The sequence below is a fragment of the Pinus tabuliformis genome, chromosome 2_2 (genome assembly GCF_031772625.1).
Source record: "Pinus tabuliformis cultivar Carrire ecotype Pingquan chromosome 2_2, CPIR1, whole genome shotgun sequence".
Classification (NCBI taxonomy): domain Eukaryota; kingdom Viridiplantae; phylum Streptophyta; class Pinopsida; order Pinales; family Pinaceae; genus Pinus; species Pinus tabuliformis.
Window position 1 is genome coordinate 899,198,454 of NC_142300.1, and position 72,089 is coordinate 899,270,542.

A 72,089-nucleotide genomic window follows, 5' to 3' on the forward strand; every position below is an offset into this window, starting at 1 on the left:
TACCCAGAAATTACTAGGAAATTTGGACAAGTTTTGGGTCACCAAAATGGTCAAAAACACCTCAAAAATGCCCTCTCTGCCACTTTTTGGTCACACAGGAAGCAGTGTTGGGAGATCTAATTTTTGAAGGGGAAAATGGGTACAAAATTCAGAAGTTCCAATTGTTATAGAAAGTAGACAGCAGTCCTTTCCAACAAGCCTAATTGGAGAAAATTTGGTGAAGGGGAAGGCCTCCAAATGCAGCTGGGAAAAAGTGCTATGCACAGAAAAAGTGGCGCTATGCACAAGATGGAAAAGTGCCAATTTTGCCTAAAAACTCTGTTTTTCGCCTAGTTTTCTTCTAGTTTGGCTTTTTCTCTCTTATGGTCAAATTCATGAGCTGAAATGATGTAAATTGATGTAATATTATGTAAAACTGATGAAAATTGACTTGATAAGGTAGATACATCAATTGTAGGTGGTTTGGAGTTGAATGAATCAGTTTCCTAGGTTTTAGAGGCAAGCTGTTCCACTGCCTATTTTTGTGTTCCTAGTTTAGATATGGTTGAAACCACCCCTCTTCTCATTGATTCGACCCATGATGGATAGAACAGGTGGTTTGGAGGTCTATTTCATGTGTTTTTTCAGTCATTTTCAAAGGTTGGACTCTTGTGGATGCATTGAGCACTATTGTACATCATTTCTACATTTTGGCAAGGAAATAAACCAGGGTTTTGCAGTGGGATTCTTGTGGTAATGTGATTTAGCATTGTTTTCTTCTAAGTTATTCAGTGATCTTATTTTTATGTGTGCCATCATCTCTTTTATTCTTCATAGCTAAATGAATCAAGTGTAAAAGGTAGAATTCATTGATGTTACAGTGCTCTGCCTTGGGGTTTAATTAGTTTTACTTGTTTTCTACTGTTTGAAGAGGACTCATGACTTTTGCATGCCCTCTCCAGCTCCTCACCAGTCTTTAGACTCACCATTACACCCATTTCAAAGTGCTAAAACACTTTCCTACCTCGCCCCACAGAAACCTCTGCAAATCTGTGTTCATTTCCCGGACCCAAAGCTGCCTTCCCCTTCTGATCCAGCAACCAACCATTTAAATCAACCAGATTCCTCTAAGAAAACATACCTAGCCTAAAATTAGTTTTTATATTAGTCATCTCAAACCTTCCTTGATAAATTTTCATTGAGATTGACAAGGAGAGAGCCCTCTCCCGGCCTAGTAGGGCTAGCTACCAAGTTAAGCGTGGTTTGATGTTACCCTAGACCTACCTTTCTCAGCCTGAGGTAGATTTAGGCCCTAACATTTTGGTGACCATACTGGGGAAGAAAATTTCATTTGTTTTTTAGTGTTATTTTCTTTATAAACTACAAAAGGAGCCTGAAGTTATGCCAGGTAACCTTTGAACTGCACATTGATTTACGAGTGCATAAGTAGATAAAAGATGCTTCAGTCAATCTCTGGTTTAGTTTTATAAATTGAACATCTGACTTGCAAATTTCCCCAGTACATGTATCAAGTTAGATTTGATTGTTGATGGTGGACAATGATCAGACACTGAAAGGCTGAAATCATTCACCTGGCGACTCCAGTGTCGAAAAATCTAAAGCTTCATAATTTTTATGGCAACTCTACTCTTCAAGAATCAGTAGCTTGAAGAATTTCTTGGTGAATTCATTGTTATCAAAATGGTTTCGTTGGATCGAAGGTATGCCCCCATGAGCAGAGATCACATTCCAGGTTTTCCAAATAAAATTCTGAAGGTAGATTGGCAAAGGAATTTTCCTACGTTTAAAGATGATGATAGGAAGGATGTTGCTTTACATCTGGTTAGATTTCACATACATATTCGCAAGTTGAAGGTTGATTTTCCTGAAGATTGTTTGATGAAGATATTCATGGCCACTCTGGAAGGTGATGCCCGATCTTGGTATGAAATTTTTCCGCCTGCTTGTATTTACTGTTTAAAGGATTTTCATACCATGTTCTTTGAGAGGTATAAAGAATATTATCCATCCTTAACCTTAGTTTAGGATTGTTACAAACATGTTTATAGTTTTATTGAAAATCTTGAGAAAGTTTATGAGGATGATGACTTCATGGATGATGAGATCATGGAAACCCTGTATGAAAATCCATTTCAGCAGCATAAAGAGAGCTTAGAGGATACTTATCAAGATGCTCAGGAAAATTTGCAGTAGGATCAAGATCTTAGTACAATGGAAAATGATGAAAGAGAAGGTTTTATTTCAGATCTATCCATAGAAGAAGACAATATGCAGGAAAGTCAAGTTTCAATTTCAGAATGTGATAAAGTCAAGTTGACTAATTCAGATTTAGATTCAGATCGTGATGATGAAGACAACCTTGTTCTGAATCCCATGAAGGAGAGCTCTGCTGTTGAGATCATCTAGAATGAAGAAGATAGAGTTATTGACCCAAGTGTTCTCATTTCATTAGAACAAAGCCTTCATGAGGACGTAATCCAGTCATTTTATGAAAAACAAAATGAGACCTTTGTTCAAGTAAGTGAAAAATCTTCTTTTGATAACTCAGTGATAAATGATAATTTGATTGCCATGTCATATGAAGATGAGCAACAATGTTTTCAAATTTCAGAAGACCAGGGAATTGAGCACTGTCGGTATCTTTATCCCTCCATCAGTGATCAAAATTCTCTTGTTGCATGCATTCTTAGGTGTCTCATCTGATCAGCTACATTCCATTAGGTCATGGATCATATTATGGTAGTGGCTCAGTCTCAAATTTCCCTCATGGTCTTTACCTGTTGGCCTACTTTCACAAATTCAAGTCATTTATAGTCCTTTCCTATCTTTACACTGGCTAAAGTCATTTTTAGGGTTTTAGGACTCATTAGGTCTAGGGTTTGTCATCATAGTCATGTAAAAGCTCAATACTGGTCAGTAGGCACATGAGGAGGTCTAATAAGGTCTCAACATCAAAAATTTCAATAATGACATACTCAGTGATTGATTTTTCCTTAAAACCCTGTTTTGAGGAAAAACAGAGTTTTTTCTTTTATGTATAAAATTTCATGTAATTTTATTTTCCTATATATAATAAGTCCGGAAATGTAGCCCTGGTCACCTTGCCAAACTCCTCCACTCCAACTCTTGCAAAAGAGACAAGAAATTCAAAGCATTAGTCCATCAAAGGCCAAAAAGAGAGCCAAACTGCAAAACCGAGTTTTTAAAGAACAAGTGAAAAGCAAACGTTAAAAAAGTGGGTTCTTTTAAATGAAAAATAAAAGTCAATGGGTATATATAAAGTGTTTTTGTATTGACGACTTCATTTTTCATGTTAAAGAGAGAGTGAACAAGCAAAATTGCGATTTGAGGCGCAAAAGGATACAATCACAACAAAATTTTGCAAAGCTTCCTGGAGCAGGGCACCTAGTCAGCATGGCGCACAGATCGCAGAATTTGCAAAGAGAAGTGACTGAGTGTGGTACACCTGTTGGGCGTGACACACCTGTGTCTTGGCGTGGAGCACCTTCCCTCCAATCTTAAATTTCACCAAATCGACCTTCCCAAGCTCCAAATCTTTGTAAGATTCATTCCTCAAGTAAGTGAAACATTCCACTTTGCCATTCCAAGAGATTTACTCCTCATTAATGGTGTTTTAATAGAGGCAAAAGTAAACCCTAGTTTGTTGCACAGTTACATTACAAAAATTGTCTAAGGTTTGCAATTTTGTCATTGTTGCTGTTTTGCTCCCCTGCATCATTGTTACATTCCCCTTCACTACATTTCCCTCATTTCATTTTCCCTTCCCTCTCTCATTCACACTCATCCTATCCCCCTATTCCCAAACACTAATTTGCATCCCCAAACCATATCACTCCCTAAAACCCATCCAACATCAAATCCCTCATTCACCAGTCCCACTCATCAATCCCATTCATCAAATAACAAACACGTATTCTTGATATAAAATCTCTTCATACTCATCATTGAACACCATACAGTGGCAAATATGGAAACAGATTCAGCATATGAGAGGGATGATGAAACTGTCAGTGATTCTTCCCAAGATATTCATGTCACCATTCAGCTGAGTGTACCATCATTCAGAGGGTTGTCATCATCATCTCAATTTCCAATGGGTCATTTTACATCTTGTTCATGCTTCAGTTGTGCCTAGGTAAGGTTCATTTCCCTCTCCTAGGGTTTTGAAGGTAATTTCTCTTGGATGGTCAAATCATCAACAAAACTTGTGTCCTGATGTTCATAAACCTTCCCATATATTTAATGTACCTTATTAAACACTTCCCATCACTGATACCCCTTAAATTCCTCATTTTCCCACAAACCCTAGTTTCTTGCTACAGTTTGGCAATTTTCTAGACTAGGCCTGTGTTTTTCCCTTTTGGACCCCTTCCCCCCACTCAATATTTGAAATTCAAATTTCACATATTTCCTAACATCCCTCTCTACTTCAAAAAATTTTCTCAAGAATTTAGAAGCCCCTTATCCCCTTCATTTCGACAAATCCCCTGTTCGACACATCGGGATAGGTTTTACTCAAATGATGTTTATGAACAATAAAAAATTAATTTTGAGTACGTGAGAGAGGTTTTTATCCAAAATAGGCCAAGGAAGAAAAACCTCCTTCACATTTTACTCAGGTGTCATGGTTTTAGAGAAATGTCAAAAATACAATTTCCTCGAGAGAATTGATGCACCTCTAAAGTGAGCTTGGGAAAATCAAGATTTATCCTATCCTGGTTGGCCAAATAACTTGCTTGATGAGTTAAATGGTAACTAGACACAAATAAATTTCCAATGAGCTATCATGAGCTCAATTTGGAGTTGAGGAAGAGCTTCAAAAGTTGACTGAAACAACACTCTACCTTTAGGCAGCCTCATTTTGCATATTTTGACCAGTCTTGGGAGATTTGACTTTTGACAGGGAAAATGAACTCCAAATTGAAAAATTAAAGTTTTGTTGGAAAGTAGACTCAATAATATTTCCAATGAGCTATCGTGCAGCCAATTGGGAAACCGGAAAGGCCTCCAAAACGTGATCTGAAAATAGCACTACGCATAGAATCAGTGGCGCTATGCATAGAAATTTTTAACACAGGCTTTTCTAGCAGGTGCATAGTGCCACATGGCGATCGCTTTTTCTAGGGACCTCCTTTGGAGGAAAAATTTTCATTTTTGGATTCCTCATGAAAAATCATGAATACCTAGAAATTACTATGAAATTTGGACAAGTTTTGGGTCACCAAAAGGGTCAAAAACACCTCAAAATACCCTCTCTGCCACTTTTTGGCCACACAGGAAGCAGTGTTGGGAGAACTAATTTGTGGAGGGGAAAATGGGTACCAAATTCTGAAATTCCACTTTTTCTAGAAAGTAGACAGAATTACCTTTCCAACAAGCCTACTTGGAGCAAATTGGGTGAAGGGGAAGGCCTCCAAATGTAGCTGGGAAAAATCGTTATGCACAGAAAAAGTGGCGCTACGCACAGGATGGAAAAGTGCCAATTTTGCCTAAAAACTCTGTTTTTCGCCTAGTTTTCTTCTAGTTTGACTTTTTCTCTCTTATGGTGAAATTCATGAGCTAACATGATGTAAATTGATGTAAAAATGATGTAAAAATGATGAAAATTGACTTGATAAGGTAGATACATCAGTTGTAGCTGGTTTGGAGTTGAATGAATCTGTTTCCTAGGTTTTAGAGGCAAGCTATTCCACTACCTATTTTTGTGTTCCTAGTTTAGATATGGTTGAAACCACCCCTCTTCTCATGTATTTGACCCCTGATGGATAGCACAGGTGGTTTGGAGGTCTATATCATGTGTTTTTCCAGTCATTTTCAAAGGTTGGACTATGTGGATGCATTGAGCATTATTGTACATCACTTATGTAGATTGGAAAGGAAATAAACCAGGGTTTTGCAGTGGGATTCTTGTGGTAATGTGATTTAGCATTGTTTTCTTCTAAGTTATTCAGTGATCTTATGTTTATGTGTGCCATCATCTCTTTTATTCTTCATAGCTAAATGAATCAAGTGTAAAAGGTAGAATTCATTGATGTTTCAATGCTCTGCCTTGGGGTTTATTTAGTTTTACATGTTTTCTACTGTTTGAATAGGACTCATGACTTTTGCATGCCCTCTCCAGCTCCTCACCAGTATTTAGACTCACCATTAAACCCATTTCAAAGTGCTAAAACACTTGCCTACCTCGCCCCACAGAAACCTCTACAAATTTGTGTTCATTTCCCAGACCCAAAGCTGCCTTCCCCATCTGATCCAGCAACCAACCATTTAAATCACCCAGATTCCTCTGAGCAAACATACCTAGACTAAAATTAGTTTTTATATCAGTCATCTCAAGCCTTCCTTGATATTTTGAGATTGACAAGGAGAGAGCCCTCTCCCGACCTGGTAGGGCTAGCTACTAGGTTAAGCGTGGTTTGATGTTACCCTAGACCTGCCTTTCTTAGCCTGAGGTAGATTTAGGCCCTAACAACACCCACCTAGAGGTAATACATCGGAGCATATACTATGACATTATAGTGTTATCTCACATGTCTAAGTGACTGGGCTTAGATTTACGCCACAACAGTAGCAGAGATGGTATTCATTGGCTAGAGATGGAGCCCACCTGATAGGATGGCTCGACGGGCTTACCTCGGTAGGTTCACCCTAGCGTTAATACTTTGATGCACAAAGGGAAGGTTTAGGAAGAGAAAGAACCAAGATACAACAAATTAGCATTGTTCACTGGTAAGAAGGAAGTGTGGTCCACTATACAGGATGGCCCCAAGGTAATACTCCAAGGGGTTCACCCTAGAAAATTGTAAAGCATTGGGATACATTGAGCGGGTGGAGCCCACCAGGGAATGGAAGCCCTACAATAATTCCTAAATATTTGTTTGGAAGGCACACGGCTAAGCATCAGGTGGAGAACACTAGGCCACGACCGTAGTAACAATAGTGAATGGGAAATAAATAGTGGAGGCCCACTCTACCAACTCAACCTAAAGATGGTGAATCCTGGAAGTTCATCCCAATAGGAACAATATAAGGAAACATAGTAAATATCTAACCTAAAGGTGTTTATGAAGAAATACAAAGGAAAAGGCCGGTGAGGCCAAAAGTGAAATATAATGAATTTGGAGGAAAACTAAGGTCTGGAAAACCTCTCTCTCCTCCAGGATGCAACTAGACCAAATGACGTTAGAAGCTGACATCATCATGGACATGTGGCAGACATATTTAGGGTTTTTGGGCAACCAAGTGGCCCTTTTATGGGTGACACTTGTCACCACTCAAAGGTCGATACAGTGTGACAGTGATGTCATGGTGACTTCATCCTGCTGGTTGGAGCCTAACAGTTTATTAAAGGTGCACTAAGTGAAAGCATCGAGATATAGGGGAGCTAGTATACGTTGGATGATGACATGGTGGACAGGTCATAGACCAATCAAAGAAGGGTCAGAAGGACCCCACAAAGACAACTCAACCTGTAGGACCATTAGCTCAAAAGTTTATATTTTGTGTGTTTTGGTGGTAGTGCCAAGCTGAAAGGATCGGGCCACGGAGGTTGAATAGTCAACAACGACATTCAATAGGGGAACATGAAGCAATATCCACAAGAAACATCAACCTAGTGGAAATATAACGACATTTTTACAAAGGCACACCAACAAATGTGCCGGGAATAAGGGTGATACGGACTACACGCCCACACATAGTCTCGTGCAATGGTTGGAGGACCACGAGCACAAAGTATAAAGTGCGACAGAGGCCTAACTAACCACAACTAAGCACTAGCCTTTTAGCTAGTACCTGGTCACTTTGCATAGAGGTGGGACCAATGACAAAAGAGTCAATAACAAAAGAAACTAGCCGTTTAGGACTCAATAAGATAAACATCGTTTTTTGGTATGACCAAACAAAAAAATACAAGCCCTCGATAGAGTTTAAAAAGGCTTAGCACACAAGGCTTAAGTTGATGGTTGCAGAGACCGGTCCTATGGTAGAGAACTGGGAAAAGGAGTCTGGAGAGGGAGCTAAAGGTAAAAATGGTAGAACAGTTAGCTTGGTAGTGGATTTGGTAGCTATTCGAAAGATAACAACATTTAATATAAGCAAGTGGTATGCAAAACTCTGTGAAAATTCCAAAATGCATAGATTTAGAAACTAAGCTCAGTTGAATTGTAGAAAGAGGCTTTTAAGGTGAGATGACTTGGAGAACAAGTCTAGAAGACCAAAATATGCATGAAAAAGGAAAAAAATAATATTTCATGCAAAAAATTGAGAGCCAAAAATAAAAGAAGAAAAATATATAAAAGTAGGCCTATTCAAGAAAAATTCATTGATTGTTTTTTAGATAGAGTTCATGGTGTAGCGAAGTGTTGATATGGTGTTTTACATTAATCAAATATTGTTGTAGGTGGTTTTCGGAGTGGTGGTTGATGCATAAATTGTTTTTCAAAGAAGAGAAGTCAATCATTGGTCCTCGTATGAAAATGGATGAAAAATGGATTAGTAAGCGCCAAAGCAAGTTGTATCTTGTTGATCAAGGGTTGGTTCTCCTTCCAGTAGGTGCTAGAGAATAGTTGGGGTTTGCACTCCATTTAGTTGCAGCTAAAAAATTAGGAAGTTGGAGCTTCCTACTAGTTGTAGCAAGAAATTTGTGTTTGCAAGTTGTAGCTTGCCATATTAATAAAATTGAAAAGCAATATTTGGACTTATTTGTTCCTTGAATGCTCTGTTGTTGACTGAAATAATTGTTTGATTGTTGAAAGTTCTCTTTACTATCTTATTGTTTTTAACACAAAGAGAAAAGAAATTTTAATTGGTAAAAATTGCTACAATACTAATTCACCCCCCCCTCTCAGTGTTGTTCTAGTTTCCAACACATTTCATCTTCAATACCTTTACTACATGTAGCTACTCAACATTGAAAGGAAACGTTGACCATCCATTCACTTGAGTGTAGAAATGTAGTGTATATATAGCTCAAATTTTTACAAATCTTGGCTCAAAGAGTCCTTATATCTCCCTTTTTTTTTGTGTGTGTCTATCTATCTATATCTATATATATATATATATATTTTATTTTTTGAAAGATGATGATAAAATAACTACAACACCATATTTTAAGAAAGACTTCTTCAAAATGCTGAAAAGTGGTGATACTACTAGGTTGAATTGATCTGAATGGGTGTTACAACATCAGTTATTACAACATTTTCAGCATTTTTAACATTGACATTTGTTATGGCATCTATTGTTACAACATCCACTATAATGGTCATTGTTTTAGTAGTTTCAATAGTAGCAGTTGTTATAGCATCAACTTTTACAATAGTTTCAACATTTTCAATAGTAATGGGTGTTTCAGCATTAGTTGTTAGAGAACTTTTAGCATATTTAACATTGGTAGTTGTTATGGAAATTTTAGTTATAACATATGCTATTACAACATCTTGTGACAACCCCACCCATTATTCTATCATAAAATGCATTGTAAATATTTTTTTACAAATATGTAAAATTAAGAAAAAGGGACAGAGTCAAAGGGACATGGATTCCAAAGTTGGGGAGGATGATTTCTTGTTTGGGAGGTTGAGGTTTTCTTATGGAGAAAATATGAAATTTTTGGGACAAACATTAATACTTGGTTGGTGCATGAATTAATGAATTGGTTCTTAAAATTGAATGAACTACAAGGAGGGTACACAAGTTCATGCACTTGGGAACCTTCACAAGGAAAAGGGACAAGAAACCAAGAGGGGAACTGCATAGTGTATGAAATCAAGGACAAAGCAGTAAATGCGAGAAAAGAAAATAAGGAAAGGCATGGTGTTTGAATTCATGTTGAAGGAGAGAGGAGACACAATTCAAGTAATAGAAAAACAAAGAAATATTGTTCGATCAGTAGGAAGCACAAAACTAGAGAGAAGAGAGTGGGTTTTTCTCTTAGTTTCCCTAGATATTGTGAGTTGAGATGGTAGTCTATAGAGACCTGTAATAGTTTGGGGTTCCCTAGAGGCTACAGGTTGAGATAGGATCCTTGGAGCCCTATAAAAACTTCAGTCCCTTGGGGTTGTGGATTGACACAGTCTCTCGAGCCCTCTAACAACTTGGGTCCCTGGTGGTTGTGGATTGGGATGTAATCTGTGGAGCCTCGTAACAACTTTGGCCCCGTGGAGGTTGTGGGTTGAGATAGAAGGATATAGATCCATAGACAGCGTTGGAAGAGGATAATACTACAACATCATCAAAAGAAGACATGATTAAAGACCTTGGTTACTAGATTAATATTACAGTGGGTCCTGGACTCCCTGGAAGGGATTGAATCAATGTGTATGCACTTGGGGTGAGGCAAGAACCTCTGGACTCCCTGTTCTGAGAAGATGGAAACGTCAATTGGTGGGATTGAAGAAGAGGCCCTCTAGATTCCCTATTTTTGTTGATAGCTAGTTTTATAATCCATTAAGCAAGCACCCTGCTCAAAATATGGAATCTGGCTTGAGGGTGATAGCTACAAGTGTGGTTGCAACTGTCTATGGTTGGGTAGAGAGTCCTTGTCCCAGACTCAGTTTCCATGCAAATTTAAAGATAGTTATTTGTTTGTGTTGCTGAAATATCAATGAACTTATGATGCATTTCTAGTTGAAATGGTTTGGATTCTATTTGGACAGTAACAACATTGTTAATGTGATGAGCATGTGGATGCCTCTCTATGCAAAGATAAATTTATAGTTATGATAAATAAATGAATACATAAGTACATATGTCACACCTATGAAATGAAAAATTTTGATAAATAATTTGAACTAGTGTATGCATCTACAATGGAACCAAGTGTTGTGTTAAATTTCCATTACAACAGTTCATAACATATACTCTACAACATAATGTGATTGTTTTATACAATAAACTAACTTGAGTCATGTTATTGAACATGAATCTTGTATTGGGGTAAATTCTCATTCATAATGATTAACAATGCATATGTAAGTAATGCAAAGATGTCATGAAATGCCACAGACATTAGAAGGATTCATAAGGGTTTGGAATAAAAACGTGGAACATTAGGCACAAAGACCCTTTTTATTAACATAAAACAAGTACCTAAGAAATCACCTGCTTGGCAGGGTCTGTACATATACATGGATGTTCGTTAACCAAGTTATAACCCCTTGAACCTATGCAAAAGGAATTGATTCAACACTGGAAGGGTTATCCTCCATTTAAGTGTAGGAATAGTCGAAAACCATGTAGGAAGGATTTGTCAACCTTGCATTATAAGTAGCCTGGATATCTTCTGCTTGCATGACGGTGTAGTTAGCTTGGCCCTAAAAGTATCTAGATATCACCATGGAGTTTATTATAGGCCTAATTTTAATCATGAAACCTTTGGCATATGGTAGTGGAGGTAGAGATATTTTAGGATTTCACACGCATCCAGTAGTAGGTAAGGGTTGCAGGAACATTTATGACTGCATACCTGGAATTCCTTGTTGGAGAATGGGCATGTAGAAGGGACAAGAACTCCTTGGAGTTGGATTGTCTTAAGCTCAAGAGGGTTAGCACTATACAGAACCTTAATAAGCCATCGATTTTGGCACCGATTAGTGGAATTGATCTAGAGGTCTGCAGGACCTCTAAGACAGAGCCATGGTAAAAATAACCATCTTAGGGAAATTATGGTCAGGTCGAGACTTGCTCTTATGATGGTTGTAAAGATCCCCATCTGATGCATTTCTTAAGGCAAGGTGAAGATCCCTCACTTGATCCATGGTAGAGATTGAAGGGAGCTTGATGTGACATAGGATGGAAAGCCTTAATTTTATAACAAAATTTTGGAAAAACCTTACACCACTCCAAACCCTAGCCGTGGAGACTCTTCATTGGTGCAACCTAATTTTTCCTTTAACACAATTGGATGAGGAAGTGATGATGTGTACTAGAGGTACAAACCTAGAAGATTACCCTAGAGGATTGTGTGGCACAGCTATGGGATTCACCGGGATGAGTTGACTGACACACCAACCCAAAAGTTCTTTGATTGGTCATGGGTGGACCTCGTTGATAGGTTAGCAATGAGTTGATGTGGTGAGCGGAGGTCGTTGCATTCAGTAGGGCCTTATATATATATATATATATATATATATATATATATATATATATATATATATATATATATATATATATATATATATATATATATAGATACAGAGAGAGAGAGAGAGAGAGAGAGAGAGAGAGAGAGAGAGAGATAAGCATGCAGAGTAATAACTCTAGTTGTGACGCCCTTATGATGAGTTGGGAAGTTGAGTAGAGTTCGAAGGAAAAATAAATAAATAAATATGTTTTACCCCATTCCTCTAATAGTATGAGGAGTTGAGTGATGTTACACATCCGTAATTACAACATATACTTCTCAATTCATTATTACTTACGTTTGTGCTTCTCAATTTGTTTTCTTGATCCCCCAAGTGTTGGTGTAGTGTTGGGTGGAAGAAATACATCTTTGGTTGCCCAATTTCAATCTTTTATAAGAAAAATGAAATGAAATTCTACCCCCTCAATTCTTACACCATCCATTGTTACAACATCCTCTATGAATGTTCGCTATGTCAGTAGTTTCAATACTAGCTGTTGTTATAACATCACCTTTCACATAAGTTTCAACATTTTCAATAGTGATGGGTGTTATAGCATCAACTTCTACAACATTTTTCAGCCTATTTAACATTGACATGTTGTTATGGCATCTGTTCTTACAACATATTCTACTACAACATTCGGTGTTACAACATCTACTTCTCAATATGTTCTTACCTATTTTATGCTTCTCAATTTGTTTTCTTAATCCCCCAATTGATGGTGTAATTTTGGGTGGAAGAAACACCTCGGTAGCTTCCCACTTTCAAGATTTTGAGGTCAAGATGAAATGGCTTGTTGTTACAACATCCGTTGTTGTGGCATCTGTTATGACATATTTTGTTATAACATATGTTATGGAATTTTTTTGTTACAACATCTACTATAACAACATATATCTACTTCTCAATCTATTGTTACCTATGTTTGTGCTTCTCAATTTGTTTTCTTGATCGCACAAGTGTTGGTGTAGTGTTGGGTGGCCGAAACACCTCTTTGGTTTCCCACTTTCAAGCTTTGACAAGTAAGATGAAATGGCTTTCTACCCCATAAATTTTTACAACATATGTTGTTACATGCATTGTTACATCATCTGTTGTTATAACATGTGCTCTAATGCTCACTATTTCAGTAGTTTCAATGGTAGAAGTTGTTATAGCATCATCTTTTACAACAATTTCGACATTTCAATAGTAATGGGTGTTATCTATTTTTCAACAAATTTAACATTGATATGTTGTTATGGAATTTGTTGTTACAACATCTTAGTTGTAACTTATTTGAAATTTTATTATCGTATGTGCACTTTGATATGATGTAATATGATTATTGTTTCATTTCATATGTTGTAATATTAGATATATAACAAAGAAATTAATTATTGCATGAAATAAATAATAACTTTTCATTCTAAATGTTTTTTTTTGTAGAACAAGGATCTTCCCAAAGATGTGAATGATCTTCATCACACAGATCCAGTTCACATTGGATTTGATGTTGAGATGGCAGATGATACTCATGATGACACAGAAACATATGACAACGAGGATGATGCAAATACAGAAGATGATGATGATGATGATCAAAATGGTGATGATGATCACGAGGCAGTTGTTGGTAGCAACTAGTGACATTCATTATCATATGGACTGCTTAATGGATCATTTTTTATATATTGTGGTGATGTTCATTTTCATGGTTACTATCATATGTATCAATTTCATGACCTCATGTATCATATTATTGAGTTGTATCTTTTTGACATGTATCATTTCAACTTATATCATTTGGAAATGACATATCGTATTGACTTGTATCATTTTGTCTTACATAATTCTTTATTTTTATTTATATCATTTGTGCATGATGTATCATTTTGACTTATGTCGACTATTGGACATGCATCATTTTAACACGTTTTTTTTTTTAAAGGAACATGTATATTTCTATTAATCGAATTGGAATATATCTAGTTCCATTACATTCAAAATCATCAAAATTTCTAGAGTCCTTCAAAATTTCTCTAACCAATATCTTTGGGTATACAGTAATGTTTTTCCCATATTTACTACATCATTCTTCTTTTAATTTCTCAAAAATACCCCGTTAATACTTACATACCTACAAAACATAATCTACCTAACTATTATTATAAAATTAACTACCTGATTCCCTCCACATTATTTTCTCTGAGTTCCTTCATAGTATCCATGTCTGCCTCCTCCTGCTGGAATGGTACCGCTGCCCCTTGTCGTCCCTCCTCTTGCTCCAACTCCTGTTGATCGGGAAAGACTGGAGGGAGAGTCCCTCCCTTACCAATCCTCATATCCTGTTCACCACTGTCATCGAGGTCAAATATTTATTTTAACACTAAGACAACCACATTCTCCACGTTGAACACAGAGTTCCCCACCTTGTAATTAATATTTTCTATCCTGGATATAATTACCTCCACCGCCGCTTGCACAATTTCAACATATTTTTTCAGACCTTCCAAATGACCCGTTACTAAGGTGAAATGAGAGTGAGCCTCAAAATTTATTTTCCCACCTATCTTGGTGATCTGATAATCACCCTATGAGTGATCTTAGTTAAGAATTATTAAATGGAGGTATTACAGACTCATGTTTTGGTGTGTGTGTCTAGGTTATTTAACCAACAGATCAATTAGATTGCAAATACATAGACACTTGAAATGGAAGACATCAAAGAAACACAGTAAGCAAATATAAGAACACATAAATTAATAAGGAGTTCACCCTATCCTCCAGGGCTACATCTCCAGTCTAGCTTTCATTGGTGGCCTTCCTTTCTTGTGTATTAAAGTAGAGAATTACAAATAAGGAGCTCAATATGAGTCTCCTGTCACAAGATAGCTTGGCAGGGTGGTTCTTGGATTTCCCAAGCCACTAGAGTACACAAACTCTTGGCCTTACCAACTTTTTGACCTCTCGGGTCTACAATGGAAGGAGCCCAATGTGGTGCTCGGTCCTGACAGATCCCCTTTAGGGATGGCTCGAATTTCTCAAGCCCTCTTGTGCTCGACGCTACCTTTGGTCAGCTCGACCCTCTGTCTTCTTACTGCTTTTTGCTCTCTCTGTCTGCTTTCTCTATTCTTTCGTGTGTGTGTCCCTTCTGCTGGTCTATGCATGGCTTTAAAGCCACTTGAGCTCATGGTTGTTTGATTCCTCTTCCAACTCTGTCGGACCGCCTGCTACATCTTTGCTTGGAGTTCCCTGTCTCACATCATCATCAGACTCACAGGGAGTAGCCACTTGTCCTCCTGCGAACTGTGCCAACTTACTTTGTCGGTTCGGTTCTTCAGTTTCATCGTGGGGTGAGTCATCTGCCACCTTGGTAGTCAAAGTGGACCTCAAATTCTTCTAAATCATGTCTTAATCCCTCATTACATCTAGTCTTACCATCGAGTGTGATATCAATCGTTAGATCTAAATCCCCCAGATCTAACGCCTTCCGCTCATTTTGCGTGGTTGACTTGATCAACTGTTAGTGCATGGTGAGTGGTGGTTTTCTCTCTCCTCCACTTACCATGCGTTGGGCACTAAGTGGAATCGCTCTATTTTCACCAAATCTTCTTACCACCAAAGGATGCCCTTGATGAATATCGTCGGTTTTTAGAGCACGGGTCCCGCCTTAGCCTTTAGCCTTTTTCCCCACGGTCTTCCAGGCTCCCATGCGACCGAGCACTCGGGGCCCCTCCTTTTCGAGGGTTTTTTCCCAGCGATGCGCGATTCGCTGATCACGCATCAAAAACTCACTCTGTTTCCTAATCTGGGCTTCCCAGGGGCTAATTTCGCCTCCTGCGCAGTCTCCATGGGCCTCGGTCAACGCGTTTTGAATAAGGTCCTCGTCGTTCCACGTTGGCTGCCAACTGCCACTATTTTAGAGGTGCTTTTGATCGCTGCTCTCAATTATTTGAAGGCTATCTTGATCTGGTCCAGCCATGGTTCTTTTGATTATTCTTTATGGATCCAATTCGGATCACGGCCTTCCCACTGAAAAGCTTTTGGACACCAAAATTTGGTTTTTCAAGCATCGACTAAGTGAGGGTACTGCTGTCTCACTTGCCCAATCTCAATCCACTTTGCACTGCTCAGCTTTGAACCCTTGAGTCCAATTCTGAGGTACTCAACATTTCCTCTGCACATTGTCCTCACCTTCCTGTCCAAGACTATGTCTTCCTGCAATTCATTTAGATATTCAGGTAGCAGGTCATCAATATAAGGCAATTGATTTTGCTCTTCAGGATCCTCAATCATTAAAGGTTCAAACAATCTCAAGAAATCTACATTTACGACTAAGTAGATGTGCTTGTAAGCTGGTAGATCAAGGCGAAAAGCATTTTCAACGATCCTCTTCAAGTATCTTGAAGGGTCCATACCTGATAGGCTTTAGCTTTTTACCTTCCCCTTGCATCCTGTCCTTGCTGATATACAACCAAACTTGGTCACCAACTTGGAAACTATGCTCCATCCGATGCTCGTCATGCCTTGCCTTGTATCTGGCTTGGCTCTTTTCCAGTTGTTCCTGTACTGCCTGGTGGATCCCCTGGATCTGTTCAATCAACCTAGTTGCCTTCTCCACATCACTGTGTCCATCAACGGTGGTATCTTTACCAAATACAAAATCCAAAGGAGACCTTGGTGTGAAACCAAAACAGGTTTCAAAATGAGATCTTTGTGTAGAAGAATGTTTTGCTCTGTTGTAAGCATGCTGCACATAACATAAGTGTTCATCCCAAAGCTTAGGATGTTTGCTGCAATATCCTCTAAGTAGTTGGATCACTGTCTTGTTAACTACTTCTGTCTGGCCATCGGTTTGTGGATGAAAAGCTGTGCTTTTCTTCAGTTGGGTGTCCATCAGCTCCCACAGACTTGACCAAAACTTCCCCACAAATCGGGTGTCTCGATTAGATACAATAGAAGTGGGTAACCCAAAATGAACCCACACATGTTCAAAGAATAGTTTTGCAATTTGTTCAGCTATAATCTGCTTATTACAAGGTATCAAAATGCACATTTTGCTGAACCTATCCACAACCACAGACTTAGGCAGTCCACCAACAAAATCTATGGAAACACTTTCCCAGGGGTGAGAAGGAACTGGTAATGGAGTGTACAAGGCTAGTTTTCTATTGATGGGCTTTCTTTTGGCACACATAATACACCCTCTCACATATCTAGAAACTGTCTCATTCATTTTTGGCGAATAAAAAAATCTTTGCAGCTGTGCAACTGTTTTACTTACCCCAAAGTGACCCGATATCAGAGAAGTGTGTGCCTTGACTCAAAGTTGCACATACATCTTTAAAGTATATATCTTGAGCATATTGTTCAATGTAGCTTTCATGTAGTATAGAATTATGCTTAAGTATAGTAGATGCATTTATAATGGGTCTAGATAACATGTCTGCAACTTTGTTATGTATGCCCTTTTTATATCTGATGACTAAATCAAACTATTGTAGAAAACCCATCCAACTATAATGACTTGATTGCTACAACTTAGTTTGGGAGTGTAGATATTGAAGTGGTTGATGATCAGTATGTATTACTGTCTCTTTGCCCATTAAGTAATGTTTCCACTTTTTCACACTCTGAACTAATGCATACAATTCTTTATCATATGTAGGATAGTTAACTACTGCAGGATTAAAAGTCTCAGAATGATAACATATGAGTTTACCGTGTTGTGTCAACACTGCTCCCATGAAATAGTCACTCGCATCTGTTTGGATCTCAAATGGTCTTTGTAGATCAGGCAGTGCTAGTACAGGTGTTGTACTAATCTTTTCTTTCAAGGTGTCGAAGGCTTTCTGATGTTTTCCTCCCCACTGAAACACCTTGTTCAATCCTGTCAAAGCATGTAAGGGAGCTGCAATTGAGCAAAAGTTAGAGATAAACTTCCTCCAATATTGTGCTACTCCTAAGAAGCTTCTCACTTTTGTAGCAAACTTGGATTTAGGCCAGTTTACAATGACTGCCACTTTAGAGGGATCTATTTTCAATTCACCACCCCCTACTATATGACCCAAATAATTTAGAGATGTTTTGCCAAATTCACATTTGGAGAGTTTAACATAAAGTTTTTCTCTTTTCAAAACATCTAAGGTCTGCTTAACATGCTTTAAGTGTTCCTCCCACGTTTTACTAAAAATCACAATGTCATCAATATACACAATAATAAAATCATCAAGAAAAGGCATGAGTACATCATTCATTAATCTCATGAATGTAGCAGGGGCATTGGTCAAGCCAAAAGGCATAACCAGCCACTCATATAATCACTACTTTTTTTTGAAAGCAATCTTCCATGCATCTTGCTCTGCAACTTTGACCTGATGGTATCCACTGTGCAAGTCCAGCTTGGTGAAATAAACAGCTTCCTTCAATTGATCTAAAATATCATCTATGCGAGGAAGGGGATAACGATTTTTGATTGTTATCTTATTCAGTGCTTGGTAGTCAATGCACATTCTCCACGAGCCATCTTTCTTTCTCACCAAAATGATTGGTGACCCACATGGTGATGTGCTAGGCCTGATAAACCCCTTCTCGAGCAACTCCTGTACCTGCTTCTTGATTTCAGTATTCTCTAAAGTAGACAACCTATACATTCCAATGTTAGGCAATGGAACATCTTGCTGCAAAATAATATCATGCACTATTTCCTTTTTGGGTGGCAGATCTTTAGGTTCTTGAAACATGACATCATAGTCTGAAACAATCTTTTCTATATCAGCTTGTTGCTTAGCATTACAACCCTCAAAGACATTGGTTTTATCAGGTTTCTTTTCCTTTACAACCATTAGTAAGAATTGTTTGCATGATTTTATCATTATTTTCATTTTCCCTGAGTTTATGAGAATATAATTATTCTTGAGATTATGAGCTCTTCCAAAGTATTTGATTCCATCTTTAACAAGTAGATACTTGTTCTCAGCTCTATAGAAAATAGCCTTTCTATCATACAAGTAAGGACTCCCTAAAACAATTCCACATATATCCAAAGGAATTATGTGTAACTCAACCTCATCTACAAATGCTGACCCAAAAGAAAACTTGAGTTTACACCATCTAGTCACTTGTAGTTGTGCTTTATCATTCAACCATCCTAATGGGTATGGTTTCTTGTGAGGTGTAGTTTCTAATCCCAATTTCTTTACAATTGCTTCAAAAATCAAATTTACTTGTGAGCCACTATCAAACAAAGTATCAATCTTTTGATGTTTGGAAACAACTCGAATATGGAGAAGCTCATGTATTTTTCTCTCATGTTCTTCATCATTAGTAGATTGAGCAGAATTACTAGTAGATACTTCAGAATTCTTACCTTTTATACCTGTGGCTCCAATGGTTGTTTCATGTCCCTAGTCTGACCCCAAATCTTTCTGAATAGCTGCAACAGTCTTCTTCTTCTTGATGCAGAATCCAACAGTGCTCATCATCATTCCCATCCTTTTTACAGTGAGTGCATGAAGCTTTGCTTTTCTGTGCAGTGTTAGCCTTCCTTTCTTTCCACTTCTGCTTTCTTTTCTCCTTTCTTTTGCTTGCAGTGGGTTGGGATGGTCCCCCAACTTCTGGATTTCCATTCTTTCCTCTAGCCTCTAGATGAGTAGCTTGTACAGATACCTCATCTATACTAGTGCGATTAAACATGAGGATGGTATGCCTCATGTAGCTCTGTAGACCACCAATGTACTTCAAAAGAGTCTCTGGTGAGTCTAATGAGATCCCTAGAATCAATGCTCTCTTTCTAAATTCTTGAGTGTACCCTTGCACACTTTGCCCTTTCAACTGTCGAAGAGTTTGCCAACTCATCATGGCTTGTTGCATGTAGGCCAATGGATAGAATTGCTTCTTGACGGTAGAAACAAATTCACTCCAGACAAAGATGGTCTTACCATGTCTTTTCATGTTAGCTTGGGTTCTACCTTCCCACTAAACCAAGGCAGTGCCTCCTAGGTGCAGGCTTGCAAGCTGAATTTTACTCTTGTCTGAGTTGATGTTTTGCACTCTGTGATACACATCAATTTGTCTAATCCAATTGTCCAACTTTTCAACATTTAGCTCTCCATCATATATAGGCAAGTCGAATTTAACATCTAGCTTGATCAAAGATGCTTTCTTATTATGCACAGGGCTATTAGGAGGTGTGAGAAAGTTTTCCTCTTTCCCTTTTCCTTTTGAGTGGTCATGGGAATGAGATTCATCTTCTTCTTTATCTTGTTTAGAACTTGATGAATCTTCATCCTTATGTTTTCTGAATTCCCTATACATTTCTTCTAACATAGACTTTATAGCTAGGAAACTTTCTATGATTTGAGGGTCTGGCCCCACAAAACCTTCCTCTAACATGGTCTTCCAAGGATAGACTCTCCCAATCTCAGGGTTAGTTTTGACCAACTCTCCTTCTCCTAATTTGAGCTTTGATCTAGTGAGCATTCAACAGCTAAACCAACACAAGCTTGTCTAACCTTATAGCCTAAGGCTCTGATACCACTTGATCTAATAATCACCCTATGAATGATTTCAATTAAGAATTATTAAATGGAGGTATTACAGACTCATGTGTTGGTGTGTGTGTGTCTAGGTTATTTAAGCAACAGATTGATCAGATTGCAAATACATAGACACTTGAAATGGAAGACAACAGAGAAACACAGTAAGAAAATATAAGAACACAAGAAATTAATAAGGAGTTCACCCTATCCTCCAGGGCTACATCTCTGGTCTAGCTTTCAGTGGTGGCCTTCTTTTATTGTGTCTTAAAGTAGAGAATTACAAAGAAGGAGCTCAATATGAGTCTCCTGTCACAGGATAGCTTGGCAAGGTGGTTCTTGGATTTCCCAAGCCACTAGAGTACACAGACTCTTAGCCTTACCAGCTTTTTGACCTCTCAGGTCTACAATGGAAGGAGCCCAATGTGGTGCTCGGTCCTAACAGATCCCCTTTAGGGATGGCTCGAATTTCTCAAGCCCTCTGGTGCTCAACGCTGCCTTTGGTCAGCTCATCCCTCTGTCTTCTTATTGCTTTTTTCTCTCTCTATCTGCTTTCTCTATTCTTCCATGTGTGTGTCCCTTTTGCTGGTCTGTGCATGGCTTTAAATCCACTTGAGCTCATGGTTGTTTGATTCCTTTTCCAACTCCATCGGATCACCTGCTACAACTTCACTTGGAGTTCCCTGTCTCGCATCATCATTAGAATCACAGGAAGCAGCCACTTGTCCTCTTGCGAACTGCGCCAACTTACTTCGTTGGTTCAGTTCTTTAGTTTCATTGTGGGGTGAGTCATCCGCCACCTTGGCAGTCAAAGCAGACCTCAAATTCTTCTAAATCGTGGCTTAATCCCTTGTTACATCTGGCCTTACTGTCGGGCGTGATATCAACCATTAGATCTGAATCCCCTAGATCTAATGCCTTTCGCTCATTTCGGGCAGTTGACTTGCTCGACTGTTAGCACGCGATGAGAAACAATTTTATCTCTCCTCCGCTTGCCACGCATCGGGTGCTGAGTGGAATTGCTCTATTTTCACCAAATCTGCTTATCGCCCAAGGATGCCCCCGATGAATACTGCCGGTTTTTAGAGCGCATGTCCCTCCTTAGCCTTTACCCTTTTTCCCCACTGTTTTCTCGGCTTCCATGCGACCGAGTGCTCCAGGCTCCTCCTTGACAAGGGTTTTTGCCCAGCGACACCCGATTAGTGCTAATTTTTTTTTTTTTTTGACAAGATCGGTTGCTATATATTGATTGAAAAAAGTAATAAGGCATGAAGCCATACATAGGTTGCTTCGAGAGCACTACAAATCCAAGGAGAGAGCATGAGGTTCCTATCCTTGAATTGGTTTCTGTAACTTCTGGCTAAAAAACAACTATTGCTACTATAAATCCGGACATACTGGTGGCACCAAAACTTGCATTTACAGCACATAGTTAATCAATGTCAATACGACTGATATTTCTCGCTGTGGAGTCCTCTGGGTGCTGATCTGCTTCCATTGGCTTTGCGCTTGAAGATGTTGATTTTTCTTTCTGCTTTGCTTCCATGATTTCCCTTAGGATTGCCAGCGATTCCTCAGCATGAATGCATCTATTGTTGAGTCCGTTGAACTGCTCCTGAAGTGAATGAACCCTGTGGAGAAACAGGTTCATTTCTGTGCGGTATTTGGTGTGAAGAATTCTGAACTGCTCATCAAATTTTGCTTCCAGGCTCCGAATCTATTCAGCGTGCTTGGCTTCCATATTTCGCACTTGATCTTCCAGTGTTCTTTGTTGAGCTCTGACCTCATCGAATTCGGCCTGAAGGTCGCAGCAATGAAAGCATTGCTCAGAACGAGCCATCACTATTTGGGCTTGGGTTCTATGAGGGACGATTCCACTGTGATGGTCAGCTGACTCCTCCTTGCTGCGGGAGAAGAAAAAGAGGGGCCGGATGATGATGCGCGGGGTTGAATGAAGAGAGCTGGAGGTTATTGAAAATAAACAGAAGGGCTTCGAGCTTACAGTTCTCGCTTTCTGGGTAAGAGAAGGGAAATAAAGGGAAGTCTGGTTGATAGCGCACAAGATTGAAGGGGAAAAACTTGAAGTTAGAGAGGATGAGCCAGAGAGGGGCGTACTTAAGGGGCAAGAAGGAAGGATGGGGGACGGCCAGCAAAGGTGCAGTGAATAGAGCAGAGACTGTTGTAAGAAAGGCGCTATAGCTCTCAGCTTCCCACTGAAGCTAGTCCTGTAAAAAACCACGATATAGATTAGAGGAATGATAAACAAAGCAAGAAGAGTCGATACCAGAGATGGAGATCGTCTTCGAGTCTGGACAAGAGCGCCTTCTTCGTTCCAGTGGGGCTGCTCTTGTTCATAGCAGTGTATGACCAATATTTGCCTGCCTATGCCCGTATTTATGGATCGGGACCAACAGTAGCCTGAATACATAACAGAGATCGGATCCTCTGCATTATTGAGATATTTTCCTATATCTCTATGACGATTCGCTGGAGCAGTGGAATCGTTCTTCCGTCCTTCGCTGAGATGATTATTTTTCCTCGGGATGTCAGCTGTTCTTTGGATCAATACCTGAGTGAGACTGTTTGTGCACTTCAAACTCTCAGTCGAATGTCCTGAGACTGTTGTAACCATGCCCGTCACACGCTTGCTGGATTTGCGCGCCTGGGCAATGTCAGGATCGGCCTGCTTCATGGCAGAGGCTGGAAAAATTCTCTGTGACTGTGCCTCAATGCACCTTCCGATTGTCCAACTGCATTATTTGCATGTTTATCCGCTTCCCCATTGTGTGTGCGGAGGATGTGACAGAATCAGATTTTTTCAAAGTATTCGGTGAGGAGATTGATGCGTTGGATATGTTGCTGAAGATTACTGTTTGGGGATCTCCTGTAATGGTTCATGAAGCCAATGATTATTGAGGAGTCTCCTAGGACAAGAGCTTTTCTAATTCCCATGCTTTTTAATTGCAACAATCCTTGATACAGAGCAAGAGCCTCTGCATTATTATTTGTTTTTTCCCCTAAACTCCATTCGTAGTTGCAGATTTCTTCTCCTAATTCATCAATGATAACACCTCCTGCGCCTGCTGGTCCTGGGTTGGACTTTGAGGCGCCATCAAAGAATAAGGTTGGGCAGTTGTTACTCAGGATCCACCTTTTGAATTCCTGGGTTGGTAGTCTAATTTCCCAATCTTTGGTCTTATGTTGATGCTGCATATCATTTCTCTGAGTACTCTGTTGTTGACCTGAGCGACCTAGAATATGCTTGATCATGAGCCTCTCTTCAACTGAATAGTCTGTTGCTTTAATTGTTCCTGAGTATTTGACTGCCATCGTCTCCTGCGCCAAGAGGTGAGCACTGCTACACGTCTTCCAAACATTGCCCTCTTTGTTTTGAAATATTTTCTTGTTTCTTGTGAGCCAGATTTTCCAAAGAAGGTTGTGGGGAATGATATCCCATGTTCTTTTGACTATCTTGCTCCGTTTATCTTTCCAAGGGCAATTCCTTCTCCAATCTTGGATTGTCTCTGCAATGTTTTGCTGAGGTTGCCATGTTATATTGCCCAAGTTGGCCATGATGGTCCAGCATTTCTTCGCGAAGATGCAATCAAGAAATAAATGGTGGATGGTTTCCTCCTCGGAGCAGCAATTAGGACAGATTGAAGGTCCATGTACCCCTCTCTTTCTAAGGTTTTCCGAAGTGAGGATTCTGCCCTTTAACAGCAGCCAGATGAAAAATTTGACCTTGGGGATGGCCTCAGACTTCCATATTATTCTCCATTGGTTCCAGACCGGAGTCTGATAAGTATTGTTGCAAATGAATTGATAGCCAGATTTAATGGTGTAACATGAGCCCGTGGGGTCCCATCTAAACCCATCTACTGCTCTTTTTTTTATAGGGGCTCTGTTTTGAAGATTTTTATGGAGGGCTTGGTAGCTAGAATCCAAGTGTGGGGGAAAAACTGGAAAATCCCAGCTAATCCAAGCACCGCTCTCAGCATCCCATTTTGAAATTTGGTCCATCCTCTGAATGCCTTTGCTGTGAAGATAGAGGATGAAGGGAATGGCTTCTTCAACAGTATTTAGGGGTTGGTAACCCATGATTTTATCAGTGTCATAATTTATACTGCTCCCTTCCCCCGGAATCTTTGAGGTATTTTGAATGAGAGTGGGGATTGCTTTCTTACAAAGATGCTAGATTTTGGTGGAATCTCTGTTGGGAATATCAGATTCAAGGAGTCTTTGTCTATTGTCCGAGAGGTATTTGCATTCAATGACCTGTTTCCACCAGGCTTTTGGTTCATTAATTAGTCTCCAAGCCATTTTAATCCCAAAGGCGAGATTTAGAATTTTAGGGGCTCTGATTCCCAATCCACCTCTGTCTGGAGATTGTATTACACTTTTCCAATTGACCAAATTGTATCTATTTTTTTCTTTTTTCCCTCCTTGCCATAAAAAATTGCGGAGAGCGACTTCCAGCTTATAGTGGAAAGAAGCAGGAGCTTGGTAAAGAGTGAATCGGTATAACGGTAAGGAGGAAATACCTGATTTGAGCAAGATTAATCTACCAGCTGGGTTAAGCCATTGAGTTCCCCATTGCTGAACCTTCCTTTTGACTTTGTCGATTATTTCATTCCAAGTGGTGGCTTTAAGAGAGCCCAAGGTGACCGGCATCCCAAGGTAGGTAAAGTGGTCCCAGGTTGCTTTGAAGGCTACTCCAAAGATGTTAGCAATACTGTGGGCTGTTTGATTGGGAATGTTCCATCCATAGATGCAACTTTTTTGAAAGTTGACTTCTCCTCCTGAGCACACCATAAATTGATCGAGGAGGCTTTTGAAGCGCCTTGCTATAGTAGTGGATGCCCCACCAATAAGCAGAGTGTCATCAGCAAATTGTGAATGATTGATATTTTTCACTCCGTTCCCAAACTTGATACCAGAGATGAGGCCAACTCTTCTGTTGTGATCGAGGTTGCTGCTGAAGGATTCAGCCATCAAGATGAATAGATAGGGGGAAAGAGGACATCCTTGCCTTAGCCCTCTTGAGGATTGAAAAGCTTCACAAGGGCGGCCGTTTATGAGAGGCGAGATCCAGGGGCCAGAGATGCAGGCAGCAATGGTGCTAATGAAGTCAAAATTAAAGCCCATTTTCCTCAAGACAGCGAACAAGAAGGAGTGTCTTACTCGATCGAAAGCGTTGGCTAAGTCAAGCTTGAGAACGAAGCTTTTCTCTTGCCTAGAAGTGCTGGAATGGATAGCTTCTTGAACCAAGGTGATGGAATCATGAATTTGCCTGTTCGACATGAAGCCTCCCTGATTTTCAGATATAAGGGAAGGGAGCAGAGGCTGGAGCCTGGCTGCTATAATTTTTGCAAAAATATTATAAGAAGTGTTACACAAAGAAATAGGTCTAAATCTGGAGAAGGAAGTGGGCCGGGTTTCCTTAGGAATGAGGGCGAGAAAAGTTGAATTTGTAAAGCCCCCCATTTTCTTTTTCCTTTGGATTCCTTTCATCATTTTAACAAGATCTTTTTTTATCAAGTGCCAATGGTCCCTGTAAAAATTTATAGAGAAACCGTCTGGACCTGGGGACTTGTCTGGTTGTAAAGTCCAGATGGCTTTTCTTATCTCTTCCTCTGTTATTTCACTGTTTAACCTCTCATTCTCCTCAGCAGAGATTTTTTCCGGAAGGTACTTAAGGAAAGCCGAGTAGTCCGTGGCTCCTTGATTTTCAGTGAGGAGGCAATTGTAATGGTGGAAGGCTGCTCTTTTAATAGATTCATGGTCATTATGCTGGCTGCCTTGACTATCAGTAATAGTGGTAACAATGTTTCTCGTTTTTTTTGTTGTGGCCTGCTTATGGAAATATGCCGTATTTTTATCACCTTCCTTTAACCATAATTCTCGTGACTTGAGCCTCCATTTGATCTCTTCCACTCTCTTTATTTGAATTAGCTGTCCCTAAACCTCCCATTCCTTACTTTTTAGCTGATTAGTGAATCCATGATCTTCTATTTGTTTGTGGATCTCTTCCAATTTCTGCTGCATTTTTTCCTTTATTTTTTCTGGCTCTTGGTAGCTGGCTTTTGCCCAATCCTTGAGTGCCTTCCTTGTGTTTCAAAGTTTTGTTTCCCAAATATGATTTTGGGAGCCTTCAACGTGTTTCTTCCATGTTTCTTCTATGATAGCCTCAGCCTCAGCGCTATCTCTCCACAAGGGATTGTACCTGAACGGAATTGGTCCCAAATGAGCGTGGGAGTCCAACGTTAATAGAATGGGGAAGTGATCTGAGGCTGTGGCGCTGAGAATTTTGGTGTGGCCTGCAGCAAAGGAGGAAAGAAGGGAAACGTTGATCAGTATTCTGTCCAACCTTTCCATAATGTTGTCTGGCCCCACTCTTCTATTGTTCCAAGTATATTTCCTATTTTTTGGTATGATATCCATCAGTTCATGCTCAGCCATTATCATTTCCAGCTGCCTTCTGAAGGGATCGGGGGTGAAGGTGCCCCCCCTTTTCTCATTCACATGAAGAATTAAATTGAGGTCTCCAGCGAGAATAACATTTGAATTCTGCTCCTTGTCTATTTCTTCCTTCAATTCCTTCCAGCATTGTTCCTTTTCCCGGAAATGGTTGGGGATATAGACATTGTAAATGATTAAGTCACAGCTCTCTTCCTTATTGACAAGGTTGGTCCTGATCCAGTTTTGATTGAGGACAGAGGATTTGAAATCCCACTGCTGCTTATTCCACATAGTTGTGATTCCTCCAGAGGCTCCTCTGGAATTGCTACTGGCCCCTGAGAAAGTTTTTTGGGCTTCTATGATTATTTGCATTTCGCTCTGACTTTGCTTGGTTTCCTGAATCAGAACAATTTCGGGTCTTTCTATTTGAAGAAGATCTCGTAGGGCAGCTGATTTAGAGGGGTGCCCCATACCCCTGTTGTTCCAGGATAAAAGCTTCATCATGAGGCATTCGAGCGAGGAGGTGCTCGCCTCTCAAGTTCTTTACCTGTTGTGTCTTTCTCTTGTGAACCTGTAATAAAAGAATCCATAGGAGTTTGGATCCCTAGAGCTATGTCCTTTTGCGTGCTTTCTTCCCGATGCTGCTTGGCTGACTTTCTGCCTGGTCCAGGTTTCTTGTGGATATCACCGGATGCGCCAAAGTCCTTGGAGGAACTTCTGGTAGTTCTGATGGGGGGAGGTCCAATGACGGGCTGAGATGGGGTCGAAGAATTCAAGGGGGGCTCAATCCGATTCAAGGATGGTTGATCAGGCTGAGGATCATCATAGGATACCTTCGATTTGTTTCTTGTTAAGATCCTTTCCACTGAGTGAGGAGGGGAAGCTTGGAGGGGGGAAGAGGGGGAGATTCTGGGGCCTTTGGGGGAAGGAGGGGGAGATGGGAGATCCTCTGAAGCAAGGGATCCAAAGGGGTTGGAGGATGAGGGGATGACAGAGGGGAAGGGAGGGGTTCTGGAGTGAGGCGCCTCAGGCTCAGGGGGAGGGTTTGACTTCTTCTTTTTCCTTACTATTTCCCATGCTTCCTCAGGGGTTTCAGAAATATTATTGACTTCTGGTTTAGATTTAGAGCACCTATTGGCAAAATGACCGTACTCATGACATACCTTACACTTGAAGGGGAGTTGCTCATAGTCCACCTGTTGAATATGCGTCCACTGGTCCACTCTGAGCTTGACTGCCTCTGGAAGACCTTTGCCCAAGTATACCTCCACACAGATCCTCGCACATGCATGCATATTTTCTTTTGGCTCTGATCTATCCACATATTTACCTATTGCGTTTCCAATTGCTCGAACAGATTCATCGGCCCAGCAGTGAAGCGGAAGATGCGGAAGGCGAACCCAAACAGGAACTGCGTTGGGTACATCCATTTCAGGGTCGAAGTCCGGGGTCCAACGGTTGAGATAAAGGCCTCTAGTGTCCATGAAGTATGGCCCATTCCTGAAAATTAGATTGCGATCCTCCACTGGTTCGAAGAGGAAGGTAAAGAAGCCTCTTCCACAAAACCTTATCGCAATTTTTCCCTGGACCATGGCGTTCCAGTTTCTTTCCACCCAACGTTGAACAGTTCGAGGGGAGGGCCATAGCCCCGTGAACTGTCCAACCAGGCCGCGTTCAACCAAGGCTACAGCAGATCTCCTTGGAAGAGATGGGGGAAGAGGGATTTCCGGAATTTCATCAAGCTTTTTGATAAATTTTGAGGCAGAAGGTCGGATCCTTTCAGAGATATTCTCAGGGATGAGAGAAGCAAAGGCTTTCTCGAGATCGATCTGATCAGGAGCGGGAGGGTCCATCGAGCCTGGGGCGCTCAACGAACGGCAAGGGAAGGGAGGGAGGGGCAGGAGGCCCGGGGGAGCAAGAGATGCAGCAGAGGGCTGCCCTCAGAGGCAGCACGAACAGCCAGAGACGGGGCAGGAGGCCTAGGAAGCAGGAAGGAAAGGCACAGCGGGGGAAGCCCGCAGCGGGGGCTGCAAGCCCGGCAGCAGGGCTTCCAAGCTTGGGCGAAGGCGATCAGGGCGTCCAGGGGCGGGAGAGCTCCATTCTCCAGCGCGCGCTCGAGCTTCCTATGAATTCCTTCACCCGATTAGTGCTAATTTCACATCAAAAACTCCCTCCATTTCCACATCCGGGCTTCCCAGGGGCCAATTTTGCCTCCTGCGCAGTCTCCATGGGCCTCGGTCAGTGCTCTTTGACCGAGGTCCTCGTCATCCACGCTCGCTGCCAACTGCCACTATTTTAGAGGTGTTTTTGATCGCTGCTCTCAATTCTTTGAAGTCTATCCCAACCTAGTACAACTATGGTTCTTTTGATTATTCTTTATGGATCCAATTCGGATCACTTGGAGATCATCTCCTTGATTTCCTACTTGAATGGACAATCAATCTCATCTAGGGAGCCACTAATGCCATTGCTTGGTGAGGAAGTCATGATCTCTTTAGCTCAGAAAGAATGTATGGAGAGACACTAGGAAATAATTCTGCAAAGCCATCTGATTATAGTGAGAATTAACTCCAAAATGATGGTGGGGGGAGTCCCTTCGAGTTTAATGATGTTCGCATTAACAATTGCAAATTCATTGCTTCTTGGTTTGTACCATAAACACACACGGTCGAACTGATATGTTCTTCCTTAACCATAACATATCAAATCCTTTGCTGAAGACATTCCACCTGGCCACATTCTTACCATTAATCCTTGTGTTTAACCATCTATTAGATGAATGGCTCGTCATTCTTTTGGATCAATCACCAATAAGCTAGAGCGATCACTTATGAGATTTTGTACCGTGAAATGACTACTAAATTTAAGCAACCTTTCAATCGAATTATCGTCCTTAATTACCCTTAAGCATCTCATGATCCTCGATTTATGAGAAATCATGATATGTGACATATAGTTGTTATGCCATCCTCCTCCATCAACTCGCCTTGAACCAAATTGATACCTTTACTGGGTCGATCATCTATCAAAGCGTTGTTCTCTCTCTTGATATGATAGAACTCCAAAATTCCAAATTTATCCATGATCAATTGGATTCTTTCTAGAGTTGATTTTGTATTTGGGTCCTTGCAATGATTCAATTTGATACATTTTTGAAATGTAATGAGATATTCTCCAAATACATACATGATGATGATCTCGTCAGTATTGGCTCATCATTTTTTTTTATGTTGAAAGTGGTTGATGATTTGGATGCATATGTATTATGTATGATGGTTTTGATTTACTGCTCATGATGAATGTTGTCAAAGTCACTTGAATTATATGTATTTGATTCACTTGTTTTAATTATATATGATTATCATGTTACAATAATTATCTTGTTATTTTATATATATTGGATGTCGTAGATTCTATTTTGATGGAGATTTAATAAGTATAATGATGTTGTTAATTTGAATGGATGTTTGCTTCCCTAAAAATTCTTTATAAATGTTATCCTATAAAATATTTTAAATGAATTTATATGATATATAATCATATAAATTATTTAAGAGACATGATATATCTAACTAATTAAATTGAAATAAAACATATTAATTTAACTGTAATAAAAAAAAAAAAAAAATTGTTTGGAAGCAAACAAAGAAGAAACAATAGAAGTATAATTGGAAGCAAAATTGGAAGCCACACTAGAAGCAAAACTGGAAGCCAAATTGGAAATTATGTTGGCGCTAAACCTGGTGTTATTTCTTATGATGGAAGCAAAAAAAGAAGCAACAATGGAAGCCAAATTGGAAGCCACACTAGAAGAAAAACTAGACGCACAATTAGAAGCCACAGTAGAAGAAAAAATGGAAGCGACACTAGAAGAAAAATTGGAAGGCACACCAGAAGAAAAATTGAAAGCCACACTGGAAGAAAAATTGGAAGCCAAACTAGAAGCAAAACTAGAAGAAAAATTGGAAGCCACACTAGAAGAAAATTTTGAAGTAAAATTGGAAGACACACTAGAAGAAAAATGTGAAGAAAAATTGGATATTAAACTAGAAGCCAAACCAAGATCCAAATTCAAAGTAAGTCCTGGTACTAAATGGCGCTATTTACGACATTATTCTTCGTACTAATTACAACGTTATTTTTGACACAACTTTCGGTGCAACTCCAGGAAAAGTGCGGGGTGCTCTTTCAAGCACTTTTTCGGGCATCATTTATGGCTCTATTTCTTCAGCGCTCTTTCCATCATTATTTATGATGTTGTTTCTGGTGTAATTTATGGTGCAAAATATGGCACTAGTACAAACATACTTGGTAGCACCCGTTTTTTCACTAGGAAAGGTGTCCAATTCGTGAACTAAAATACACTAAATTCTGGTGCAATTTTAGGAATTATTTCCCTATTCTATTGTAGTGTCCTTAGGGGGTCTATGTTCAACTAGATGATGACATCAACATGATTTTATCATGCCACATAACACCCTCTAATTGGTGCCACTTCTCACTAATATTTTCCTCAATTGGCCACCCAAAAATACTAATTGGACATGCTATGTGGCACCCTACCATGCTATCACATCATCCATTGTATTTCCACATCAACTATCATGTCATCCACCATAATACCACATCATACTATCATGTCGTCCATCGTAGATCCACATCATCTCATGTTGCCACTTGTCAACTTGCCATTGGTGTCACATGTGTCATCTTGTTGACATGTCAAAATTCCATTGGCTCTATCTACTAGGCGATCAACCCACATGTCTTGTCACTAAAGGGTCCACATCAATCCATTTGCCATGATATGATTGAGTCCACATGGCTGAGGTTAGAAGGCATGACCTTTGTTAAATGTCTTGTAATTTTTCACTCCATATGCCTTTCATTATTTCGAAAACCGTCATATCCACCCATAATTGTGTGACATTTAACCTCATTAAACAACACAAATGTTTGTATGCCAACAACCACATATATTGCATGAATTCATAGATTTTCCCTAAACGTGCATGAACTTTAAAAAATTTGTCATTCTGACCCTTTTCCACCATGTCACTTTCAAACTTGTTTATTTTTTCATTTTGGATGAGTTTGACCAATTTTAATATATCGTTGGAAAGGTCTTAAGTAGGAGTATCTAGCTAGACCATCTACATACTCATTTGATTATCATATATTTAAAAAAGAATCAATAAATTGCAAGCTATCATAACTCCTTTTTCATCATTGATATGTCAATAGATGCTCAATGATTTTCCAAGGAATCATACCTCTTTTGACATGACAATACTCTGCCCAATAATTTCCTTTCTTTGACATCAATGATATGAAATTGGCTTTCATGCTATGTCCAACAATATCCCTTTTTGACATTATACTTTTTTTTACATCAATGGAATGACATTGGTTTTCATCAATGAAAACACTATGTAAACACAAAGACTGTATCAAATCATTAAAAATTTGAATATTTTTACAAAAATATCACCAAACATTTTATACTTTGCATGTTAGGCACTAGTAAGATTCACAAAGGTTTCTAAAATTTAAGAAGATATCAAAATCAAATAATTCCTCCACACCTAATGACAATGGATGAATGATGTTATCTCCTTCCCATGAACATGATATCTCCTCTCCTTATCCTATAACTTCCTGTTGTCGTAGGCTACTAAGTGTCGATCCTACATGAATACTCCAACGAAATAGTGCAAAACTTGAAGAAATTTTTGCACCTAGAGAGATTTAATTTCTCTCCATGCTTGATAGATATAGGGGTTTAGATGGATCTATGATGTTTTATATAAATATTCTAGTTTAATTTTAAATATGAAAATATAACATAAACATCTCCCTACACTAAATTAGAAAGCACTTCTTAACACAAGCAGTTTTAACCAAAGAATAAAAACCAAACCCTTCTTAAAAAAAATAATTCCATAGTAGTTAAAATATACATATTATTTTAGTGAATAACCTTGTATCTCCCCCTCCTTGTCTCTCCCATCTCTCTCTATATCCCCCTCCCTCTCTCCCCCATTTCTCTCTCTCTTTCTCTCAGCCTCTCCCTCCTTGTATTTGTCTCTCTCATTTTCCCTCTCTCTCCCTACCATATATATCTATGTATCCTTCGATATCTCCTTTGTATATCTATCTCACCCCCCAAAAACACATGCTATATTTATCCATATCTATCTCTCTCACCCTCCCTCCCACACTTTGTCTCTCTCTTCTTCCCTCTCTCCCTCCTCTAACTATATCTCAATCTCCTTCTGTCTCTCCTTCGTTATCTCTCTATCTCACCCCCAAACATAAACACTCTATCTCCATCTCTATCTGTCTCTCTATCTCACTCCATCTTCCTCTCCCTATCCCTCCCCCCCCCCCCGCTCTCTTCCCTCTCACTCTTGTCTCTCCTTCAATCACTCAACATCTCTCCCTTGTCACTCCCTCTCTTTGTATATTTCTCTCTCTATGTATTTCTTATTCCCTCCCTCTCTCTCTCAATCCAAATACATCTCTCCCCCTCCCTCTATCCTATCTCTCAATTCCTATATCTATTCCTTTATCTCTCTCCATTCCTCTACCACCTCCCTCTATCTCCCCCCCCTTCTCTACCCCCTCCATCTCTATGTCTCCCTCTCTCTCTTCCCATTCTATCTCTCTCTATCTCACTCACTCACTCACTCTCTCTCTCTCTCTCTCTCTCTCTCTCTCTCTCTCTCTCTCTCTGCCCCTCTCTATCTCTCTTTGTTCCTTCTCTCTTAATCTTCCCTCCTCTCCTCTCTTCCTAAATCTCTTTCCATCTCTCCCTCTCCACTCCATATCTCTTGGTGCTTGGTAGATCCAGAGTTAATATGGATTGAGGTTGGTTTACTTAATTTTTATGATTTTTTTAAATATTGACAACACGAGATGTATTATTAGATAGGTGTTTTGATATTTAGTAGGCCATTTAATTTATATAACTATGCTAGTTTAATTTTAAAAGTAACGATTTAACATGAATATATCTATACACTCAATTATAAAACACCTCGCCATATGCTAAATTATAAAAAACCTCTTAACACAACTAATTTTAAACAAAGAATTAAAACCAAAACCTTCTTAAAAAATTTAATTCCAAAGAAAAATATACATCTTAACTCTAATATTAACACATACTCACATAAATAAGATATTTACAATTAGTTACTTCCCACCATAGTTTAAGAAAGTATTTTCATAAAAAATGGATAGAAATAATACGTAAATAAATATACTTATCAAGAGTCACTTCCCACCATTATTTATGTTTTCCTTGGCACCTTCCTAGGAATACAACTATAAATGTGTAGACTTACTCGATGTAATTGTTGAAGAAAGTGTAACTAGGTTCGGTCTTCATAAATGTAATTTTGATCTTTGTACTTGTAAAAGAAAAGAATTATTATTTTTGTAATTATTAATAATGGGTTTTTTGCCCATTTGATAGGTCAAGCACATGTTTAAGTGCTTGTAGGAAAGTCAAAGAGTCAATGTAATTGTTGAAGACCCATGTGGGCATGTTACACTATGTAAATCTATGTACTAGAGTCAAAGAAATATTTCAAAGGTGATCCTCCAAAGAAAATACAAGTGTCCTCTTCATGTCAGCTCAAAGAATAAATTTTTGGCACACTTAAAGTCAAGTCAGCCTCACTAGCTGAAGTTGTCCCAAATAGGAGGGACAAACTCCTATATATAGGGCAATTTGACCTCACAAAAGGACCATCAAGTGATCTTTGAAATTAACGAGAAAGAGAGTCAAGAAGGAGATGTGAAGAAGAGAAAGAAGGTGCTTCTAGGCCAGTGAAGAAGGAGAGAAAGGAATCTAAGTGTTTGAAGGATTGTTTTGGGTCCAAATTTTGTCACACGTGCAAAGGAAGAAGGGTGTTTTTTGTGTTCACATCAGATTCATAAGTGAAACAACATAATAAATTTTGATTGGGCTAATAATAGGCTCTTAATAGGTCTCAATCTCAAGCGAAGTAGGTCCCACCTAGATCAAATAGAGGGAGCAAGTAAAATGGTCCATTTCAAGCCCTAGATCAACATTATGTATGAAGAAATCAGAGTTGTAGTAAGGTTAGGAGGATCAGCCTCTAACTTGAAGATATACCCCGAGAAAAGCCTCATTCTCTAGTCTAAGTATCAAGGAGAAGGAAGAATACCAAGCGAAGTTGGGAAGGAAAGGAAGATACCAAAAAAGAGGTCTCTAAGGAGACCTAGGGTTTCTGTAGAAAGTGTCATTAGTTAAAACACAAAATAAAGCGAAACTATGTCTTGTGCTTGGAGGATCTACTTGTCAAGGGTCTAGGGTTTCGAATTTGTCAATTGAAGCTTTAATAAGAGAAATTTGTAGAAAGGTTTTCCTATCTAGGAGAGAGATGTTTTTCCCAAGCTGAGAGCCAACATCTTGTGTTCTCGTCTCTTTTTTTTTTGGTAACTATTTGATTAAGTAAGAGAACACACCCTAATAATAATAAGAGAAGATTGTGCTTATAATAAAAAGTAAAAAGTACCTCACAAATGGTTATCATCATCAGAAGAATCTCATCCTAACCTAGATGTGTTAGATTCTTCAACATGGTATCAAAGCTAAAGTGACACATCAAGGAAGGGAATCTCAAGAACATATAGAATATTGAAGCATCAAGATTAAGAAGAAAGGGAATACAAAAATTGAAGCATCAGATCTACAAGCAAGGGTTCAAGATCCATCAAAGGTAATAAGGATTACTATTTCCTCTCATCAAGAAGAAATACCATCCTGGGAACAAAGTTCTTACTAAAAGAAGAAATCCCTCCATCTAAAGGCATCTACAAGAAGGTACATCCAAGAAGATTCTCCATCCAAGATTGTTAAAATTGGCAACTACGGAAAAACTCCATGTGGGTCATCTTATTCACAGTTGATAATATTTTTTATTAGATTCCTCTTGTCGAGAGGTGTAGGATTGATCGAAAGATCATCCGATTCTGGTAAGTATTTATGGAGATATGAATTTATTTTGATTATGGAATAATTATCAAGTTGATGAGCAACTCATGTAGGCTAAGAAGCCCAACAGTTGCTTCTATTCATCATCAACATTTGTGTATAAATACAGGAGATCTTTTCCTCATTTGCACATTCTCATCTCATCACATCTCTCTCTCTTTCTCTAGTGCACGGCAAAATCTTGGACTAGTGCGTGACAAAATCTTGCACTGGTGTGCAGCAAAATCTTGCACTGGTGTGCAACAAAATCTTGCACTGGTGTGCAACAAAATCTTGCACTGGTGTATGGCGAAATCTTGCAGTGGTGCGCGGTGAAATCTTGCATTGGTGCGCAGCGAAATCTTGCACTGGTGCGCGGCAAAATATTGCATTGGTGCGTGGCGAAATATTGTACTGGTGCGCGGCAAAATATTGCACTGGTGCATGGCAAAATATTGGACTGGTGCACAACGAAATCTTGGACTGGTGCGTAGCAAAATCCTGGACTGGTGTGCGGCGAAATCTTGCACTGGTGCATGGTGAAATCTTGCACTGGTGTGCAATGAAATCTTGCACTAGTGCACGACGAAATTTTGCACTGGTGCGTGGCGAAATCTTGGACTAGTGTGCAGCGAAATCTTGCACTAGTGCATGGCAAAATATTTCACTAGTGCACGGTGAAATCTTGCATTGGTGTGCGGTGAAATCTTGGACTGGTGCGCGGTGTATCTTAGACTGGTTCAAGATGAAGTTTCGGATTGGTGCACAGTGAACAACTCACCGGTGGAGACTTGACAAGTTCGATCTAGGGTTTGCTACCCTAGTTTAGGGTTGATCTGGGGTTTGCTGCTGCTGATGTAAATTAGATTTATGTATTATTTCTCTCTACTAAATTATTGAAGATAAAGGAAGATTTGATCAAAGGGTTTCCCCATATTGGGTTTTGTCCCTGGCTAGCCGCCACATCTTGTGTCTCTTGTCTTGGCTTGTTTTCTGTCGATCGTTTAATGTTCTATTTGCACTTTACTTATTGTACATATGATTTCTAATCTGTGGATAATAATAAGAAAAAGAAGTAAACTTCTCTAAGCATATAACATACCATAACTTAACATGGTATCAAAGCTGAGGTGAAGACAAAGCCCATGCAAGAGCAAGACCAATCACTGAAGAGAAGATTGGCAAGCTATCCAAAATGAATTCATGGGGTCCTCAACACACTTCCCTACCAAAGACAAGCTCCATGAGAAGAAGATGTCTCTCGATCTAACATTGGAAGAACAGGAAGTGTTGGGCCATGTGAAAGGCGGAATTTTTGAGCCTCCATCAAATGCATCTGCTGCTGCTAAGAACAAATGGACCTAAGGGTGGAAGAAAAGGACAATGTTACATTTGCGATAAAGTAGGTCACTATGCAAGGGAGTTCCTTGATAGAAGGGACTCACACAAGGATGATGATCAAATCCCTCTCATGGCAATCAAAGAAATGGAAAATCTTATAGCAGAGGTACAAGGAGTGCTAGAAATCAAGGACGAGGAGAACCATTCAAGAAGGCTAGAAATTCCCGCTATGAATCTAACACTGTTGAAAATAAGCAGGATGAATATTATCTATCAGCTGCTCTATCTACTTCTGCTCCTTTGGACTCGCTGGGAATTTGGCTTATTGATAGTGGTGCCTCAAGGCACTTCACTGGTTACAAAGAAGTTCTCCATAATCTGATAGAGAAAGAAACTAACCTGGAAATTGTCCTTGGAGATAATATTAAATATCCCGTGAAAGGTATAGGCAATGTCTCTCTTAAATTGAATCAAGGTAATACGATCGACTTACAGGATGTATTATATGTACCTAACCTCAAGAAGAACTTGGTGTCCATCTCGGCAATGGAAGACAAAGGCTACAATGTGGCTTTTATCGATGGCAAGGTACGTGCATGGAAAAAAAATATTAAATATGCCTTCACTTTTGGGTTTCAAGTTGATTCATTATATCAGGTCAGAGGAGGTCAGCTAGGTGATAATGAAATCCGAAAAGAAGATCAAGATCTTAAGGACTGATAATGGGACTGAATATGAATCTAACAAGTTTCATGACTTTTGTAAAGAGGTTGGCATTAAGAGGGAGACTACTACACCATATACTCCTGAACGAAATGGTGTGGAGAAAAGGAAGAACTGTATGATTGTGGAAGCCGTCCATGCCATGCTCCATGATCAAAGACTTCCAAAGATTCTATGGGCCAAAGCTGAAAACACTGCCGTATATGTACAAAACCAATGCCCTCATCAAACATCGGGTTCCAAGTCTCCTGAAGAAATGTTCACCGGTAAGAAACCTGACATATCTCATTTTAGAATTTTTGGAAGCCCTGTATATTTTCATGTGCCGAAAGAGAAAAGGAATAAATTGGGTGCATCTGGAAATAAAGGAATCTTCGTGGGTGATGGTGAAAATATTAAGGGCTATAGAATCTATGTAGCCGGTCAAAGGGAAGTCATGATTAGTCATGATGTCACCTTTGATGAAGATATGGCTCTCAGCAAGGTGGACAATATTCCCACTTTAAGGAGCTCTCAAGAATTTGACACCAGGGAACCGAAAGAAAAAGATGATATAACAATGCCCGATGTGGATGAACCCATGGATCCTATTGATCCACTTGAGCCTTCCTCTTCTAGGAAGAGGCCCTCTTGGCTTAGGGGGCTACTCGATGATGATGAAGGACACACTGCACCCCGAGGAACCTTCAATGAAAGTAAGAAACCTAACAGGTATCAGGGATACCTGACCATCATGAGCACAATCATACAAAATTGAGCCTTCATCATTCTCAAATGCCATCAAGCATCAAGTATGGAAGGATGCTATGATCGAAGAATATGATTCTATTATGAAGAATGATGTCTGGGAAGTAGTTCCTAGACCCAAAGACAAGACAATTGTCACTTATAAATGGCTTTACAAGATAAAGCATATAACAGATGGAAGTATGGAAAAGTATAAGGCTTGTTTTGTCTCTCATGGCTTCTCCCAGAAGGAAGGTATAGACTATGACGATATATTTACACCTGTTGCCAGATATACCACCATCTGCTCAATCATAGCCCTTGTGGCTTCAAAAGCATGGAACCTACATCAGATGGATGACAAGACCATGTTCTTTCATGGTTCGATCAAAGAATAGGTCTACGTGGAGAAACCCGAAGGATTTGAGATTTATGATCGAAAATCTCATTTATGTAGGTTGAAGAAGGCTCTCTATGGGCTAAAGAAAGCACCCCGAGCATGGTATGAGAGGATTGATAGCTACTTGATGAAGCTGGGATTCACTAGGAGTGAAGCCGATCCTAACCTTTACTTTAAGGTTGAAGATGACAAGCCTCTCATACTGGTGCTGTATGTGGATGACCTCTTTCTAACAGGTGTAGACCCTCTCATTCACAAATGTAAGAGCGAGTTGGCTTCTAAATTTGAAATGAAGGACCTAGGACTGATGAACTATTTCTTAGGACTTGAAGTCTGGCAGAAGTCAAGGGAAATTTTCCTATCTCAGGAAAATTTGTGGTGAAGATATTGGAAAGATTCAGTATGGTGGGCAGCAACCCTATTACTACCCCGATGGAGCTTGACTTTAAGAAGTTAAGTGGTAGCACTGTTGGACCTGCTTTACGAAATTCCACCGAGTATCGTCAACTCGTTGGAGCATTAATATTCTTAGCGAACTCCCGTCCAGATATATGCTTCGTAGTCAGCACGTTGAGTCAACATTTGGTTGAGCCTCACCACATACATTTGATTGGTGCCAAGAATCTGTTAAGAAATCTTCGTGGCACAATTACATATGGGTTAGGATACACTGCCAGAGATGTGAGACTACTTGGATACACTAATGTTGATTGGGCAGGCAATGTGGTGGACCATAAGAGCACTCTCGAGTGCTGTTTATCCTTGGGATTTGCTTCGGTATCCTAGATGAGTAGGAAGCAGAAGTCGGTGGCTTTGAGCACCATCGAAGCAGAGTATATTGCTGCTAGCATGACCTCCAGTGAGGTCTGGATGATGTGTTCTCCATGGCGATTATGTAGTAGGATGATTAGTTCTCCTGTGAGGTCTGGATGTTGTGTTCTCCATGACGATTGTGTAGTAGGATGATTAGTTCTCCTGTGCGGTCTGGATGATGTGTTCTCCGTGATGATTATGTAGTAGGATGATTAGTTCTCCTGTGAGCTCTGGATGATGTGTTCTCCATGATGATTGTGTAGCAGGATGATTAGTTCTCCTGTGAGGCATGGATGATGTGTTCTCCATGGTGATTGTGGAACAAGATGATTTGCTCTCTTGTGGGACAGGATGATTCGATCTCCTATGGACAGGATGATTCACTCTCTTGTGGACAAGATGATTCACTCTCTTGTGGGACAAGATGATTCGCTCTCTTATGGGACAGGATGATTCACTCTCCTATGGATAGGATTGATTAGTTCTCCCATCGAGGCATCCTACCCATGCAATCTGGGACTCATGGGAAGTACCTCTCATCTGATCAATGAGCAAGGAAATGAGGATAGGGACCATAGTAGAAGCGATGGACACATCATTGTATCTACTGTACTCCCTCTGCTAGGATGACCTTCATTGATCTAGGATCAATGATACTGGTTTGGGACCAGTGGTAGGAGTTGTACCCACTATGACACTGACTTCGGGTCAGTTGAGGACTGGTCTGGGATCAGTGGTACACACTCTGAGACTGACTTTGAGTCAGTGAAGGATGATACTGGTCTGGGACCAATGGTAGGAGTTGTACCCACTATGACACTAACTTTGGGTTGGTTGAGGACTGGTCTGGGACCAGTGGTACACACTCTGAGATTGACTTTGAGTTAGTGGAGGATGGTATGATACATCCTTGATCATTTCTTCCTCTTCATAATTCGGACAAAGCAGAGCAAAGCAAAACAGAGCATAGCAGAGCAGATCAGAACATGGCAGAACAAAATATAGCAAAGAAGGCAAAATAGAGTAGAGCAAAGCAGGGGTCAAGCTGTACAGGGCAGTGCATTTGATGGATGAATAGTAGCAATCGACAGATGAATTGCAGATGGAGTTCTCCCTAGTTGAGAGGGAGTGTTAAAATTGGAAACTAGGGCCAAAATCCATGTGGGTAGTCTTATTCATGGTGGATAATATTTTTATTAGATTCCTCTCATCGAGAGGTGTAGGATTGGTTTAAAGATCATCTGATTCCGATAAGTATTTATGGAGATATGAATTTATTTTATTATGGAATAATTATCAAGCTGACTAGCAACTCATGTACGCTCAGAAGCCCAATAGTTGCAGCTATTCAGCATCAACATTTGTGTATAAATATAGGAGGTCTTTTCCTCATTTTCACACTCTCATCTCATCACATCTCTCTCTCTCTCTCTCTCTCTCTCTCTCTCTCTCTCTCTCTCTCTCTCTCTCTCTCTCTCTCTCTCTCTCTCTATGGTGCATGGCCAAATCTTAGACTAGTGCGCGGTGAAATATTGCACTGGTGTGCGGCGAAATCTTGCACTGATGTGAGGTGAAATCTTGCACTGGTGCGTGGCAAAATATTGCACTGGTGTGTGGCAAAATATTGGACTAGTGCATGGCAAAATCTTTGACTGGTGCACGGTGAAATCTTGCATTGGTGTGTGGTGAAATCTTGCACTGGTGCGTGGTGAAATCTTGCACTGGTGCGTGGCAAAATCTTGCACTGGTGCGTGGCAAAATCTTGGATTGGTGGATAGCGAAATCTTGGACTGGTGCATAGCAAAATCTTGGAGTGCTGCATGTCAAAATCTTGGACTGGTGTTCGGTGAAATATTGCACTGGTGCACGGTGAAATGTTGCACTAGTGCGCAATGAAATGTTGCACTAGTGCGCGGTGAAATCTTGGATTGGTGCACGGCAAAATCTTGGACTGGTGTGTGGCAAAATCTTGCACTGGTGTGTGATGAAATCTTGCACTAGTGCATGGTGAAATCTTGCACTGGTGTGCGGCAAAATGTTGGACTGGTGCACGGTGAATTTTGGACTGGTGCATGGCGAAGTCTCGGACTAGTGCACAGTGAACAACTCACCAGTGGAGACTTGACAAGTTCGATCTAGGGTTTGTTGCCCTAGTTTAGGGCTGATCTGGGGTTTGTTGTTGCTGATGTAAATCAGATTTATCTACTATTTCTCTCTGCTGAATTATTGAAGATAAAGGAAGATTTGATCAAAGGGTTTCCCCATATTGGGGTTTGTCCCTGGCTAGCCGCCACATCTTGTGTCTCTTGTATTGGCTTGTTTTCGGTCGATTGTTTAATGTTCTATATGCACTCTACTTAATGTACATATGGTTGCTAATCTGTGGATAATAATAAGAAAAAGAAGTAAACAACTCTAAGCATAGAACATACCATAACTTAACAAAGATCCTTCAACTTCAAATAAAGGCACCCAAGATCTAGGCTTATCATTGAATATCTCCATATCTACACAGTGAGAAGTAAGAAAATCTCTCATAAAACACCCTGAAGGAAATATCTTAAAGAACTCCAAGATCTAAGAAGTCAAATCATCAAATCTTCGAGGAAGCAACAAGATATCTTCACAAAAACTCTCTCAAGTAAGTATTTTTATCTCCCCTTCTGAACATATCAAATTTATTTTTGCAAAGAAAGCAACAAATTGGTTAGCACTACTAATTTCCTTGCATGGAAAAAGAGGACTAATCTACTTCTCAAAGAAAATGAAATTATGGACTACATAAAAGGAAATGTCACTGTTCCTGCAAAAGATCAAACTCAATCCCTAGCAAAGTATAATAAGGATGAAACAAGGGCTCTAAGGATTATGGTAGAATCCATCAAGGACCCTCTCATTCATTATGTTTCCAATCTTGAAACATCTAAAGAAATCTATGATAAACTGTTGGAGCTATTCTCATTGAGTATAGCTAGAGAAGTGATATCATTGTGTAATGAATTATATAAGATTAATATATCCAAGGAAGAAGGAATAGCTCCCTACTTCATGAAGGTATTGAATATGAGAGACCAACTACAATACCTGGGAGAATAATACAATAACAATACAAAGAGCATTGGATGCCAACATCGGGACTCCATGGGAACAATAATACAATAAGCGGGTTACAGTGTGTTACAAAATATTGGTACTATGGCATACAAATTCAAGCTTCCTGAATCTTCACCAGTGCACCTAGTTTTCCATGTGTCATGCTTAAACAAGGTTATAGGAGACAAGCTCTGAGTTCAAACAATATTGCCAGAACTTGATGAGGAAGGAAAAATCGTATTGGAACCTAAAACATGTTAGGATATTTCGACACATAGAAAATAGTTAAGTATAACTTGGTCTAGTATAGAGTTAGGTAAAGTGTGTTTCTTTACTCTGTACTTTTGTAACTTACAATCTGACAGCCACGATATGTAGTGATTTGACGGTTCATTCTCTCCTCGGTATTATTGACACTTGATCCGTGGCTTAACACTCCATTGGTCCATGATCTCTATTTAAAGAGCATGAAGGGTCATTTGTAGGTTAACCGTTCATGAGAGAAGCTTATGTAAATTTTCATTCTTTTATTAATAAATTTCCTGAAGTGGTTGCGTTGGCTCAGCTCGTGGATTGTTTCCCGTTTTGAGGGTTATAACCACGTCAACAATACTGGTGTATTGATATTTGATCTGTTTGTGAGCGGTGTCTTTTGGTGTTCAGTATGAGGAACTTACCCTGTAAACTCCTACATGGTATCAAAGCTATTTGAGGGCCGGATCCGTTGGCGATCCAAATCTGAAGCCGATAGAACTGCATCCGACTGTCGTTTCCTAGATCTACTGTTTCTGACTGCTTTTAGGCCAAGAGGATTGCTATATTGTGTTAGGAGCATCTATTCCAGTGTGGAACACCTTTCGTTTCATGTGGAAAGGTTTCTAGTAGCCCTAGCTACGTCATTTTTAAGATCTGGAGGTATACAGTGTTTTTTTGCAGTTTCTAGTTATTTTCTCTCTGTATATTTTAGTTTATTTAGCTCTTTGTTTCTTTTATTACCGGATCTATACCTTTCATTTCTGTGTATTCTCTTTTTCCCCACGATTCTGTGCATTTTAGGAAAATCAGAAACATAAAGGAAGGATTTTTCTCATGCATATGCTCGTTTTCGCCGCGCCTTAGTGTGATCTCTGAAAATCAGAAACATTGAGGAAAATATTTAGTTTCCGGCTAAAGCTAACTTCAAGCTGTAAGGTTTGTCTTTTTTTTTGTATGTTGTTTTGGGTTCCGTGTTTTTTGTTTTGTAGGGAAAGAAGAACTTTCTCAAGTAAGCACACAACCCAAAGCTTCAGTGACTAACCAAAAAAAAAAAAAAAACCCTTCCTCTTTTCCAATTATTACTAACCTTTTAATCTAGCTCACTTGGTCCAAAGCTACTTTATGAAAGTAAAGGTCTTGAGTTCAAGTCTTCCTTTTGTTGAGCTAATTAGATTAAGTTTGGAAAGGGGGCAGACTTTTATTTAATATAACATTATCATTCATTTCTGCACATTCCCGCACTTCGTCGGCATCTTCATCAACTTTTCTTCAAAAAGCCATAACTTATTCATCCGAAAGCCATTTTTTCTGAACCAGCCTAATTTTTTGAGATCTTTCCATTGGAACACTTAGTTTCAACATCTATAGCTTCAGTTTCTATTAAAATGGAAATTCCATGCCAAGTTATTCTTGATAGCACCAACTACTTCCAATGGTGGTCCTACATTGTGGATTTACTTAGAAGTAAAGGTATTTACAGAATAGCCTCAGGCCGAGAAACCAAACCGAAAGATGAAGATAAGTCAGCCAAATGGGAAAATAGGCAAGATCAAGCACATGTGTTGATATGGATGTCTATTTCTCCAGACCTTAGATTCCATATCGGAGAACTTGATACTCCTAACGAAGCAATGAAATAGATCACTAAAGTTTTTGGAATTAAAAATGAACTTAGAGCCCATCAACTCGAAAATGAGTTGCTTACGTTGGACCCAAATAATTTTTCTTCCATTGAAGATTTTATATCCAAGTTCAAGACCCTTAGACTTCTCTTGGAAGGTGTTAAGGTTAAGAAAGAACATGGTAACCTTATCTATTCCATTCTTACTAAGTTGGGACCAACCTACTCTATGTTTGTTTCCACCTTCCATTCTACAAGAGAAGCCTTCATTTCTCAAGGACAAGACTACAAGTCCCCTTCCTTTGATTCCTTTTGTGATTCTTTAATAAGAGAACAAGAAAAACTCTTACACCTTGGTCTTCTTAATCTTGGAAACTCTTCTAAGAAAGCCTTAGCCGCCCAGCAGCAACCAAATTCAAAGAATCCTAAGAAGTCGTATCCTAAAAAAAATGGTCCTAAACCAAACAAGGGTCCTAAGCAATTTCAGCCTCAAAATGAAAAATCATTTCAACAAAATGATAAGGCAAATAAAAACAAAGGGAAGAAGACTGATAGACATTTCCACTTTTGTAATCGAGATGGCCACTTAAAATCCAAATGCTTTAAGAAGATGGAAGCCTTTGAAGCAACAATGAAGAAGCATAACATCCATTTGGAGCACTCTTCAACTTCAACTTGATCTTCAAGAATAGCACTTTCTGCATGTGGTTGTCAAACATCTCGGTCTGGATATGCACTAAATGTATCTTCTTCTTCTAATTCTCATGAGTGTCTCATTGATTCTGGAGCTTCTTATCACATGGCCAAAAACAAAGCCATGTTTTCTTCTTTAAATGATTTTGACACCAAAAGTATATATGTTAGTGATGATAGATCTCTTAGTGTTGTAGGAACTAGAACTGTTCATATAGACAATGGTCAATTTAATGATGTATTATGTGTTCCAACCTTATCTTGCAACCTTATATCTGTATATCAGATAACTCATTTAGGTGAAGGTAAAATCATTGAATTTTCACCTCACGATGTTGTAATTAAGGACCTAAGAGATCCTAGATAGATTTTGCTACTAGAATTCCTGATGATTCTACAAGGTTGTATAAGTTTAACAACTTTGGGTCATCAAATATTCCCTCGGTATTTGTTGCTCATAGTGATGAAGTGAGAAAACTTTGGCATGAGTGACTTGGTCACTGAAACTATCTCTCCCTTTAGAATCTATGTAAATAAAATATGGTGAGAAGTCTTCCAATGGTATCTTGCAGAGATGATGTTTGTTCCAAATGTGTACTCGAAAAACATCATCGAGATAGTTTTGAGAAACGTGCCTCTTGGCACACCTCAACCCCTTTACAACTTATGCATAGTGATTTATGTGGTCCACTTCCAGTTGTTTCATTCTCTGGCTACAAGTATTTCTTAACTTTCATTGATGAATTCTCCAGATGCACTTGGGTATACTTCTTAAAACTCAAGAGTGAAGAATTTAACATGTTTTTGGCCTTTAAGGCCTTTGTTGAAAAACAATTTGGACATCAAATTCTTAAGCTAAGATTTGATAATGGCAGAGAATATGTTAACAACAAATTCATCAACTTTTGCACTAAGAATGGAATTCAAATGCAACATATTGTTCCATATACTCCACAACAAAATGGTGTAGCTGAAAGGAAGAATCGCACCTTAAAGGAAATGGCTAATTGTATGCTTCAATCTAAAGGACTTAGTCTTAATTTTTGGGTAGAAGTAATTAACTATGCAAATTACATAATAAATCGCACTCCTACTAAGGTTTTAAAGAATATCACTCCAGAAGAAGCATGGAGCTCAATTAAACCAGATGTAAGTCACTTTCATGTTTCTGGAAGTGAAGCATGGGCGCATATTCCATATGAGAAACATAAAGCTTTAGAACCTAAGAGTGAAAATTGTATTTTTGTTAGATATTCTGAAGATGTCAAAGGATATAGACTTATTCCACTTAAGTCCAAAAATGTTATCATTAGAAGAGATGTAAAGTTTGCTGAAAAAATATCAGCCTATGAGCCTAGTTCAACAAATGTGCCACCTCTCTCTATCTCTTCTACTTTTGAAAATATTTCTTCTTCAGATGATGAAAGCGAGGATGAAAATCCTCCCCCACTTTCTCATGATCATTCTTCAGCTCCTTAGCTGCCAAAATGGGTCTGCTCTACTCGGGATGCAACAGGCGCTCTTGTCAATGATCCTACAGATCAGCGATGTACACATTCTCAGTTCAATAGAGCCTCTTCTTTACTGGCTAAGGCTTCAATGAATTATGATCCTTACACCTTTGTAGAAGCTTCAGGCCATCTAGATTGGGACGCAACTATGAATGAAGAATATCGTTCATTATTGGAAAATGATACATGGTATCTTGCTCCTCTACCAAAGGGATGAAACTTGTTAGATGCAAATGGGTTTATAGAACTAAGTATGTACCAGATGAGAAAGTTGATAAACATAAAGCTCATATTTTTGCTAAGGGTTTTTCACAAGTTGAAGGCATTGGCTATACTGAAACCTTCTCCCCTGTTGCCAAAATGAACTCTATCAACCTTGTTCTTTTCCTTGCGGCCTCTTTCAAATGGGAAGTCCATCAGATGGATGTTAAATCTTCCTTCTTGCATGGGGACTTGCATGAAGAAATCTATATGGAACAACCTATTCGCTTTATACAAACAAACTCTAGCCTTATATGTCGACTTAAGAAATCCCTTTATGGTCTCAAGCAAGCTCCTCGGGCTTGGTATGCCAAAATGGATAGCTTTCTTTTAGAAACTGGCTTTTCTAGGTGTCATTCTGAAAATACTGTCTACACCAAGAAAGTGGGCAAGTCTCTTATCATTGTTGTTCTTTATGTTGATGATCTTATCCTCACTGGTAGTGATCCCAACCTTATAAACCATGTGAAGTCCAGCCTTAAAAATAAGTTTGAAATGACAGACTTAGGACACTTGCATTATTTTCTTGGTCTTCAAGTCTTGCAATCCAAGGAAGGTATTTCCCTTTCCCAGTCCAAGTATTCTTATGATCTTCTATGCCATTTTCACATGGAAGACTGTAAGCTAGCCCCTTCTCCCTTTCAGTCTAGAGCCAAAATTTCAGTCACTTGTACTTCTCCTGAAGTTGATGCTACCTTATACCATCAACTTGTAGGAAAACTTTTGTATCTGACCCATACTCATCCTAACCTTTCCTTTGTTGTTGGCCTTATTGCTCGGTTTATGAAAAACCCACTTGAAATTCATTGGAAAGCAACTAAAAGAATATTTCATTATGTTCGAGGTATAGTATAGTTTCAGATTCATTACAGTGCAGAAGCATCTCCTCTATTGGTTGGTTTCACTGATTCTGATTGGGCTGGTAACCCTGATGATCAGAAGTCTACTGCAGGTTATGTGTTCACTCTTGGTTCAGGACCTATTACATGGGCTTGCAAGAAACAAAGTGCCATTTTTCTTTCTTCAGAAAAAGTAGAGTATCGTGGTGCCATAGAAGCTAGTAAGGAAGCCCTATGGCTTAATCAAATCCTGTCAAAGTTTGGATTTCAACAGCAGAATCCGACTATGCTTTGGTGTGACAATTAAAGTGCCATTCAACTATGAAAAGATCCAATCCAACATCAGCGCAGAAAACACATTGAACTGCACATGCACTTCATCGAAAATCTCATTCACAACCATGTTCTTGAAGTGCAATATTTTTCAACAGATGATCAAGTTGCAAACATCTTTACAAAGGTTGTCACAGAGGTGAAGTTTACTAAACTTCGATTTATGGTTGGAGTTTAGGAAGTTGTCACTAAGTGGGGATAGGCTCTAATGCCTCCTTCCTTCTCCTATTATGTCATATTTATACATCCTTCAATCCTATCCCAAGTTGTTCTTAAGGGGGGATGTTAGGATATTCCAACACATAGGAAATAGTTAAGTATAACTTGGTCTAGTGTAGAGTTAGGTAAAGTGTGTTTCTTTACTATGTACTTTTGTAACTTACAATCTGATGGTCACGATATGTAGTGATTCGACAGTTCATTCTCTCCTCGGTATTACCGATACTTGATCCGTGCCTTAACACCCAATTGGTCCATGATCTCTATTTAAAGAGCATGGAGGGTCATTTGTAGGGTAACCGTTCATGAGAGAAGCTTATGTAAATTTTCATTATTTTATTAATAAATTGCCTGAAGTGCCGCTTTGGCTCAGGCCATGGACTGTTTCCCTCTTTGATGGTTTTAACCACGTCAACAATACTGGTGTATTGATCTGTGATCTGTTTGTGAGCCGTGTCCTTTGGTGTTCTGTCTGAGGAACTTACCTTGTAAATTCCTACAAAACAGTCACAAAAAGCAAGAAATCGACTGTAGGTTTTAACCTTGTATAGAAATTACCTATGTATGAATACTAAAACACAGAAAATAAAAAATGTGAGAGAATAACACATAAAACACATATACACAGAGATTTCCCCTGGATCCCAAAACCGAGACTACTGGCTTGATTTTTCATTATGTTCCTTTCAATGTTACAATACATATTTATACATGTTGAAGCATCCAATACCATGGAATGAAAACCATCGCTTCCAAAACCATGGACCGAAAACCATCATGTCCAAAACCATGTGCAAAAAATATGCACAAAATCATAGGTAGGTCCACCCAACCTAATATAGGGTCGAAAAAACAAAATTTTCCAGGGAACCGCCCTGGACCCCATAGAGGGGGGTTACCTGCACCCCTCAAACCCCCTGTGAACCCCCCGCTACGTAATCAGTGCAACGATGGGGGGGCTCTACCCCCCCTCTAATCCCCAGTTAACTACGTGGGCTAGTCGTGGAAAGAATATAACACAACCCAACATTCTCCGGCTTGTTGTTTTCTTTCCACAGGGGGCCACAAGAGAGCTTAGTCATTTATCTAGCCCTGCAAGGCCCACTGTTTCTATACACAAAGAGAACTTCTCAGAGCTCACATATTTTGTCAATGCATCTGTAGTATTCTTCAAAGAGTCCATCTTTACCAGCAACACCTTTTTGTCTTCTATCATATCCCTCACAAAGTGATACTGAACATCAATGCACTTTGTCTTTGAATGATATGCAGGGTTCTTTGCCAAGAAAATTTCACTTTAGCTGTCATAGTCTATCCTTATAACTCCCTGTACTAACCCCATACTTGAACACAATCTCTGCAACCAAACTGCTTCCTTGCTTGCATGAGTGGCTGCCATGTATTCTACCTCTGTAGTTGATAGTGCCACTATAGATTGTTTCTTACTCATCCAACTGACTACACCTCCAAATAGGTTAAACACATACCCACTTGTAGATCTTCTCTGATCCAGATCTCCAACCCAGTCTGCATCAACAAAGCCACAAACATCGAACACTCTGTCCATTCCTGGTCTTCCTTGGTAGCACAAACCATAATCACTAGTGCCACGCAAATACCTGAAAACTCGCTTCACTATTGTCCAGTGCTCCTTCCCTGGTTGTGCCTTGGGACATTGTTCAACAGACAACTTCCCACCTACAGGAATAGGAACCTTCACCGATTTACTATCTTGCATATTAAACCTCTATAGTATTGTCTTGGCATACTTCGTCTAGTTTAACTAGAGCTTCCTCTTTGCCTGATCTCTTTTAATTTCCATGCCCAAAATATAGTTTACAGCACCAAGATCTTTCATGTTGAATTTGGAGGACAATTGGGTCTTCAAATCCTAGCTAATTTCTTTATCATTTCCAACCAGCAACATATCATCCACATACAAGACCAAATAAATAACATGGTCACCAATTAATTTAAAATACACGCAGTGATCTGCTTTGCTTCTGGTGAAGCCTAATCACCGTATAAATGTATCAAATTTCTGATACCATGTCCTTGGTGATTATTTTAACCCATACAGAGACTTCTTTCACTTGCATACCAGTTCTCTCTTACCCTTCACCATAAAGCCTTTAGGTTTCTTCATGTAGATTTCCTCTTCCAGAAGAAATGTTGTCTTCACATCCATTTGTTCTACCTCAAAATCAAAAGAAGCAACAACAAATAAAAGTAATCTAATAGAAGTTACCTTGTCAACAGGAGAAAAAATATCACCAAAATCAATTCCTGGCACTTAGGAATAACCTTTTGCTACCACTCGAGCTTTGTATTTCTCCACCTTTCCTTCTGCATTTGTCTTCTTCTTGAACACCCATTTGCTGCCAATGGGTTTCCTTCTAGCCAGCAACTCCACCAAATCCCAAGCCTCATTTTTTTGCAAAGATGCCATTTCATCAACCATGGCCTCTTTCTAGAGTTTTCCATCCTCTAAATCTATTGCTTCCTTCACAGTTCTGGGATCATCATCAGTAATAGATAAAGAGAAATTTGAATAGAAAGTAGATGGACTATACCTTTCTGGCTGCCTTCTTTCTCGAACTAATCTTCTCACACCCAGAGTTTGCGGCTCTTCATCTTCTGATTCCTCCTCTCTTGTAGAGTCTGATTCTTCCTCCTTAAGCTCAAACTCTATCTTCTCAGGTTCCTTTCGTTGGACTTCATGTTTAATAACATCTTTTACCTCTTTGAACACCAAATCTCGGTTGTACACGATCTTCCTTGTTACTAGGTTCCAAAGCTTATAACCCTTTAAACCATCCTTATACCCAATAAAGATCACTTTTCAGATTTACTATCCAACTTGGTTCATTTCTCCTTTGGAACATGTACATATACATCACATCCAAATAGCCTCAGATGTGAAAGAGATGGTTTCTTACCAGTCCATACCTCTTGTGGAGTCTTATCCTCCAACACTGATGAAGGTGATCTATTGACCAGGTAACATGCTATCTCCACCGCCTCTGCCCAGAATTCCTGTCCTAACCCAAGAGCACTGAGCATGCTTCTTGCCCTTTCCATCAATGTCTTGTTCATTCTTTCTGCAACTCCATTTTTCTCAGGTGTGTATGGAGTAGTCTTCTGCCATGCTATACCACACTTCTTACAAAATTCTTCAAATTCCTTACTGCAAAACTCTCCACCATTATTTGTCCTCAACACCTTTATCTTCTCTCTGTCTGGTTTTCCACCAGAGCCTTAAATTCTTTAAACCTATCAAAGACTTTAGATTTATTCTTAAGGAAATATATCCATGTATTCCTTGAGAAGTCATCTATAAATGATACATAGTACACAGACTTACCGAGTGATGGAATCTTCACAATTCCAAACACATCACTGTGTACGAGTTCTAATATTTGTTTCGCCCTCTTACCACCAGATGGAAAACACACTTGATTCTGCTTCCCTTATACACAATTTTCATAGAAATCAAAATCCAGAGAGCTATTACTCATACATTCTACCATACCTTTACCATGAAGTATTCGAAGGCCCTTCTCTCCAATATGTCCAAGCCTTTGATGCCACAACATGATCTTCTCTCCAGAGACCACTAGATTTTTTGCTCCACTTTCAGGGACCACAGAGCTATTGCACCCATCAAAAATAGTGATACCTTGCAGCTTGTACTGAGTTCCAATATGAACTCCCCACATCAATATGAGTGCTTCTCGAACCATCTTGCAGGTATCCTTCTCGAACATTGTTTTTACACTTGCATCATCCAACTTGCTTATAGAAATCAAATTTCTAGCCAATGCAGGAATATGCAGAACACCCAGAAGTGTTCTAACCCTTCCACCTTGCAACTTCAACATTACTTTTACCAACGATTCTAACCTTCCTGTCATCCCCCAAGAGGACATCACCACCATCATATTTCTCATACTCGTAGAACCAATATCTATGGGAAGTGAAGTGAAAGGATGCACCTGAGTCAATCAACCATGCCTCATGATCTACATGTGTACTTGAATAAGCGAAGTACACATCCCCACCTTCATCTGAGGTGGTTTTCGCCTCTGCAGAAGGAGCATCATCATATCCCTTTCCTTTATCAAGAGCTTTAGATTTACAGTCCCTTTTGTAGTGACCTTCCTTTCCGCATTTCCAGCACACCACCTTTACAGGTTTTCCTGGAGATTTAGATCTCCCACTTGATGACTTATTTTTGTTTCTGTTATGGGACCGTCCTTGTACAGAAAAGGCATCACCATTATGGCTCTCCATGTTTTTCCATCTCATCTCCTCCATCTACAAGGATGAGACTATTTCATCACACTGTAAGGCAGTTGTATTTCTACCTATTGAAATAACTAGACTATCCCACGAATCTAGTAGAGAACACAAACAACTGATGTAATTATCTTCATCTGAAATTTTAATATCAATAGATAATAACTTACTTACCATAGTATTAAATGCATTCAGATGCTCTGTCATCGAGCCTCCATCTTTCATCCTCTGGTTATACAACTTTTTCGGCAGGAACAATTTATTCATCAGAGACTTAGATTGGTACAAAGTCCCTAACTTGTCCCACAAATCCTTCGTTGTAGATTCCCTTGATACATTTAGCAATACTGAATCTTAGACACACTATCATATTGTGCTCTTTGCCTTCTGATCCAACTTCTTCCACTCTTCATCAAACACTCTCGTTGGTTTAGTACCTGGATCTACGATGATCCACTGATCTTTATCCACCAACAAATCCTCCATCTTGAGTTTCCAGAGCTCAAAACTCTGACCATTAAATTTCTCGATCTCTATCTTTCCAATGCTCGCCATCTTCTTTCACCACTAGAGTCGATCTCACAGATCTCCCACTGAACAGGGTCTACCACAAGCCCGAGCGAAACTCCTCAGCAACAAAGGCATCCCCTTGAAGCCAAAAATAGCTCTGATACCAAATGTAGGTCTTAACCCTGTACAGAAATTACCTACATACGAATTCTAGAACACAGAAAATAAACAATGCAAGAGCGTAACACGTAAAACACATATACATAGAGATTTTCCCATGGATCCCAAAACCGGTACTACTAGCTTGATTTTTCATTATTTTCCTTTCAATGTTACAATACATATTTATACATGCTAAAGCATCCAATACCGTGGACTGAAAACCATCGTGTCCAAAACCATGGATTGAAAACCATTGCGTCCAAAACCATGTGCAAAAAATATGCACAAAATCATAGGTAGGTCCACCCAACCTAATATAGGGTCCAAAAAACAAAATTTTTCGAGGCCCTCCCTTGGACCCCATAGAGGGGGGTTACCTGCACCCCTCAAACCCCCTGTGACCTCCCCGCTATGCAATTGGCACAACGAAGGGGGGCCTTCGCCCCCCCTCTAACCCCCAGGTTAACTACGTGGGCTAGTCGTGGAAAGAATATAACACAACCCAACATCGACAACTACGAAATCAATCAATTTCAGAGTATCTCATCAAGTGGAAGAGATTACTCACTAAATATTCCACATGGGAGTATGAGAATTTTATACAAAAGCATCCATAACTACTCAAGCGTTAAGGAAAACATGTTTTTGAAGGAGAGGGGCATGTTAGGTCCCTATACTACTAGTGTAGCCCCTTATTGTTATAAGTGGAACCCCCTTATTGTATTTTTGTTCTCATCATAGTCCCCATATTATTATTATTGTGCCCCTTAGAAGCCCACTATTTTTATTGTTGTGCCCTTAGAATATTATTGTTATGTCAACTTTGATTATATTGTGACCCCTTAGACTCCTATATATAGAAAGGAGGTCTTGTCATTTTGATCATCAAAGAATTATTCTTTTGTGTAATGTAAAGGAGGTTTCCCCCTCGAAGAGGATGATTTTGAAGTCCTTGATCTATCTTTTCTTCTATTTTTTGAGTTGGTTGCATAACAATGTGTAGGGAATCCAAGATAAGAGTAGGAAAGAGGATCGATATTCTTTGATGGGTAGAACCCAAGACAAGAATAGTCCTAGAAGGTCATACTCAGTGAACACTCAGGTGGGTATGTACCTTGAGAGACAATGATGAAGGTGTCTATAGTCATTGGTCTCACCAACATTGTGCTCTAATCTAATGAGAGATACAGTTGTTAGTCAAGACCTTGATGTGGAAAGAATGTTGGTTACTATGATGCTATAATAGATGGATTTCTAATCCAATTTCTCTTATGTGAATTCTTCAGATTGAAAATTTCCAAACACCTTGTAAAGTGATGTATGAATACCTCCCTAGTTAAGAGGGAGTGTCAAAGAAATTTTAACTAGGTTTGGTATTCATAAATGTAATGTTGATCTTTGTACTTGTAAAATAAAAGAATTATTGTTTTTGTAATTATCGAGAATGGGTTTCTTGCCCATTTGATAGGTCAAGCACATGATTAAATGCTTCTAGGAAAGTCAAAGAGTCAATGTAATTATTTAAGACCCATGTGGGCATGTTACACTATGTAAATCTATGTACTAGAGTCAAAGAAATATGTCAAAGGTGATCCTCCAAATCAAATACAAGTCTCATCTTCATGTCGGCTCAAAGAATGAATTTTTTGTGCACTTAAAGTCAAGTCAGCCTCACTAGCTCAAGCCGGCCCAAATAGGAGGGAAAATCTCTTATATATAGGGCAGTTCAACCTCACAAAATGATCATCAATTAATCTCTAAAATAAGTGAGAAAGAGATTCAAGAAGGAGATTCGTAGAAGAGAAAGAAGGTTCTTCTAGGCCAGTGAAGAAGGAGAGATATGAATTCGAGTTTTTGAATGGCTGTTTTAGGTCCAAATTCTATAACAACATGAAGGAAGAAGGGTATTTCTATGGTCACATCAGATTCATAAGTGCAGCAACATCATAAATATTGATTGGGCTAAGAAGAGGATCCTAATAAGCCTCCATATCAAGCGAAGAAGGTCCCACCTAAAGTGAAGAATGGGAGCAAGTAAAAGGGTCCATTTCAAGCCCTAGATCAACCACACATACGAAGAAATCATAGCTACAGTAAGGTTAAGAGGATCAACCTCTAACTTGAAGATATACCCCAATAAAAGCCTCATTCTCTAGTCTAAATATCAAGGAGAAGGAAGATTACCAAGAGAGTTTGAGAAGGAAATGAATGTACCAAAATAAAGGTCTCTAAGGAAACCTAGCGTTTCTACATAAAGTGCCATCAGTTGTCGAAAGAAGAGTGAAGGAAGAGGTCAGGGTGCAATATAGAAGGAGGCATCAGTTAAAGGACACGAGAAAGAGGGATTGTGTCTTTTTCATGGAGGATCTACTTGTCAAGGGTCTAGGGTTTGGAATTTGTCAATTAAAGCTTCAAAAAGAGAAATTTGCAGAAGGGTTTCCCTCTCTAGGAGAGAGAGGTTTTTCCCTGACTGAGATCCAACATCTTGTGTTATTGTCTCTTTTGTTTTTGGTAATTGTTTGATGAAGTAAGAGAACACACACTAATAATAATAAGAGAATATTTTTCTAATAAGAAAAAGTAAAATGTACCTCACAAATAGTTAGCAGCATAAGAATAATCTCATCCTAACCTAGATGTCCTAGATTCTTCAACAGGTACCACCCACCAAAATTTGTGCAAGTCCTTGTGCCTCATCAATCAATTAAATTATCCACTTCATATCTCAATTTATTAGCTCCTTCCAAAGAAATACTATAGGATTAAATTTGCATGTTGACCGCTATTAATTTGGCATTGACCAATTAATTTCTAACTTTAATGATAGGGACTAAGCTACCCTACAACACTTGTTTTAATTTATATGGTAAAATAAATCTAAATTTATAGATACTATTTATACGTGATATATTTTTAAATGATATATATATTATGGTTTTCTTTTATCTAAAAAATTGTTCATAATTTTCCTTATAAAAACAAAATTACAATATAACAAATTGAATTTTATTATTTTAATTACTTTTAACTTATGTAAACTTTAAATGTTTACAAACATTTACGTGTACACATCTCCCCTATACTTTATATTATATTTTATTTTTTTGATTGAGCCAACATATAAATTTTTATGTTAAATGTTAAGTTTTACAAACATTTACGCCTACACATCTCCCCTTAGACTGGGTTGTAGAGCACCTCTTGGCACAATAAATTTCCATACTTAAAATCCTTAGTGTCGTGATGCAGGATGGACACCCAATAGCCTATGACAACAAGAAGTTACAAGATAGGGACAGGAGATATCCCACTCATGAGAAGGAGATAGCATCAGTCATCCACTGTCTTCATGTGTGGAGGAATTATTTGATTGAGAGATCATTTATGTTCAAGGAAGATAACATTGTAGTAAGCTGATTTACATCTCAATCCAGATTGCCAGCGAAGTAGGCACATTGTAAGGAATTTGTAGTAGAGTTTTACATGAGCGTTGAGTATAGGCCATGGAATCTCAATGTTGGAGAAGATGCCTTGGTTATAAATGAAAAGTCGGTTGTGATTGAGGAATAAGAGAACCCGCCTATGCTAGAATAGGGTCAGATTCAAATGATAGAAGAGATGCAAAGGAATATTCGTGCATGGTTGGAGATAGAATCTATAGATAAGAACATTATGAAGTAGGTAAAGGAAGGGAATACCAAGAGATTCTACATTTGTGATGGTCTCTTATTATTTTGTAATTGTATATATGTTCCTAGGTCGAGTGGACTCCAAAAGGAGCTCTTGAAGGAGTGTCATGACTTGCCTTGAGTTAGCCACCTAGGGCAACATAGAACACTAGAATTATTGGAGAGAGGTTACTTGTGGGAGCATATGAGATCTGGTGTGGAGGACTATGTACAAAATTGCATCATTTATTAGTATGACAAACCAGATGTCAGACTACAGGGAGGACTATTGCAATATTTCCTATTCCATTCAAACATTGGGTGAGTTTCTTGATGAAATTCATATCTCAATTCAGAAACCATGCTTGGTAGACATACATGATCCCAAGAGATAAAATCCATTGTGTGGACCAAGATTGATTTTTATTCATCCAAGTTTATAGCTTGAGGAGGTAGTATCCTACAAGACTACAAGGATTGACAACAACAGGAAGTGAGAATATATTCTGTTTTAGAAGAATTCACCCGAGGAGGATGGATGGGAGACGAGAAATTCATTGGGGAGTTGGGAGAAATAAATTTGTCAATTTGAGGAGAGGATACACTAAGATGTGCTAGGATTATTGAGGACGGTAAAGAATTGTGGTGGGGAAGGATTTAAGGCCGCTAGGCACCCATCTAAACTGAGCGCCCAAAGCACTAGTGCCTCCTCACCAAGTTGACTAGATGACATGAGAGGCACCCAAGTCATATTAAAATGTACCTACATGATGACACTCGAGTAGGCATGAATGCGCCCAAAGTGGTGTGAGGGTGCTAAGAATGGAAACAAATGCACTCACTCAAATGGGCATGGGGTGGAATGAGCATGCCCACATGAACACGTCCAAAGATTGGAATGAGTGAGTTGAGACTACACAAGCGCTAACACTTGAGACATAATGAGTCAATGAGACGGAAAGTTGGGTTTTCTGCAAGAGTGGAGATATAACAAAAGTCAACCCAGGGAGATGGAGTGGTCGATCCGATGCTCAAGAAACCATTCACATTCACGATGGGAGCATATATATATATATATATATATATATATATATATATATATATATATATATATATATATATATAATGGAATGAATGAGGAGACACACAACAAAGAAAGTGTACAAAATTGGGAATAGTTCCAAACGAGGAGAGAAACTGAATGAGGGCTTGCTCTACCCTTGTGGTAGAGTGGATTTGTGCCAACATAGAGGTGAACGAGTGAGTTGTTGGATGAACAAATCGAGTGGAAATTCATGCACCCTTGACTCATGCAAGAGATGGATTAAACAAAGGCGAGTGATTTTCTTTATATTTTTTGTGGAGTTTGTTAGGGAACCAAGGGGTTCTTTGCTGTTGTAATATTGAGAGAGTGAGTTGTAATAAAAGATAATAAAGGAAAAATAATAACCATGGTTAATGGGACAGTTATTCCAATTTGAATGTTGGGCAAGACCTCCTAGTGTGGGTGTTCATCTGGTTTATTATGGCTAAGGAAATTGGAAAAGGCAATGGCTAAGGCTTTGGAAAGACAAAATGACATTTTTGGCATTTTATTTATGAAAATAATGGAAATTAGGAGAAAAGGAAGGTGAAAGGTCACAGGTTGCACATAAGGAGTAAATTGAAGGAAAATGAAGAAAATAGAGGCCTAATTGATAAAAAAGGCTTTTGAGGATTAGTTTGTACCTTTTCTCATTTCAGTTTTGGGGCTCTCTTATTAGTCTCTCTCTCTCACTCTTGCACACTTAGAGTTTTCTTGGAGCACTTTGGCATTGGATCAAGAAAGGAAAATAAGGCAAGAAGAAGGAAGGAGAAAGAAAGGAAGAGCAGGATCAAGCAAGTACAACAAGATTATTTGCAGGTATTGATTTGCATGTGTATTTTCCTTGCGAGATTTAGCATGCATGGTATTGCATGTGGTTCGTTTTTGTTATGTAATGGGTTTTTCCAAGTGCGACATTGTTTTCAGGCTAGCGTTTCCATTTCTGAATAGTCATGGCGTGATGGGGTTCTCATGTTTTGGTTGAGTTGAATTGCCAGACAGATTCAAAGCTGAGTGAGGTGGATCTGTAAATGATAGAAAACATGGCCTAGTAACCCCTGAACTAGACTGTGTGTTGCGGTGGAGTCATATTTTTTGTTACGTTAGTGGGCCTAGGAATCTTCGACTAGTGAATGGAAAGATATATGGTAAATCCTAGAGGTGGTTGCCCTTGATTAGGAATAGGAATCCTTGTTGGTGAATGATGAGATATACAGTAAAGCCTAGAGGGTGGTGTCTCAATTTAGGGCCTAGTGATCCTTGGATCGAAATGTGGATTACGGTAAAGCCTGAGAGACTAGGAGACAGGAAATTCCTCATGGTGTAGGTGGAAAAATTCAATGACATCCATGCTTGTTCTAGCATAGTGATCTAGTGGAGATCATGGTAAAGCCTATTATTACATGTTTATTGTTTTGGCCTAGTGATCCGGTATGGATTGTGTAAAGCCTACTTTCTATTAATGAGGGTGACATGGTTTAGCCTCTGGATTCCATGGTTGTTTATTTTGGTTTGAATCCCACATTCATGCTTGGAATATGGCACGGGGGTGAATGGTTGAAGAGAGGATTGGCTCAGCTATTCTATGGTCGGGTGGAAGGTGGTAGTCCCATCTTGGATTAGCTTTTCCATTCATTAATAACAGGTTCTTTCCTTGATTTCTTATGTGTAAATGTATTGGTGTATATGTGGATTCTATGGCTGATTTATCCTTGATATTTATGTTGTTATTATGATGCTTATAAGCATTTTTTATGACAGTGATGATGTCTTGCTCTCCTTATGTTTTGATTTGTAAATGAATGGATAATGTATCTATGACCTAATAGATGGTAATGAAGCTAATGATATAAGGGAACAATGCTTCTTAGCGATTCTCAGATAAGTATGAGACCCATATGCTCAGAGTTGTTGTTTACACTTGTAAATTACATATTTTTGACATGTTTGATTAAATTCATGTCATGGTTAGTGGGGGTCCAGTCAAGTCCTTGTTCAAGCAATTTTATTTGTATCATTTTTTTGTTGTTATCTTTCATTCCTAAAGGTGCCATTGGGTTCTGGGCAGTGACCTGGTTTGTGGGCCTGAAAAAGTGGCTCAAATCCTTGGGACGTGGGCACAACACTGGGCAGAAAATTCCCTGGATGTTAGCATACCCATGCTATGGGAGCGTCCAAAGCCCCATGGATGCATGCATGCCCATATCAAGGGAGAGTTTGGGAGCTAAATGGTCTAAAATATCAGTGGGACCTAGAGACTAGTTACCTGAGAGGTTGGGATAGTTCCTCAGAGTCTTGTTGCTGACATGGAAGGTCTGTATGGTGTGTTTCTATGGGTTCAACTTCCTTGAGGTGACTTAGGAAGTCGAATCATATCATAGTAATTTCTCATCATATGTTTACCCTAGTTGGTTGGTTACTTGGGTGTATATGGGAGGAGGGAATTACAGAGTGGTATCAGAGCATGGTTCACCTCTTGGACTGGATGGGCAGTGTGTGTTCGTCATGTATTCATTGTCATCATGCATGAGGTCATGGTATGTGTAGTTGATATGGCCATGCATTGATGACTAGAATCTAGCTAGAATGATGGTTATATGGTTATGTGCTTATGTATTATATGTATATATGTTTTCATGATTATTTTATACATGTATTACGTTGATTTGGATGATTTTACAAATGAGATATCCTCCCTGAATTTTGCTAAGTTACTTTGGTTTATTGTGATTTGGTTTAGCTAACATAGTATGCCTTGCAGGAAAGAGATCAAAATGACTAGCAAGATGGTTGACTACGAATATTCTCCCTATGAATCAAATGAGAAACGTGGTGTTGGGCACTCTTCTGACTTAGAATACACATTAAGAAGATTAAAGGAAGAAATAAGGAGTTGTAAGGTGGACAATGACAAAATCATGCATGCATGATAGAAACAAGTAGAGTTTAATGCAATACTCCTTCAGAGTTTGTCAAAATTGCATCAACAAGGACCACTTCAGATCAACCATGGACAGGAGGACATAACTAATGGAGCATTTGGTAGTAAGTCTCATAGTGGTCACGGGTCAGATAGAGATGATACAATGAGAGATGGCAAGTTGTTGGATACTCCAGATAGGAGAGGTGGTGGACACATGTACTATTCTAGTTCTGGTTCTGATAGGCATCATTATCATTCTTATAGGAGGAGTGATAGGGGATACTTCCTAGATGAATGTAAGAAAGTAAAGCCACCTACTTTTGATGGAGACTTGAAGAAACCAGAAGATGTAGAGGCTTGGATACTTGGGATGAACAAGTTATTTGAGTTCCATGATTACACAAAAAACATGAAGGCCAGAATTGCTATCTTCAGCCTGAAAGATAAAGCAAATATCTAGTGGGAAGATGTGAAGAAATTCAGAGACATCGGGACATAGGACTTGAGTTGACATGAGTTCAAGAGGCTTTTTAGGAAGAAGTACTTGTTATAAAGGTACTATGATGGAAAGGCTAAATAATTCTATGAGATAAAGATGGGATCAATGTTAGACGAAGAGTACATTACTAAGTTTGTGGAGCTATTGAGGTATGTACCATATATTAAAGATGAGAAGGCTAAAGTTTGGGAATCTTTTAGTAGTTTTCCATTAGCATTTAGAGATCAGATTAAGTATGATGAGCCTCGATCACTTGAGGAAGTTATTGGGAAATTGAAGCATTGATATGAACATTCAGAGCGTAAGAATGAATCTCAACAAGGATGGAAATGGAAGGATAAGGATAAAGGAAAGGGTAAATGGCAGCCAAAAAGAACAAGGCCTTAGAATTCAGAAGAGAAAGAAAATGTGGCACCACAAAAGAAGTTCAATGTAGCTACATAGCGACATCGATCACAACAACATCATAGAGGTGATGGTATTAGACAGCTGGAGTGTTAGACATGCGGTAAGGAACACCTTAAGAGAGATTTCCCACAGAATCATGGTGGTAGGCCTTGGATATATAGTGCATAGGGGGCACAAACTATTGGGGATGTTGGTCAAAGTTTCCCTTGTATCTATGCAACACTAGATAACAATTAGGAAGAACATCAAGAATCTATCATTGAGATGGATGGTAAGCTTTGTGATCAAATTATTTCTATTTTGATTGACCCTGGATCTAATTATAGTTATGTTAGTCCTAAATTAGTGGACAAGTGTGGTTTGAATAAAGAAGTGCATGTAGAACCTTGGTTAGTGTAGTTGGCTACAAGTACAAATAATTGATTTCATCATTGGGTAAGAGCTTGTGCATCTGATTTGAATGGAATGCCTAAACATCTGAATGTGTTACCATTGGGATCATATAGTATGTTATTGGGTATGTACTGGCTATACCTTCATAGGACTGAGGTGGATTGTTATGACAAATCCATTGAGTGCATGGATGACAATGGGGAACCAAGAGTCTTACAAGGGAAGAATAAAGACACATTAGCTAGGATGGTGATAGCTATGCAGGCCAAATGTAGTATCAGGAAAGGGTGTGTGTTATTTGTTGTACATATCTCTAGTGAAAAAGGCAAGGAAGTTGAGGATGCAGATGTTTTGAGCAAGTACCTAGTTCTACAACAGTTTCAAGATGTGTTTCCTATAGAGATTTCAACGTTTCCACCTCAGAGGGAAGTAGACTTTTTTATTGAGTTAGTGACAAGGGAATCTCCAACATCAAAAGCACCTTATAGAATGAGCACACCTGAGTTGGTAGAATTGCAGTTGTAGTTGAAGGAAATGTTGAACAAAGGATACATGAGGCCAAGTGTATCAGCTTGGGGCATACCATTATTGTTTGTGAAGAACAAGGATGGTACTCTCAGATTATGCATTGACTATAGGAAGTTGAACAAAGTGACCATCAAGAATAGGTATCCATTTCCGAGGATTGATTACTTGTTTGATTAGCCGAAGGGAGCAGTAGTGTTCTCGAAGATCAACTTGAGATGGGATACCATCAGATACGCATTAAATAGGAGGACAATTACAAGACAAATTTCTGGACTAGGTATGGGAATTATGAGTTTGTTGTAGTTCCATTTGGTTTGCCTAATGATCCACCTACCTTTATGTGCTTGATGAATAGTGTGTTTTGTCCATATTTGGATAAGTTTGTTATTTTATTCATTGATTATATATTGTTATACTCTAAAAACGAGGAAGAAAATGTCGAGCATTTAGCAGTAATGTTGAGATTGTTGAGAGAGCACCAATTGTATCCTAAGCCCAGCAAGTGTAGTTTCTTTCAGATTGAGGTATACCACTTGGGACATGTGGTTTCCAAGGATGGCATAGAAGTGGATCCAAAAAAGGTAAAAGCTATCATGGAGTGGGAAAATCCTAGAAATGTAGATGAAGTGAGATCCTTCATGAGATTGACAAGTCATTACAAGAGGTTCATTAGGAACTTCTCACAAATTTCTTATCATATTACATCATTACAGAGGAAAAGTAAGAAGTTTTAATGGAAAGAGGAGTGTGAGGCCAATTTTGAGCAGCTTAAGTAGTTGTTGACACATGCTCCAATGTTAAAGATTGAAGATTCAAACAAAGCGTTTGTAGTATGTATAGATGCTTGCAAGCAGGGACTTGGTGGAGTCCTTATGCAGGAAGGAAAAGTAGTGTGCTATGAGTAACATAAACTGAATGAGCGTGAGCATAACATTCCAATGCATGATCTTGTGCGAGCGGCGATCATACATGCATTGAAGATGTGGAGGCACTATGTTCTTGGTGTTGGATACCTATACCAATAGGTTTCATATTTCATGATTGGCAAGAGAAAGTCCAAATATGCTCTGCTTTGAGTTCACAAAGATCCCATATTTCCTAGAGAACAAGAAGGTGTGTAAAGTGTTTCAATGTTGATGACCTTATTTCAATTTTGATGGATGATCCAACAGTTTAATCTGGATCATGCCATGTGTTCAATTTTATGCTATAGACTAGAGAAAGAAGTCTGTCCAAACAGCTGAATCTTGGCAGACAACTAGTTTAGGTAGAGAAGAAAAGGTTCCCAACAGCTTAATCTGGGACCTTGGAAGAGACAAGGGTAGAAGTAGATAGAAAAAGAAAAAGAAAAAAGCCAAAGAAAAGAAAAGGCAAGTAAGGGTTTGCAAGTCCAAATGCACCCTCCAAGAAGAAATAAAAATGCTAGGTAAGTAGCTGGGTAGGTAGTTGGGGTTGCAGAAAGGTTATCCCTATCATTGCAAGAATGGTGATGGTGGGCAGAAAAGCAAAAGATTACAGCAGGAAGCATGACTAATTTCCCCTCATTCCCCTCCAATTTCATTTCTAACATTCCCCCATCAGCTTAGATTCATGGAAAAGACTAAGGTTTCATGGTGGTTCTTAATCCTTAAGAAGCCACATTTCTTGTCTAAAGATCTTTTCATTTTGATCTGCTCTTAAAACCAAGTTTGTTTCACATAAACTTAATGTTTTCCCCCTCCACTTACCCCCTCCTCCATACTAACACTAACCCTACTATATAAATCCCTTATATCACCTTTTTCCCTAATATTACTAACACCAAGGTGTATAAATCCCAAAATCTTATAAATACCCACCCCCTTGGCATTATAGCCAATAAAGTCTCGAGTCAGGGATCAAATGACACCAGGTCATGTTGATGAACCTATGCCAACTACCCCTTCCCCTTCATGAGCTAATTCCTCTATTTCACCCCCTTTGCACATAAAAAACCCCTAAAAGGCCTAAAGTCCCACCTTTACCCGCTTCAAAGAGAAAAAAACATGAAAAACCCACCTTCTGCTCTATAACCAAGGTTAGCGCATGTAAATTGTTTTTTTTTAAATACATTGGAAATTCCTTCAAAACATGTTTTTATGCCTCCGCCCGATTCCGTATACACTGCCCATGTCACCTCCCCGATGACCGTTAGATCAGGCCCTCCAGATCCGACGGCCCTGAACGCGTCGGAGTCCTTCCGACGTCTGACAGTTATGTGTACTATCCCCCTGTCACGTCAGTCATCCGACCACCGTCCGATTAAACTCTGCAGATCTAACGGTCACCATGACGTCGGAGCTCATCCGTTGCCCGAAACTTATCTCCCGACGTCCGTATTTTGAGTACGTCACTCCGCTGCCACGCGCCCTCATCACAATGCGTCGGAGGTACAACTGACAGATACCGCCCCCGTACAGGAAGTGGTGCGATACGAAACCACTGTCGGTTTCCGGTTTCCCATCCCGCTCGCTTACGTCCTCACCGCGTCAGCAACATGTCAGCGCTCCGTCACCCAGGTATGATGTCTCGTCATTCCCTTGCCCTGCCATTGGTCCACCTGTCCTGCCATCTCACTGCCCCTGTGGACCAACCACACCCCGCCACGTCACCCGATGACGTCAGCATGACGTCATCCGACCTTGACCCCACCAATGACGTCATGCTGACGTCAGCACGGATTCGCGCCAAAAGCACCAAAAGGTCTATTTTAGCCAAAAATTCGTGTTTTTTGCCATTTTTGTGCGTTCGTCGTCGTTTTATTCTGCATGCAAAACTACGTCTAAACCTGCACCAGCCGCGGAAAAGTGTTTCCTGACCACCAGAACGTCCATTTCTCCAGCGCCAACAAGCTCTGACCGGTCCAAATTTACAGGTATTCCTCATTTGAGCTCTGAAACTCCATTTTCGCTGCATTTCGCATGTCAATGAGTAACAGACCTTAAGACTCCAAATTCATCGTTAAATGCCACCGAATTGACATTTAAACTGAACCAGAGCCATCACTAAGCTTCTGTCGAACCAATTGTCGGTAATTCGAAAGAAAAACTGTCACTGGTTCGCGCAAATCGTGAACCCGTCACCGGCAGGAGATAAATACACCACAAAAGAGTATCCTCTGAACATTTCCGCCACCCACCTAATCACACAGAGGCAGTATTTCAACTGCTGCAGCCTTACTTCCACCTTTCACTTACAAAACCAACATTCTCTGCAAAGAAACCTTGTTGGTGTTACTCTGCATAGTAACACAGTCCTTGAGCAAGCAGAAATCCTAAAGAAGAGCCATGGACCCCCCTGTAGCTCCTATAGCCCTCAATGTGGCTCCCCTGAATGTCCCTAATAGAACATTGGACACCAGAGCATTAGCAGACTTGGACTACAAGATAACAGAGGAGATGTTGAGCAGAAGCAGGTTCCATTTGCAAATCCTAAATGAAATAAAGATCAAACATGAGAGGGGGACAGACATCCTAGGAATTTGGGATTCATTCCTCCCAATATTCAAGCTTCCTCAGGTTAATCAATTCCCTGAGCTTGTACACTTAGTTGCTGACCACTATGATGCATCCCAGAGGGCAGTGCTGGACTCTTCAGGCTCAATTCTGTTCCTCATTACCCCTGAAGCCATCAGGGAGATGTTGCAGTTCCAGACAGATCAAAAGTTGGTCCCTTTGTCATTAGCTGATTTAATAGTACAGGGAGCCAGAACCACAGAGGCCCAAATTACTAAGATCAACCAGCTGTTCATCAAGGCTGACACTCTACAAATTCCTCCTATCAACTGTGTTTACCTCAACCAATTGGGCCTAGACCTGGTTGACATGATCAGTCCCATCCTGGGATATGATTCAATAGAACATGTGGATGAAACAGTTATACAAATGATGCTTATGTTTTCCCCAGGAAAGAAGCCAATCCATTATGATTATGCCACATACATATCAGATAAGATGCATGATCAATTGATGAATTTATCAAGAGAAAGGGTATTTAGATACACCTCGTACCTATATCATCTGCTCCTATACTTCCAGCATGATAAGTTCTCCTTCCCAAAGAAGAGAAAAGATGCATAGGGCAATCTGAGATCAGTAGTGTATTGGACATCCGTTTTTCACATAGTAAGTTGCTCTCCATACACCTACTGCGAGTTTATTGATCTTTTCATCCATCCAGCCTTGACTCTACTGTTGGGTTCACCTCCTCCCAGATTGACAGATGAAATGCAAAGACTCCTGCATTTATCAAAAGTATACAGTATTGGGGATTGGTATTTCTACCAACACCACACCGTCATTAGAATATATGGGTGTGAGTTGCCCCCATTTAGACTACCCAGATTTGTGCCTATGAGGCTATTTGCCTTAGAATACTTCAGGCAGTTTGGCTTTGTGGATATGTTCCACTTCTCGGGCAGAGGTAAAAAGGCACAGCTAAAGGTCAAAAGTCAACTTGGCCATTTCCTCTATAATGAAAGGGATGAAGGGTGGAAGGAAGCAGATTCAATATTGGGGGGATTTGGTCTCAAATACAGTTTCATATGGAAACCCTATGACCCCAACAACTTCATCACAATGAGGAGACTCAAATACAAATTATCTGCTTATGGTCATTATAGCCTTCCTCACTTAGAAAAATATGCCAACCAAAGCAAGTGGAAAAGAGGAACTTTAGAAGAAAATGTGACTCAAGAAGAGCTTAATCAAAGAGCTCTAAACAACCAAAAGAAGATGGCTGATCTTGAGTTTTATTCACAGGTCCCCTCACTGCCAAGCACACAAATTGGAGCAGCAGCCTCCTCTTCAACCACCCCACAGCAAACTACAAGAGTTGCTGGAAAGATATCAGAGAAGGGAAAAGAAAAGGAGATGGAGGCAGAGAAAGAGATGGAGCAGGAGCAACAGCAGGAACAGCAACAAAAACAACAACAGCAAACAGAAGGGCTGCAGCAAGGGCAGCAAGAATAATCAGGACAGCAAGAGCAACAACATCAAGAAGAACAAGGGCAGGAGCAGTCTGCCCAGCAAAAGAAAACAGTGGAGACTCCTCAGACCACTGAAAGAACAATGCCTACAGGACAAGACACTACCTTTGATGCCTCAGTCCTCCAAACCCCTCAAAAGGAGGATACATTTTTCTTTAGAAAAAGGGACAGAGAGACTCCCCTCACATCCTCTATAGACCAGGGAGAGAAAAGGCAGAGACTCAATGATTTTCCAGAGGAGGATATAGCAATAAGAGAGGCATTGGGCATGGGCCCACCCAGCAGAGAAGCTTCAGCAAGTTCCTTCCAGCAGGAACAAGACAGGACCATGGGAGGGGAGGTCAGCTCCTCTAGCCAGCAGAAAGAAGGACAAGTAAGCATCAAGCAACAGTTTATAGACATCAAGAGGAGGAGTGACCCTATCAAGGTACAATTGTACAATCACCTGCTAAACATGGCTCCTTCCAATCAACAGAGACTTATGTCTGCTTTTGATGTAAGTGAAGGCAAATTGACAATGAGTCACTTTATGCCTACAGCACTCCGGCAACAATCCACTGCTGACTACCTTAGGACCAACCTAGAGGTACTTGCCAAAGACATACACCCTATGGACAAAATTGAGCTGCATAAGCAAACTGGAGAAATGGTGTATGCTTCATTGGCCAACAAGACTTTGGACAATTACAAATTAACAAGCAGTCTGAATGCCACAGCTTCCCAGCTAGAACTAGAGAGGGCCTCTTCTTAGGCCAAAGACAACAGGATAAGATCCCTGGAGGAAATTATTATAGAAATTGGGCACAATCCCAATGACATCAAAGGGATACAAGAGATCCTGAAACTTAGAGATGCTGACATGGCTGCACTGAGAAAGAAGATCAAAATTCCAGCCACTATCCATCCACAGACTGATGAGGTAGCAAAGCAAAGGTATGAGCAGGATTCTACTGCCCTGCTAATTTCCATTTACAAAGAGCTTGTCAAGGCACAAGAAAAATTGGGGCAATATGAAGCTGCACAAGCACCTCTACAAGCATCATCAAAACAAGCACAAGAAGGGCAGACATCTCAGCCCTCTCCTCAAGTCATCAATCTTGAGGAGACTGTTCCTACTACTGTGCCTCCACCTCAGCAGGCTGAACAACCAGCCACATCTACTTCAGCAGCACCCATCAGCACAGATCAGAGCCTAGATATGCAAAAGCTAAAGAATGAAATACAAGTTTTGGAAGCCCAGATGACAGAGCTGAATGAAACTAAGGAACAGCTGGCCAAGGTAAATGAAAGGCATGATAAGACAAAAAGAGAAGTGGGAGAGAAGGCCAGGGAAATCAAAGCCCTTAAAGACAAAATCAAGGAGCTTGAGAATGAGCTCAAGCTAGATAAAATCATAGCTGAGATCAGAGCAATGATATGGTCCAATATTGGTAAATCCATCAACAACCAATGGCCATACATCGAGACAATCCATGAGCAACTAGAACTCATCCCAAAGGCACAGAGGGAAATCCGAACATCAAGGGCCTTATTGGGGAATATGCCTGAAATTGCTACAAGAATGATCAATGTGCTCAATCACAAAACAAGTTCTCAGTTGACCACCATGGGAATTGCAAATAGAACTGAGACTATTCAAATGATCAAGAGGGTTCTTACTCTTAGAAATCTGGTACAGACATTGGACAGAAGAACCCAGGATATGCAAACAGAGGTAAACAGGTTCATGGAGAGATTCCAGGTATTGCAGAATAGAGGACTCCCTAGCTTACTGAACAGCGGAGGGAAATTATTCACCCATGAACAGTATGCTAAAAGAGTGAATGTTTTTTCCACAGCACAGGTCAATGAGAAGGACAGCACTTCAGAAGACATAGGGCCTATTACAGGGTAGATTTTCTATGGTAAGATAGAAAATCTATTTCATATAATGAATGAAATAAATCACTTGTTTGATGTGGCCCCAAATTTTTGAAAATATACTGAAGCAGAAGAGACAATGGAGGCCATCCTCAGGCATCAACTCCCTACACAGGAATGGTGGACAGATGCAATCCAGAGAATATTGTAAACAATAAGCTGTTCACCAACTTCTGTTTTTTGCAAATTATGATGAAAAGAACAGTCAACAGAGTCAGCAGGCATCACAGATCAGAGCTGAGCCAACTCAGCGGATGTAGAGGCCAACAAAGCAGAAAAAGAGAACCACAGCTGGCAAATCCGAAAACTCACTACGCAGGAAAAAGTAAATGCGTACCTCCAGAATTAATACAGAGTAATGCAACCGACTCAGTGACTCCTAAAAGTCAAAACAATCCTCTGACAGATATAAAGGGCATTTACGCTGCATTTAACATTGTAATAACTTCTTGCCTACTTTCTGAACACTACTGAAGATATTTTCTCTCTCTCAGATGACTCAATACCTGAGATATTTTGTATACATATTTCTATATAAACCCCTTCGCATGATATAGCAAGGGTTGTTGTGAATTTCTCCTAAAAGAGTCTCTTATGCTGTAATTGTTTTCTGAAAGTCAATAAAGGAAAGCAATGGAATTTCATGGATGTTTGATGTGTTGAAGATGTTCTGTTCCTGTTCATGACTGCTGGATCCCTGCGTATCTTACCATGCAATAAGTCTCTGTAACTTTCTCCATGTTTAGTTTGTTTTGTTATAAATCCATATACGTTATCTGATTTCCAATATTAAGCAACAGAGAAAAAGAATAACTCCCAGGATTTGCTCACTGAGCACCCTGAGTTCAGTCTATGTTGTTTATTAAATGTTTTCTTTAGGTGTAATCTATATAAAGTGTGATTCTTAAGCTGCTGCACTTTCAGAATACATCTTTCATATTGGCCACTGTCACAGGAATTCAAACTTTGCTCCTGTGCTCTGCGTTCATTTTCATTTCACCAACATAACAGAAAATTCTTAACAGATTTCTGCTGGTTGACACATATCATCACTCAAGTTTAAATTTGTCTGTTAAATACACAATAGGCCTTGCAGTTAGAACACTACTCAACATATAAGATCATCTCACAGCATCTAGACTCCATTTCCCAATGGAAACTCACCATCAAAGTATTACATCATAAGACCTGAAAGAGATCCTTCAACCAAAACATAAACAAAACCTGAGCATCATAGCTAGCCTAAAACACAACAATAACAAAGATAAATCATAAAGAGAGAGCCCTCTCTGGTTGCAGTTAGGCTAGGAACTGTAACCCAAAGATTGGTTAGTGGTTACCCCGGCCGTATTCCCTTGGGAGTCATAGGGAACAACCTGGGTGTTAACACTTGGCAAGAGGTTTGTATTGATGAGTGATTGTTGGGTGTGGAGCCTGATTATCTTCTATATTCAAAGGTATCGCCACATAGGAGCCCAGTTCGAAATGGGGGCGACAACGCCGCCCGTAAAATATTCGCTACAGGGGGGGTCCAGGGGGGGGGCGGCTGCGACCTTTGGGAGCCCCCCCTGGCGGGGGGTTTCGGGGGTAGCGCCCCCGAAGCTAAAAACAGCTGTAAAATTGCCTTGTAAAAGTATAGTAATTTCTAGTCAATCTGGGTCGTTCATTAGGCGGATGATCTGACGGTAGAACTTATGTTTAGTTTAGGGTTTTTTTCCCTAGAAGGCA